General features: G+C 44.8%; 2 protein-coding genes and 1 long non-coding RNA gene across 8 annotated transcripts in view; all 3 read left to right on the forward strand.

Moving 5' to 3' along the window:
• Window positions 1–1,801: 1,801 nt before the first annotated feature.
• Window positions 1,802–10,180, forward strand: LOC117406385 (arsenite methyltransferase). The gene is made up of 10 exons (XM_059030607.1): window positions 1,802–2,056; window positions 2,684–2,814; window positions 3,591–3,741; window positions 4,319–4,455; window positions 4,769–4,838; window positions 6,878–6,959; window positions 7,727–7,858; window positions 8,304–8,446; window positions 8,655–8,777; window positions 9,466–10,180. The coding sequence occupies exons 1-10, from the start codon at window positions 1,988–1,990 to the stop codon at window positions 9,571–9,573; spliced, it is 1,146 nt and encodes a 381-aa protein (XP_058886590.1). The 5' UTR covers window positions 1,802–1,987; the 3' UTR covers window positions 9,574–10,180.
• Window positions 10,181–10,292: 112 nt separating this feature from the next.
• LOC117972962 (ubiquitin carboxyl-terminal hydrolase 25-like) lies at window positions 10,293–37,908 on the forward strand. Of its 6 annotated transcripts, none has more exons than XM_059030601.1 (26): window positions 10,293–10,579; window positions 13,382–13,459; window positions 14,439–14,583; window positions 15,616–15,739; window positions 16,339–16,501; window positions 18,927–19,013; window positions 19,191–19,328; window positions 20,313–20,389; window positions 21,698–21,771; window positions 22,530–22,678; window positions 22,778–22,905; window positions 23,231–23,326; window positions 24,188–24,349; window positions 24,838–25,052; window positions 25,159–25,229; window positions 25,614–25,842; window positions 26,134–26,370; window positions 27,181–27,320; window positions 28,493–28,600; window positions 29,477–29,572; window positions 31,379–31,557; window positions 32,926–33,004; window positions 33,084–33,163; window positions 34,514–34,637; window positions 35,144–35,339; window positions 36,767–37,908. In XM_059030601.1, the coding sequence occupies exons 1-26, from the start codon at window positions 10,538–10,540 to the stop codon at window positions 36,937–36,939; spliced, it is 3,390 nt and encodes a 1,129-aa protein (XP_058886584.1). In that variant the 5' UTR covers window positions 10,293–10,537; the 3' UTR covers window positions 36,940–37,908. The 6 variants fall into 6 exon arrangements, with proteins under 6 accessions (XP_058886584.1, XP_058886586.1, XP_058886585.1 ...); XM_059030603.1 differs by having other exon boundaries at window positions 28,493–28,552; XM_059030602.1 differs by having other exon boundaries at window positions 20,316–20,389.
• Window positions 37,909–62,082: 24,174 nt separating this feature from the next.
• Window positions 62,083–71,565, forward strand: part of LOC131738014 (uncharacterized) — an 11,739-nt gene continuing 2,256 nt past the window's right edge. Inside the window, exons 1-2 of the long non-coding RNA XR_009329569.1 lie at window positions 62,083–64,830; window positions 71,286–71,354. This is a non-coding gene — a long non-coding RNA (uncharacterized LOC131738014). The remainder of the gene's footprint in view (window positions 64,831–71,285; window positions 71,355–71,565) is intronic.

Here is a 71,565-nt window from a genome sequence, read left to right on the forward strand (position 1 = left end):
CTTTGCCCGTGTTTCACCTTGGCCCAGGTTTTGGCTCGTGTCCTGGAGCAGTGGATTAGTGGATCCCAAACGGAGGGCCATGGCGCCCCACTGGGTGTGTCCTGACAGACTCACTGCCTCAGCAAAAATGATCAAAAAGACAAGGAGTGATAATGAATCATGTGTCAGTAACACCTGAAGAGAACCTGGTGGTGATACAGACCACACTGGAGCACAGACCACACTGGAGCACAGACCACACTGGAGCACAGACCACACTGGAGCACAGACACACTCACCACAACACGAGAGCACAGACACACTCACCACAACACGAGAGCACAGACACACTCACTACAACACAGGGGCGGGGCGGGTTTGAATGCATCCCCAATGTCACCTGCTGGGTCTGCCTGAGAGATGGACGGCTTACCTTCATTTGTTTTAAAGGATTATTGTAAGCATGTCTGCAGTGGATCAGATGTCTGTAGATATTTGCAGTGCAAGGAATCTTGAAAAAGTCCTTTCTTGACAACGGCGCCCTCTGCTGGCAAGTAGTAGTTCTGTTTTAATAAAGAATAACATGAAAACACTACAATAGATATCTGATATGATTTTAGTGATAATAGCAGGGTATAGGTGTATGGGCTATGAAGAAAGAGGAGATTGTACGATGTTTTTTTTTTTCAAACTCGGCTGTGAGATTTTCAATACAATCTCTATTCCCGACATGCTGTTACACGGTGCGTCTGACAACAGCTGACGTGCCTCCATTCTCAGCAGAGTGCCAACAGCAGGTCTCTTTAAGAGCTCTCTTTCCATTGTGTGGGTCAGCACAGGCCTCCCAGAAGTCTAGATTAGTCAACATGCATGTTGCACAAGAGTAAATATATTAATAACCCTTCTGAGACACAGTGTTCACCCATACCAGCCTGCTCTGAGACACAGTGTTCATACCAGCCTGCTCTGAGACACAGTGTTCATACCAGCCTGCTCTGAGACACAGTGTTCATACCAGCCTGCTCTGAGACACAGTGTTCATACCAGCCTGCTCTGAGACACAGTGTTCATACCAGCCTGCTCTGAGACACAGTGTTCATACCAGCCTGCTCTGAGACACAGTGTTCATACCAGCCCGCTCTGAGACACAGTGTTCATACCAGCCCGCTCTGAGACACAGTGTTCATACCAGCCCGCTCTGAGACACAGTGTTCATACCAGCCTGCTCTGAGACACAGTGTTCATACCAGCCTGCTCTGAGACACAGTGTTCATACCAGCCTGCTCTGAGACACAGTGTTCATACCAGCCCGCTCTGAGACACAGTGTTCATACCAGCCTGCTCTGAGACACAGTGTTCATACCAGCCTGCTCTGAGACACAGTGTTCATACCAGCCCGCTCTGAGACACAGTGTTCATACCAGCCTGCTCTGAGACACAGTGTTCATACCAGCCTGCTCTGAGACACAGTGTTCATACCAGCCCGCTCTGAGACACAGTGTTCATACCAGCCTGCTCTGAGACACAGTGTTCATACCAGCCTGCTCTGAGACACAGTGTTCATACCAGCCTGCTATGTGAATATGCGAATTATATAAAGACAAAAACGAGTGTGCCAAGTATGTAACTGGTGGACACGTCTCGGCTCCCCGAGACCAGAGAGACAGGCTACTGTCATTGTAAAGTTTAGCAGGTTTGCATATACTGATAGCACGCAATCGCTGTATTTTACTGCTGTGCTTTTACCATGTGACCGCAAAACACCTTTATACCGGGTATAAAGTTCTGTGTGGCAAGTTATAAAAAACTCGTCTTTTTTCAGTTTCTACTAGTTGAGACTGGAGACATCTACCACCACTGTCTTTGCAAGTTATAAAAACCTGGTCTTTTTTTCAGTTTCTACTAGTTGAGACTGGAGACATCTACCACCATGTTCTTTGCAAGTTATAAAAACCTGGTCTTTTTTTTCTGTTTCTACTAGTTGAGATCTAAGACCTCTACCTATTTCATGTACAGTTTGGAATCGAGCGCAGAAACACACAGGAGCATGGACAGTGCGGTGCACGACAATGTTAAGGTATAGTACGCGTGTATTAAAATTGCGAATAGCAATATCCCTTAGAGGCACTGTAAAGGGCTTTCATTGAAATGGCTTTTATAGTACCAATACGCTTTTGTATTCGTTTCTTTGAATGTATTTGAATACACGGTATTTCGTTTTTGCTTTAAAAATCACAGTTTTGTTTTGTTCTTTACTGTCGTTGTTGCAGTCGGCTTTGATTGGGTTATATAAACATGCATTAGTAATAATAAAACGAAAATATATGAAGTGAGGGCGGTGCATGTCATTTTGTATGAAAATAAAAAGTGGTATTCTGCAGCATGGTGCAGTAGCACAGTTTCATTAGAAGTGACAATGAGCAAAGCAAACCCGTCATTATTCAAAGCAAACCGGTCATTATTCCAAAGGGCAATAGGAGACGTGCTCCCCTCATAAGAGTGAGCCGCTTCATTTTGTAATTCTCATTGTCGCACTGTTCTTTCCCCAAGGCTTTCTCTCAGTATGCGTCCCCTTACCTGTATGGGAGTTACACTGCGTTTGCTGTGCTTCGTTACACTATGCTAGGCTTTTGCATGGGAAATGTGATAACCTGTTGTGATGTGTACGTATAAACCAAGTTAAAAACCCTTTATTTTCTTACAGAAATACTACGGAAAACGTTTGCAAAAGTCTGAAGACCTGCAAAGCAATGCTTCATGTAGCAGAGGCTGCCGGCCCATGCCTGACAGTGCCAGAGAGGCTCTGAACCTGGTCCATCCCGATGTCTGTGCACGGTACTGTGTGATGGTCCACACAGCGTGGGGCATGTAGTAATACAAGTTGGAGGACAGGAGGCACTGTACAATCCCAATGTTCAAATAGAAAATGTGTATCATTGAGACCATAGACATCGGAACGGGTATCACAGCTGGGCTCTGCTCTCTCTTCTCTGCTTGAGATCACCCATAATCAGGGGTTCACATCACTTGTATCATTAGGGTCTCAAGTGAGCCCCAGCAGGAATGGTTTGGTACTCACCACAATGAGGGGTCATCGTCCAGTCGCTGTCTATCCCCCCCCCAACAGTTCACACAGCTGGGGGGTCAGAAACCACAACAGTAGTTTCTGAATGTTTAAGTAGGAGTCCGGATTGCTGGTTATTACAATGTGTAACAAATCATCAATCATTCTCAATTTATTTCAATATCCTACCACCACATTGCCGCCCTGGGGATTCAGAAGCAAAACCCCAAACACTTTGTCCCTTTATTAGTGTGGTTGAACACGTTAGCCTGACGGCACAACAGTATTTATAGAAGGATGTAACTCAGGGCAAAAAATATATTATTTGAAGTAAAATGGTTAAGTGCATTTATTTTTCATTTAAATTCACATTTAAATGTAACAGCTTTCAAACATCGACACCTCCTCTCACCCCGCTCAGTTTGGTATTTCGGCTGTGGGCTGGTGACCCCGGAGAGTCTGGAGGGCTGTAAGAATGCATCATGTTTAAAGCATGCAGAGTCTCCTCCAGTGAAGGCTCTCTCTGAACTGGCCTGTCCTGTCGCAGGTATTTCGGCTGTGGGCTGGTGGTCCCGGAGAGTCTGGAGGGCTGTAAGGTCCTGGATTTGGGCAGCGGCTCTGGACGAGACTGCTACATCCTCAGCAAACTGGTGGGGCAGACTGGCCATGTGACCGGAGTGGACATGACCTCTGAAATGGTGAACACCGTGTTACAGTACAGACCCAGAGCATTTACCACATTGAGGGCTCAATCCTCAAGGCTGTTTCCTCCAAAAACATCATTAGCAGGATGTGTTCACAAACTAATAACATGCCCAATAGCAAGCCAGAAATAAAACAACTCAGACTGGCAAGCAATCTTGAGTGGTTTCTTATCTGTTTTAAGATGAGGGAACAAGAAGACCCTTTTTCAGGAACAGTGGTTTGAAACCTGCTTCCAGGAAACCGGGAGACCTAGTTTGAGATCACTTTGCTGTATCAAACCCCAAGTCTGCTCTGGTGTGCCGTGCAGTGGCCTGAAGCCTAGTCTCCTGAAAGCAAGTTCCATGCCACAAAGTAGCTTCGTGTTCCCTCAGAGTTGAAAATTGTGTTTTTTTTCCCATCTGGTAAAAATAATGCTAATGACAATTTGGAGTAAATAGCTTTGGAGAATACGGTCCTAAGAATTTTAGGGTCCTTTGCTCCAGGACATAGAGACGTACTTGTATTAACTGATAGAAGTGTGTTCATCTTCTCAACAGATTGTCTGTGTTTGTTTTCATCATTATCCTTTAGATCTTGACTTCACGCAAATATCTCCAGTACCACCAGGAAAAATTTGGATATGAGAAAGCGAATACTGACTTTGTTCAAGGCTATCTGGAGAGTCTGGGAGAGGCTGGCATCCAGAGTGACTGCTGTGATGTCCTGATGTAAGTGTAACAGGGAGGAGGCTGAGCGCAGAGTCTCGACCGCTGTACAAAACACAGCCAGGCTTCTGCCAAAAAGCTGTCTCCGAAATGGGCAGGCGCAGTCGGATCAGTTTTGTGCAGTGTTAAAAAGTGGTGGTCAGTATGGTCAGACGATCGCTGTTTACCACCCCTCTGGAAAATAAGATTGAATTGGCCCAGCTGGACTGGGTTAATAATGCTTACAGTTTATTTACATAGCTGTGTTATTTAAATTGTGAACTCTGTCGATTTGGAATGAAAGCTTGTAACGGGAGCCTCTGTCTTTCTATTTCAGCTCAAACTGTGTAATATGTCTGTGTCCTGACAAGAGGGCAGTCCTTCAGGAAGCACATCGGATTCTCAAGGTCATTTTATTCCTCCTTCCTGCTGGCTGTGTCACCGCTGCCTGTCTGTCTTGGGGCTGCCCTATAGGATAGCGTTCAGAAGGGTGGAGTTCAGAAGGGTGGCGTTCAGCCATTGCGGGTCAGCTGAATGAACATGGAAACACAGGATCAGGGCAGCTCAGATTGACAGCTGAATGAACATGGAAACACAGGATCAGGGCAGCTCAGATTGACAGCTGAATGAACATGGAAACACAGGATCAGGGCAGCTCAGATTGACAGCTGAATGAACATGGAAACACAGGATCAGGGCAGCTCAGATTGACAGCTGAATGAACGTGGAAACACAGGATCAGGGCAGCTCAGATTGACAGCTGAATGAACATGGAAACACAGGATCAGGGCAGCTCAGATTGACAGCTGAATGAACATGGAAACACAGGATCAGGGCAGCTCAGATTGACAGCTGAATGAACATGGAAACACAGGATCAGGGCAGCTCAGATTGACAGCTGAATGAACATGGAAACACAGGATCAGGGCAGCTCAGATTGACAGCTGAATGAACATGGAAACACAGGATCAGGGCAGCTCAGATTGACAGCTGAATGAACATGGAAACACAGGATCAGGGCAGCTCAGATTGACAGCTGAATGAACATGGAAACACAGGATCAGGGCAGCTCAGATTGACAGCTGAATGAACATGGAAACACAGGATCAGGGCAGCTCAGATTGACAGCTGAATGAACATGGAAACACAGGATCAGGGCAGCTCAGATTGACAGCTGAATGAACATGGAAACACAGGATCAGGGCAGCTCAGATTGACAGCTGAATGAACATGGAAACACAGGATCAGGGCAGCTCAGATTGACAGCTGAATGAACATGGAAACACAGGATCAGGGCAGCTCAGATTGACAGCTGAATGAACATGGAAACACAGGATCAGGGCAGCTCAGATTGACAGCTGAATGAACATGGAAACACAGGATCAGGGCAGCTCAGATTGACAGCTGAATGAACATGGAAACACAGGATCAGGGCAGCTCAGATTGACAGCTGAATGAACATGGAAACACAGGATCAGGGCAGCTCAGATTGACAGCTGAATGAACATGGAAACACAGGATCAGGGCAGCTCAGATTGACAGCTGAATGAACATGGAAACACAGGATCAGGGCAGCTCAGATTGACAGCTGAATGAACATGGAAACACAGGATCAGGGCAGCTCAGATTGACAGCTGAATGAACATGGAAACACAGGATCAGGGCAGCTCAGATTGACAGCTGAATGAACATGGAAACACAGGATCAGGGCAGCTCAGATTGACAGCTGAATGAACATGGAAACACAGGATCAGGGCAGCTCAGATTGACAGCTGAATGAACATGGAAACACAGGATCAGGGCAGCTCAGATTGACAGCTGAATGAACATGGAAACACAGGATCAGGGCAGCTCAGATTGACAGCTGAATGGACATGGAAACACAGGATCAGGGCAGCTCAGATTGACAGCTGAATGGACATGGAAACACAGGATCAGGGCAGCTCAGATTGACAGCTGAATGAACATGGAAACACAGGATCAGGGACTGCAGGGTTTCTCAACCTAGGTTGAGGAGATAAAAAGATAAAAATAGAAAAACAAGTGTGATAGTGTTTCTAAAGAATACAGCAGCAGGAGCAGCAGCGAGATCACTAGGAAAGTGAAGGAGTCTCTCCAGTGCTCTGAGTCATGTCTACAGAGAAGGTCACAACGCTCTGGGCTGCACTGAGAGCACATGTCTGACACCTTCAGCACAGAGGTCAGAAGCACACGCTTACCAGCATGAATTTCACACTGACTTTCACAGTGCGCTCTCAATGCAAGAGATCAAAATGTTATATTAGTAACAGTAAAAAAGAGAAGGTTGTTTCATGAAACATTTTACGATTTAATAATAATAATAATAATAATAATAATAATAATAATAATAATAATAATAATACTAATCTGTTACTGTAAATAAAAACCTTAATGTCTAAAGTGTTTTTTTTTTTTCTTTTTTCAGGATGGTGGAGAATTTTATTTCAGCGACATGTATGCCAGCAAGGCTGTACCTGAAAGTTTAAAACAGGATCCAGTTGTGTGGGGTAATCATCCTCATCATCATCATTATTAGTAGTAGTCGTAGTATTTGCATTACTGTTGTCATTTGCTTAAAGAGGTCATATAAACAAGGAGTTAAACATTTCTAGACCTCTCACAGCTCATAGTTAGTAAGCCCCTTATGTTGCCATAGCTCGTTTAATTGCCAAAACTTTATGCTCACTTGCACACCACACTGTAGATTCACTTCCTGTGCGTCGGGTATTAGATCCCCCAGCACGATCTTCCTGTGCTGCTCATCAAGAGCCTCTCATTCCCTTCCTGCGCTTCACACAGGTCTCCGGGTGAGGTCCTGGTAGACTTGGTGTGTATGATCTTCCTGTGCTTCACACAGGTCTCAGGGTGAGGTCCTGGTAGACTTGCTGTGTATGATCTTCCTGTGCTTCACACAGGTCTCCGGGTGAGGTCCTGGTAGACTTGGTGTGTATGATCTTCCTGTGCTTCACACAGGTCTCCGGGTGAGGTCCTGGTAGACTTGGTGTGTATGATCTTCCTGTGCTTCACACAGGTCTCCGGGTGAGGTCCTGGTAGACTTGGTGTGTATGATCTTCCTGTGCTTCACACAGGTCTCCGGGTGAGGTCCTGGTAGACTTGGTGTGTATGATCTTCCTGTGCTTCACACAGGTCTCCGGGTGAGGTCCTGGTAGACTTGGTGTGTATGATCTTCCTGTGCTTCACACAAGTCTCCGGGTGAGGTCCTGGTAGACTTGGTTTGCATGCTTAGTGATTTGCTTGTGTTTTCTTGTTACAGGAGAGGGGATGGGAGGGGCTCTCTACTGGAAGGATTTGATTTCTGTGGTGAAGGAGCTGGGGTTCAGCACACCATACCTGGTTACTGCAAGCAAGATCTTGGTCCACAACTCTGAAATTCTGAAAAAAACAGGCATGTTCATGTCAGACTCCACAGCATGTTTTAATATGAGCTGCTCTTCAAGCCTGGGTGTGATCCAGGCTGCAAAACCCCAAATACCCTGCCGCTTCATTCTCAGTGATCACCCAGATAGGGAGCTCTCCGACTTTATTGGTCCTCAAATGATTCCAAACTTCTGGATGTTTGTTCTTTTGTTCATTGTGTTCATAGTGATGGTTATAGACTCCATAGCAATGATTGTAGCTACACTGTCAACCTTCTCAAAGGCTGTCTGTCTGTCTGTAAGTACACTAGAAAACAATGCAGGGTTAAAACTAACATTTATTTCCTTGGTAAAACAAAAACCTGGACTGTTTGGGGTTGAGGACCAGTGCAGGATTCAATACGAATAGGAATTACTTCACCCTAAAAACCCTACAGTCAGATTCTTTTATTATATTTGGTTGCTTTTTTTCAGGGGATATCGCTTACGCTTCTGGGACGTACCGTTTCTTCAAATTGCCCAAAAGCAGAACTAACAAGAAAGCAGTGGTGACTTACAGAGGAACGATCCCTGACTATGCAGAACAGCTGGACTTCGACGCCCTTCACGTGTTTAAAGTAACGTAGCGCTCCTAGGAGCAGATCAGGCCCTTTCTCTGTGCAGCTTAGTTTCAGTTTGCTAGCTGTAGAACGGGTTTTAACTTGGGTCATGATGTTGAAACGCACACCGTACCTCACCTGTACAGTATATTGCACAAGGAAGGTGCATTGTGATTACCGGGGGGGATTTCATTCTGGATTTCTATCTTTTTTTTCTTTCTTGCAGAAAGGTGAAGCTGTGTCAGTCGATGCGGAGATGGCTGCTGTTCTGCAATGCTCTCGGTTTGCTCCTCATTTCACTGTTCAGAGCTCTGATAACACAAGTGCTAGTGAGGGGGAGACTCAGCAGGTAAGGGTGTATTTTATGGCTCTTTATCATATCACAGATCCCATTGCTTCAGATAATCCAATCAAGATAAAACTATAGGTAACGCAAGTTAAGGAGGCAAATGTTTTGGCCAGATGCCTTCAGCTCGTGTTCTGACAGACACCGGGATGCCTTCAGCTCGTGTTCTGACAGACACCCGGATGCCTTCAGCTCGTGTTCTAACAGACTCTTCCCACACAAAAACCACCCGTGTCTTTTGATTCTTTGCTCAGAGTCTGATGTTGTTTTTCTCACAGAATGTTGAAGCTGGTCTCATGCTGTAGTTTTCAAGCTCAATGATACAGAAGAGAGATAGACAAGCATCACATGGTTTTATGATGGGCGTATTGTCAAATATCATGTTGAGTTATCAAGATGTCAAATATCATGTTGAGTTATCAAGATGTCAGATATCATGTTGAGTTATCAAGATGTCAAATATCATGTTGAGTTATCAAGACCTATGTTTCTTTTTTAAGCCAACTGCTGGCCAAAACAGGCCTTATATGACATCCTTTATGAGGAGTGACTAACATTTACCAGGTTGAGTTTAAGGGTATTTTACTGAACTCTGGGTCTCATTTTTATTATTTAACCTTTGAACCTCTTTTTGTTTTAGCTATAGATGTATAGATATATAAAACACATCTTTTCTTGTTCGTTTCTGCAGTATTGCCACCTCAACCCCTTCCTCCTTGCTGATAGGCTGGGCACATCAGTACAGAAGAGTTCCAAACCCGGGCCGTGTGACAAGAAGGAAGGGGCGGGCGCTCCCTGAGAAGCACCGAACACAGAGAGGCCCCTGACGTCACTTCACACTACATGTCCTGCGCCTGTTTTAAAGCCCACGGTTCACATGCATTGTACTGTAAATTGCATTCCTGATTTGGCTCATTGATTTGTACCACTGCTGTGTTACTGAAGAGGTGTTCTTACACAACCCTAACTGAAAACACAATGGGGAGCAAGTTTAATATCTACAAACACGACACCGTGGTCTGTATCCACGCAGCACTGGCGTGTCTCAGGGGCTGATGTGATTCACCTGCACTCTGCTCCTTCTCTAAACTCAAGTAAAAAAACAGCAGCCAGCAGAGTTCTACAAAAGTGAAGCACTTTCCCACGTGACACGCTAGACTGCTTGCACACGTGTGTTTCTAGAATAGTAATACTGCTAATAATATATCCAGCATGCTGTGGCTCCTATAGAAGGTAATGAATTAGTGCAGCAGGAAGGATCATTTAGGAACTATATAACAGTAGATAACCGTGTATAGAACACCGACCCCAGACACAGTCTGAGCACCTCGGTGGGTAGTCTGGTGACACACTGTGGGTGTAATGTGTAAAATATTGAGATGTACAATATACACCCTTTGCTTTAACGAGTTTGTTTATTTATTTTTCAATTTACAAACGCCCGACCTTCACTGATTCATCCCCATACAGTATGTGCACATCAGTTGTGCAGTGAATGATTTATAAGTCTTAGTGACGCGTGCCCAGGCAGCGCCTGTATCCTGATTCCTGAACGTAGCCTGCACAGACCTAACCAGTGGATCACAGAAAGGCTATTGTAATGATGGAATACATGTAGTTTTTTTTTTTTTTTTTTTTTTTTCCTCCTGGATGGCCCATGGCTCCCGATGATGCGCGCATAAACAGGGAGGCATCTTAACTATTGCAATTCTTTTCGTTTCATTGACCTCGCTTTTTATTTTGTTCCTCTTTTTAAACCGGCCATGACTGTGGAGCAGAATGTCCTTCAGCAGCACTCGCAAAAGGTATTTTCATTTGTTTGCTTGGTATGTTTGTGTTTCGAAGCTGGTATTGGAGGGAGAGGTTGTGGGACTCTGACCGAGAGGGGAAACTGATCTCCGGCGCTGTTTCTAATCGAGTCCCGGGCTATGCAGGTCTTTCTGCCTTATTCTCTACAACCCGCGGGTCCTTTAATAACAGATAACGTCTGTTAACGTTTCGTATTTTAACTCTGCTTGTATTTAATTCTCGTATTCCCGTTGCGCAGATTACATTGTTTTTATTACAGCGTCTTTTTAAACAAAACAGAGCGGTGTAAAATTAAAAACACGAAGACATGTTAAATCGAGGCAGCACCAGAGTAAACAGAGAGCAGTGATAGCATACAGGTGTTGGTGCATTGTCAGTACCATTACCCGTTACTCGAGATAAGAGATACCAGTGTGCTCGTTTAATCCGGCAGCGCTGTGATCATTTAGTCCAGGGGGGTGGGGTTACGCATGCATGCGGCAGGCAGTCGAGCACTGGACAGTTCTGTAAGAATCACAACTGGTCTTGGTGCGTCTCTATTAGTGTAAAGTACACAAGTCTTATGGCGTGGGGAGGGGGTCCAATACTGACAATTACGTAAACCACTAGAGAGGCGAGTGGATTTAACAGTCGCAGTGAATGGGCTCTGACCTGTGCGATACAAACACAACGGCTTCCATACAACGACTGGCATTCCAAACCGCAGTGCCCCCAGGACTGCAGTCCCAGGTAGCGTGCACTTGATTTTTAGAACTGGAGTACAGCCAGAAGCGCACACTCTCTGTCCGAGATGACAGACTGCTTTCATGGCATGGGTGAGATGTTTTTACATTTTTGAAGCCATCATCACAGTCTCTACTTAGTCTGCTGCGCATATGGACTTGACGTGTTGGTTTGTCAGGTGCAGCAGGCAGGCAGGGGCGTGGCCTGGAGAGACACGTCATTAGGCATCATGGGTCTCAAAGTTTCTGTCAAGAAAGAAAAAAAATGTAAATGAGGCTTTTCCTGTAGACTATCTGCAATGATGCCATAAAGTTATCTATAATAATGTTGCAAGATTTATACTGAATGCAGATTACAAGCAGCACCACTGCACTCTCTGAAACTTTAGGGTGGTTCAGTCTGGAGAATAGAAGGCTCTCTCATTTCTTGTGTTTCGTTTATGCGTTACCGTAGCTCTCTGTTAGAGACATGTAACTCTGTCTGTGCACTAAGATCAAATGATGTTCCTGCTTTTAAAACCCTACATTGAGATCTAATATGGGCCAGCATGCCTTTGTATATCAAGCTTCCCCTCTCTGGAGCTCCTTGGCTTGGAACAGAAAAACAGCCTCTTCTTCACAATACCTTTCAAGCCACTCATATATTTGATTTGAAATCTGAGCAGGGTTGCACATCTTGTGAATCCGGACCATGACCAGCGTCGTGTGAATTGGATTTGTTCTGTTTGTTCTGTTTTTATTTTGTATTACTGGTTTTTTTATGATTGTTTTGTGTGTTTTAGTCCAGTTTGAATGATTTGGATACTTTTGCCATTGATTTTACAATGTTATTATTATTATTATTATTATTTATTTCTATGCCAGGACCCCTTTGTAATGAGATGTATAGCTCAAGGGTTCTATCCTGGTTAAATGGATCCATTTGAATTTGATCTCATCCCTGTGATAAAGACGAGATGACTGGTGATGCCTTAGTTTGAACCAGTACGTTGGGAGATCGGCTGTGAAGATTATTTGCTGTAACAATCGTCTAAATCAGGCTGTTATTTTAATTGAATAACTCAGACAAAGAGTGAAGGAGAGAGAAGAAACTGCGCAAGGTTTGCTGTTTGTTTTTCCTTGGATCCGAACTGTTATGCCGGCTGCCCCAGGTTTAAAGTCCACAGTTCGCTTGTTTCATTGAGTCTGGTGGAAGGAGTGGATAGTTCAAGTGCATTTCAAAGGGGTTTCACTGGCAAGCCTCTGCTTGTTCATCACCAGCACATCTGTACACTACCAAGCCTGTGCAAACCATTCAAGGGACTAGAATAGTGTAGTTCCTGTATTTTTCTGAGAATCTTCAGCTTCCTGTGTTTAATTATGTCTGGTATCTATGAGCCAGCACAGTAAACAAGTGCAGTCATCAGATAAGTTCTGTGTGTTTCTTCAATCAAAGTGGTGAAGCGCTACAAACCAGAAAAAAAACCGGGTTATATTCAGGCAGGTTTGTTTTTATTTTATTTTTTAAAATTTTTTTTGAGTGTTGAGAAATAATTCAGGAATGAAGTTTAGGAAAGATATGGATGGTAGCCTGATGGTTGATGAGTGTTGGTCACATACAGAGTCAGCTTTTAAATGGCCAAAACAAATGCATTCCTCTGCCAAACTCTATGAAGTGAAGTGTTGGAAAAGCACATGTTGGTGTGTGGTGAACTGGAGCGTATGCAGAGCTGCTGGGACTCTGTGACACAATGTGTAACATTCTGCAGCAGCCCTTCTAAAAGTGTACCACAGTGTGTTTGCAGCTGTACCGTCCCTTCCCTGTGATTATGCTACATTATGCATGCAGTTTACCATGGTTTTTAATATGCTCTACCCCACCTCTGTGCTTTACATGCTTTCACTGTGCTTTATTACACTTTACTGTGCTTTTACTGTGGGAACCCTTTATAAAGGAGGGTAGCACAATTCTTTGGCCTTCACTTCTGCAGAGCTGGTCTATGGACTTCATGGTCCAGGCACAATGTGCAAGCACATACACTTTAAGAACATTGAGAGTATTGTATTTAAATCAATGGACCTTCTTTCTCTTCGCAGCATCAACAGACACTACTGAACCAGTTAAGAGAAGTCACTGGAACCACAGATACCCAGCTGTTACAGCAGGCCTTGCAGGTACAGTGCTCTGTGAAAATATAGCTCACATGTATGTGGAAAGGCTATCGCTGCATTCTACAGTGTCTATACAGGGATGGAAATAAGACTCCTATTGCAGAGCAGTTTCACCCGTTCCAGGTTTTACTACGAGCTTGATCAGCCCCAGTGTACAGGTAACAAGCTCAGAAGTGTCTTATTAAACTCCTAGTGAATCCAGGAATGGGTCACACTGCTGTGCAGTGGGGGTCTTCTTTCTATCCTTGGTCTGTACACTTTCTGCACTGGCCTTTATTTCCCCCGCAGGGATGTGCATGACAGCCTGCAGGGTTGGCTACAGTATTTCACACCTGCAACAGTCCACATCTCGAGAACCAGTCGTCCAATTGTGATGAAACTCGACCAGGATGTTCATTAGAATCAAGTTCTTGGGAGCATCCGAATGAGGCACAAGGTTACCTGTCGATGAAGGATTTCTGTCTCTTATCTCTGTTTGCACACATTTGGTCACAGTTTGCATAGGTTATTACACATCCATATGGTTCATGCTACTGCAGCTCCGCCCCGAATACTTAAACAATGAATCATGGGGTGAGTTACTGGCTTGAATAGCACATGGAGATGTAAGACGCAGGAGCGTACCCGGTAGACTCGGCCACGGTTCAGCACCAGGGTCCTGCAGTCACCCTGTGGCTGAATACATCCCGGGAGGTCTGTGAGCTCAGTCCTTGCAGCTGGTTGAATTCAGCAGGAGGAACTGTCAGGGTTTCCTGTTGCAGTGCACCTCATGGAAGTGCTTCCCAGAGACATTGGCACGTCTTTACAGAGCTTTAAAGAGCTTGTCCTGAGCTCCCTGTATTGTTTCTTGCTAGTTTCTAGTAATATGTTCATTAGATCATGAGACGTCCTGGTCACTGATGATTAATTATTAACACACTGTTAGACTAACAGATAACGGAGGTGGAGGTGTTTTACATTCTCTGTGTTTTTTCTTTTGAAGGTCAGCAATGGGGACCTTGCAGAGGCAGTGGCCTTTCTGACAGAGAAGAACACCAAGGTCTCCCAGCAGGAAGAGGCGACTTACTATCAGACAGCACAGCCTGGAAATGATAGATACATCAGCGTGGGCAGCCAGGCTGACACAAGTAGGTTCTGAAATCCTCTCCTTGCTTTGCTTTGACACTCGCTGCATCTCTCCAGTGTGAGTCTGTGTGCTTAAGCTGTAACCTGTGTCTCATGCAGTCAGCGAGGCAGTGAAAGCTGAAGAAATCGATTGTTGGGATTGAGCTGCCCCACAGCAGCAGGTGATGATGACCCCCAGTTGAAGGGCAGTGGTGTTGATTGGACTGATTCAGCGTTCCAGTTGAAATAATACAACACATAATAAAACAGCTGCTGGGGTTTGCTGATTGCTCAACTCCGTAGAAGATAAGCTGCCAGCTTTGTGGAGAGCAGCTGTTTCTTCCATTGTTTCAGTTTGAATGACCAGTTCACTAAATCAACAGCATTGACCCTCGCCTAATAGAAGCTGAATAACCGGGCTGTGCAGCTCTAATCAGAAGTATATCTTTGCATGCTGTCCTTTCACTGTGATAGGAGAAGTTGCGGGGGTGAATAACCTGTTTTAACTCCTTTTCTTCACATTTATAGTTTTAAAGCATGCAGTTCTGGTCGCAGTGTAAACTCTATCACGAGGGAGAGGAGTAAACCATAGAACTGCCCTCATCTGATAAACAGTTTTAAAGCAACAACTGTTGCATAATAACATATTTCATGTTCACAGTCTTAAAATAGCAGACATACAGCTCTTGATATTGCTAACAAGTTTGGAAGTGCTTCTGGCTCGCATGCAGTACACTTGTGTAATTGACTCAGTGAGGGGTGAGTAGCTGCTGTTATTTTTACTGGAGGAAATCACAGGCAGGCTTGTGTTGCAACATCTCCCCTTTCTTCACATTCCTTTGACAGTATTTTTTCCAATGCAGTCTTTGTTTACAAGCAGTCACATGGCTGTGCCCTAGGATACAATGTAATGGTGATTTGTTGAAACAGTGTTTTTTCAGAGGTGTTCAGAAGGGTGTTTTGTGATAAAGCCTCTTCCTTGCTGTTCCTGGTTTTCAGTGCTATTTCTTTATTTCGTGTGCCTCTCTGTTAATGATGAGTCTGTGACATTTCAGATGTCATTGATCTGACTGGAGACGACAAGGATGACCTTCAGAGAGCCATCGCCCTCAGTCTGGAGGAGTCGAGCAGAGCCTTTAGGGAGACCGGAATAACTGACGAGGAGCAAGCCATCAGCAGGTGGGGCGTGTTCCTGACAAAACTCCCCGAGAGTATCCCACGCAGCACAGTTTCTGCTTGTCTGTACACATTTTAGACTGTATTGCAAAGGGACCACCCTTACTAATCAAGACTTACCTTCCCAGTTAATTAAATGTATCTATTTTGGCACCACTGCACTTGTGAAAGGGCCTAATCATTACAATATTTGCATATATTTAAAGAGGAGCCAATTAGCTATTCAGGGATACTAAGATGTTTAGTAAGAGAAGGGTCTGAGTGGGATTGAGGGGCAATACATGTCCCACCCCCAGCCGTTCTGTTTCAAGGCTGGTGACACCTCATTTTCACTGCCAGTGTATATTTATTGCAGGGATAGAAATAAGACTCCTATCGCATTGCAGTTTCACCCATTCCAGGTTTTACTACGAGCTCGATTCTGTGCGATGGGAGTCTTCTTTCCATCCCTACAATAGATGGACTCTGGCACCTTTGCTGTCGGTCACAGGGTCTGGGTGCAGCTACACGGTTGGGAGTGAGTTTGGACTGTGGCACGTGAAGTCATTTGATTGAAAAGATTTTTGAGAGATGAATCATTTTAATTTAATTTCCTTTTGCAGAGTTTTAGAGGCAAGCATAGCGGAAAACAAAGCGTGCTTGAAAAGGACGCATGTGGAAGTGTGGAGCGACTCTCCGAATCCCCATGACAGGAAGAGGGTGGATAAGTGTCCGGTGGGGTTAAAGAACGTGGGAAACACCTGCTGGTTCAGCGCCGTCATTCAGGTGAGAACGCCTGGAGCGAGCATCACCCCTGTACCAGCACGTGAGAAACACCTGCTGGTTCAGCGCCGTCATTCAGGTGAGAGCGCCTGGAGCGAGCCTCACCCCTGTACCAGCACATGAGAAACACCTGCTGGTTCAGCGCCGTCATTCAGGTGAGAGCGCCTGGAGCGAGCCTCACCCCTGTACCAGCACGTGAGAAACACCTGCTGGTTCAGCGCCGTCATTCAGGTGAGAACGCCTGGAGCGAGCATCACCCCTGTACCGGCACGTGAGAAACACCTGCTGGTTCAGCGCCGTCATTCAGGTGAGAACACCTGGAGCGAGCCTCACCCCTGTACCAGCACGTAGCTCCACAATAGTCCACGAAAATAAACAGTAAAAAACAAACATACCTGTACATTATTAAATTGTCAGTAATGTTTCCTGGTTTTTTTGTTGATCCGGTGGGTTTTGACTCTCTTCATTAAATATAATGCCCTTTTCTCCAGAAGAGCAGAGAAATGTTGACCTACAAGTTCAGGTGTTATATATGGTAGATTTCTGTACATTCTAGAATTCTGTACCCTTGATTCCACGCCGACACGGCTGCATTTTTATCAAAGATTGCTGGACGTGAACGCTTGATGTTTCTGAACAGTATTTACATGTAAAAAAAAAAAAAGTGTTTTAAAAGAATAATGTTGTTTTATAAGATTACTTTAATCAAGGGTATCTAGACAATCAGTGGGTTTATGTGCTGTTTTATTTTGCCACAGAATTAGTTTTGTCTTGTTTGCAATATTCGTTGCAGTCTGCAGCAGAACTAAATGGTAGTGCTTGAGAACACAGCGAGGCTCAGAAGTATTGCGCTTCCAGCGAGCTTTGAAAAGCTGTATCTGCAAAGGCAGGGAACCGTATAGGCATACAGAATTCTATGGAGTACAGAACTCTGCGTAACACCGGTCAGAACAATTTGATTTTGAGATGCATGCCGCGGTTTGAATGTCAGTCAGTGAAGGGTTTTCCAGTTTAGGTGCAAATCTGTATATGCAAAAAAAAACAAAAAACAACCCATTACCGTTTTGGGCCCCCCCTTGAGTTTGGGCCCTGGGCACATGTCTAGTTTGCCCATGCGTTAATCCGGAGATGGAAATAAGACTCTGTTGCATAGCAGTTCCGTCCATTCCAGGTTTTACTACGAGCTTGATTAGCCACAGTGCAGAGGTAAACCACGAATGGATCAAACTGCTATGCAGCGGGTCTTAATTTCCATCCCTGCAAGTCCCAGTCATTCAGTCCCAAAGTAATCGTAGATATTGACATCATCGTGCTGGAATGAGGGTGAGCGTTCGAGGTATGAAGGCCACACTGCAGTAAATCACTGGAGCTCATGTCTTGACTCCAGTCTTTACCACAAAGCACAGTTGCTTCCTAATGCCTGGCCCCAGTGAAAGGTTACTGGGTTTGTTTTTGCATTCCTGCACTGTGTCGCTGCCCGTTTGGCACCACATGAACACTCGGGCACTTTCCACAGTTTAGTAATAAGACTAACACATAAAACTACGACAGTGTGACTTCAGGGGTCTGCAATACTGCAAACAGATATTCTAATACATTACCCAAACATGTCCCCTTTTTGTTCATTGCATCAGCAGATTTCTGTTTTTCATTTTCTTCAGATACTGACCTGAAAGCATTTTCTGGTCAGACAGCAATCATTTTTGATACATGTCCAAGTAATACAGAAACACAAGATTCAGCATCACATGTGCTGATTGCAAACCGCATGACATTCAGTTCATAGAGCCCACAGCCCACAGCTAGGATTTATTCTTGAAAGTAGTACTGGGGATGTGTTGACACTGTCTAAAATTACAAACATATATGCATTTTTCATCTGAATAAATTCACCCCTGAGCTTGTTACCTATACACTGTCCCTAATCAAGCTGGTATTAAAACATGGAGTGGGTGAAACAGCTACGCAAAAGGAGTCTTATTTCCATCCCTGTTATCTTAAAATGAATAGCAAATAACGGAAAGCCTGTGATTGTTACATTTCTCTGCAGTTAGCGTTTAATGGCACCTGAATAAGTAGCAGCATAAGAAGTTTCCTCAGATGTAATAAGCCACGTCGAATACCCTCTTGCTGAAGCAATGGCAGAGCTTGTTTCTGGAGTGCAGGGAAATGCAGTCTCCTCCGAGACGAGGCCTCGCTCTACAGCACACTACGTATATATTCTGTTTTGAAGTTAACTGTTTGGCACAGATGACCTTTCTAAAAGGGTCCCATGGTATTGTTGCAGTTTCTCCCGTGCTTTACCATGTTTATACTGTACATTTACCACAGTTTACCCTGGTTAGAGAGTTTGATCATTTTTCATTTTTGTAGCTTTCTGTTGTCTTGTATTGACTGATCTGTGTGTCTGTTGTGTTTTTCCTTGCAGTCCCTTTTTAACCTCCTGGAGTTTCAGAGGCTTGTTCTGCATTACTCGCCTCCGGTCTGTGCCCAGGATTTAGCTTGCAATCAGAAGGTAAGCAGCTGCTGTGTGTGCAGTGATGTCATCTTGACAGGGATTGCGAAACAAAGGAACGCTTTCACAAACCGGTTCAGTTTTGCAGCCACCCTTTGGTTTAGGTTCAGTTTTTTTGTAGAGTTTCGGTTTCAGTGGGTGGATTGCCAGTAATCTTCTTTTTTCTTCTGTGTTTAGGAACATAGGAATCTACCATTCATGCAGGAGTTGAGGCATGTGTTCTCACTCCTGGTAGGATCCAAAAGGAAATACGTTGACCCCTCCAGAGCTGTAGAGATCCTCAAAGATGCTTTCAAGGCCACCGACTCTCAGCAGGTAAATCCTGGCAGCGGTTTTATCCGAACATACGCCGACAATGGCTCGCAATCTGGATACAGCACTCCCCCTTCATAGCGCTGCAGTGTGGATACAGCACTCCCCCTTCATAGCGCTGCAGTGTGGATGCAGCACTCCCCCTTCATAGCGTTGCAGTGTGGATACAGCACTCCCCCTTCATAGCACTGCAGTGTGGATACAGCACTCCCCCTTCATAGCGCTGCAGTGTGGATACAGCACTCCCCCTTCATAACGCTGCAGTGTGGATGCAGCACTCCCCCTTCATAGCGTTGCAGTGTGGATACAGCACTCCCCCTTCATAGCGCTGCAGTGTGGATACAGCACTCCCCCTTCATAGCGCTGCAGTGTGGATACAGCACTCCCCCTTCATAGCGCTGCAGTGTGGATGCAGCACTCCCCCTTCATAGCGTTGCAGTGTGGATACAGCACTCCCCCTTCATAGCGCTGCAGTGTGGATGCAGCACTCCCCCTTCATAGCGCTGCAGTCTGGATGCAGCACTCCCCCTTCATAGCGCTGCAGTCTGGATACAGCACTCCCCCTTCATAGTGCTGCAGTGTGGATACAGCACTCCCCCTTCATAGCGCTGCAGTGTGGATACAGCACTCCCCCTTCATAACGCTGCAGTCTGGATACAGCACTCCCCCTTCATAGCGCTGCAGTGTGGATACAGCACTCCCCTTCATAGCGCTGCAGTGTGGATACAGCACTCCCCCTTCATAACGCTGCAGTGTGGATACAGCACTCCCCCTTCATAGCGCTGCAGTGTGGATACAGCACTCCCCCTTCATAGTGCTGCAGTCGGGAGCCATAGTGCCAGTGCAATACATTATGGGGTAAATGGGAGCCCCGACCATAGCCTTGTAAGCAGCCCTGCGGTATAAAGGCCCTTCTTACAAAGGGGAGCACATATTGAATGTGCAGCTCATCAAGTTTCACTCCTGCATGTTTTGTTTCTTCCGCAGCAGGATGTCAGCGAGTTCACTCACAAGCTGCTGGACTGGTTAGAGGATGCCTTCCAGATGAAAGCAGAAGAGGAGAGGTGAGATGGGCAGAGGAATGGAATATACACACTGCTGTCTGGCAGCTTTTCACAAGGCGTATTAGTACAAACTGTTAGTTAATCATTTCTTTAGTTTTTATACCACAAGCACTGCAGTCAGACTAACTGGAAAAAGCCCAGGTTTATACATGGACAGGCAGTCAAGTTCTTTCTGTACTGAACAGACCAGATGGAGAATCCCTGAGAGCCCAGGCTGCATTCACCTGGTCATGCTGGGTAGTAGAGAGGTGAAGGCTTCATTCAAATCACAAGTGGGTCATCGTGGAAAGTGGACATGGCCAAATAAATCATGTTTTCTGTCCAGCCCACTTCTGAAGTGACCTTGCACACTTCTGGTTGACCCCCCACCCACACCGATCCCAAGTCCTGCACACACCTCTCCTGGGTTGTGACCCCCCCTCCCCCACACCAATCCCGAGTCCTGCACACCTGTCCTGGTTTGTGACCCCACCCCCTCCTCCCCCACACCGATCCCGAGTCCTGCACACCTGTCCTGGGTTGTGACCCCACCCCCTCCTCCCCCACACCGATCCCGAGTCCTGCACACCTGTCCTGGGTTGTGACCCCCCACCCCCTCCTCCCCCACACCGATCCCGAGTCCTGCACACCTGTCCTGGGTTGTGACCCCCCACCCCCTCCTCCCCCACACCGATCCCGAGTCCTGCACACCTGTCCTGGGTTGTAAAAGAGAGATCAGACCCCACCCACTCTGTCCAGCAGCACTGCTGAAGCTGATTTTAAGGATGGTGCTTCAATCAAATCGCTATAAAACAGACACATACTAGGCTGTGTTCTTTGCAGTGCAATTGTTCTGTAATTAAAACTGTACAAATAAATGCTATCCATACAACCCAATGCACTCTTATTATTTTTGATGCAAATGATCTGATGGTAGAATGAGAATTTAGCTGCGGTGTTGTTTTTAAATCCCTTTGCATGCGTATGTGGAATGCAGAGTAAGGTAAGATTAAATGACTGTATTCTGCTCGTTTCTGTATTTTATTCATGTGTGCATGTAGTGTTCTGTTATCCTAATTCATGGGCAGCTTTTGAAGTCAGAGTATTGCAAAGCTCATGTAAAATCTGAGTTGTAATGTGAGCTGAAAGCTTGTTCTAGAGCTAGAGATTTAAAACAACAAGATCAACAACATCTCCTCTGTAAAGCTTCAGATTGGTTCACAGTTTGATCGCAGTGTTTTTGTTTTGCTGTAGGAGTTTGCTTTGTGTTTTGGTTGGGATTAATCATTTCACACACGCTGGTTTTGTTGTTTCTTGTGTAATTTGCAGAGAAGGGGAGAAGCCGAAGAACCCAATGCTGGAGCTTTTCTATGGGAGGTTCCTGGCCGTGGGTGTTCACGAAGGTATGACGAGTATTTGTATTTATTTATATGATGTGTTATTGATGTTTGGAACACAGTGAGTACTGACTCAACCTCCTCAGAACACTGTGCTGCACTCCCTCCACATTCTCACACAGCGCACTCTCCTCACAACACTGTGCTGCACTCCCTTCACATTCTCACACAGCGCACTCTCCTCACAACACTGTGCTGCACTCCCTTCACATTCTCACACAGCGCACTCTCCTCACAACACTGTGCTGCACTCCCTTCACATTCTCACACAGCGCACTCTCCTCACAACACTGTGCTGCACTCCCTCCACATTCTCACACAGCGCACTCTCCTCACAACACTGTGCTGCACTCCCTTCACATTCTCACACAGCGCACTCTCCTCACAACACTGTGCTGCACTCCCTTCACATTCTCACACAGCACACTCTCCTCACAACACTGTGCTGCACTCCCTTCACATTCTCACACAGCGCACTCTCCTCACAACACTGTGCTGCACTCCCTTCACATTCTCACACAGCGCACTCTCCTCACAACGCTGTGCTGCACTCCCTCCACATTCTCACACAGCACTCTGTCTGTCCTCTGGCCTCTTTGTGTTCAGTCTGCCGAATGATGTTTCAATGAGTGTCTTGATGGAATTCTCTTCTGTTGTGTTGCTCCTTTTGACCTGCAGATAACGAGATTGTGTGTGTGTGTGCTTTCTCATGTTAATATCGTCTCCCCCTGGTTCAAGATCTGTGTTTTATTTTGTGCTCCCAGGTAAGAGGTTTGAGAACACAGAGATGTTTGGCCAGTACCCTTTGCAGGTAAACGGGTTCAAAGATCTGCACGAGTGCCTTGAGGCTGCCATGATAGAAGGGGAGATTGAGTCTTTACACTCGGAAAACTCTGCAAAGTCCGGACAGGAGGTCAGTTTACAGAACGCACCACCATCTTGTCGTTTATTTATTTTTTTATAGATAACGGACGTTATCTAATTGCATTTTTTCTCTCTTTTTTTTTCTCAGCACTGGTTTACTGAGCTTCCCCCCGTGCTCACATTTGAACTGTCCCGATTTGAGTTTAATCAAGCTCTAGGAAGGCCTGAGAAGATACACCACAAACTGGAGTTCCCCTCAGTGTTGTACATGGACAGGTAGGTTGAGTAAGCTTGTATTTTTACTCATTGAAAAAGCCTGGCTCCTACAGTACATGCTCATTTCCTAAACATCTCCACACACAGCGTGTGGAACAGTTTTTAGCAGAAAGCCTTACTTGCATGCAGAGTCACCTAAGAAACCTACTGTATACAAAGTGGCACCCTTAAACAGACATGAACCGAGCATCAAAATATTGTCCTGTTGTACCTCCAGGAGCTCAAACAGGGGAGTATGGGGGTGCAGTCCAAAGTGAAAAAGAAAAGGCTCTGCTTGAACGAGAGTGCGGCATGGTGTGACTAAAGTGTTTCCCTTTTTCACCAGGTATATGGACAAGAACAGAGAAATAACACGCATCAAACGTGAAGAGATCCGGAGGCTCAAAGAGCACCTTACATTATTACAGCAACGGCTGGAGAGGTATCCAAGTGCACTGAGAGCAATTGAAATGGAAGGGGCACAGAACACCCGGCCGCGGAGACCGCAAACGCACGACTGTACTTCCACTGCTGTCGGGAATGGATTTCAGATTTTAATCTATCTAGATAATGAAACCAAACACAAACTCGCAGGAGAGAGAGGGCAAATTGAAATGATTGGCTGATGTGGGAGCTGGAGGGAGCATGATCTAGATATACTATTTTGCTCTTTAGAGAGCTCTTCTTTCTCCTGGGGAACAACCACATTGACGGGAGAGGGATGTGTTGGGCTCTATTCCCCAGTATGTGTGAATGAAGCACTCGCTATTCTAGTCTGTACTTATTGATGTATAGTGCGCTAATAAGAACAAGGCAAGTGGCAGCCAAGTGAAAGTCATGGCTTTCTTGTTAACAGAATCCATGTCCCCTTTCTGATGACATTGAATGCAACCCTATGTCCTGCTGTATGAAAGCACTTGTCTGCAATCTATCACTTATTAAGGTAGAAAGGTAAAGTAACAAGAAGGAGGACTAACTACTGTTCTGTTCAGTGTCATTTTACATAACGCCAAACGCACGCTAGAACACAAACGGGACAGTTTTTTGTTTTTTTTTAAGTTGCCGTGTTAGTGTGAAGTTGGCCATTCTGTTGTAAAACATTTCAGTATTTTTAAATTGGAAACGTCTTTTTTTTTATAATTCCTAGACGGTAATAGAAAGCAAAGCTGCGTGCTGCAGAGGGAAACACTGTCGTCCCTCGGATTGCAGCACGTTTAGATGCGTGAAGCCTGTTTCATTGTAAACACAGCGTTGCTTTTAAGGCTGTTTTTTTATTGGCTGATTTGATTTTGCCCCTCTGCAGGTACCTGAGCTATGGATCTGGCCCCAAACGCTTTCCTTTAGCGGATGTCCTTCAGTATGCATTGGAGTTCGCTTCCAGTAAGCCAGTGTGTACCTCGCCAGTGGAAGACATTGACTTAGCAGCGCCACCTGGTGGTACAACAGCTTCACAGGCAGCACCAAGGCACGGAGTGTGACTGGAAATCCTTTCATTGAATCTATATATGGCTGCTGCTTCACTGCAACTTTAGCATGATAAACACATTAAGAGCAGGGAACTGTTCTTCTGTGAGCCCTATTTCACTATTCAAGATAACTACAGTACCTGGCTCCATGTATATAGAGGAACCATATGGGACAGTTCAGGCTTTTCAACTCACATACTGTAGCAATGCATTCTGGTATGTTTTACCTGTCTCCGGTACCTTTCACAGGACTACACTTACCAGAATGCATTGGGGTGAGAGTTGAAAAGCCTGAACTGTCCTCATGTACATGAAGTTATATGGTAACCCTACATATATAAGATGATCGATCTGAAGCATGTTTCATCAGTACCGGCTGGTTTGACACGGAATGACTGTGTTATGGCAAGGAAAAATACAAAAGCCTTAAAATGTGTATGAATCTAAGAATCTTTTTTTTTTTTTTTTGGTATTCTTAACCGTGCAGCACAGCAGAACACACTCCATGTTCATCACCGGAGGCCCCTCCTCCTCCTCCCCCCTCTCAGCAGAGGTCCGTCATTCACAAGCCGTTCACGCAGTCCCGCATCCCCCCGGACCTGCCGATGCACCCGGCCCCTCGGCACATCACAGACGAGGAGCTCGGGGTGCTGGAGGGGTGTCTGCAGCGCTGGAGGAGCGAGGTGGAGCAGGATACTCGAGGTAGCGCCTCAGTACTCACTGCCACACACTGCTTTAATACATCGTCACATTGCTGGGGTTTGCAAGCTCCACTTTCAATGCATCTGTTTATTTCTTTTAATGTTAGATCTGCAGGGAAGCATTTCAAGAATACATCGAACGATTGAACTGATGTACTCTGACAAGTCTATGATGCAAGTAAGTAAAAAATATTGCACGTGTTTCTAATGAGGCTGCCCAGGATTACTTAACCATGATCCAAAAGGCTGGTTTCATCCCTAGTAACAAGTAGGGGTGCATTGATTCACTGTGCATCCATTCACTGTGCATGGATTCACTGTGCATGGATTCACTGTGCGTGGATTCACTGTGCGTGGATTCACTGTGCGTGGATTCACTGTGCGTGGATTCACTGTGTATCTATTTCAGTGTGCATCGATTCACTGTGCATATCGTATGGGACGTGGGTGTATTCCAGTTTATATTGAGTGAATGTCCCATGGAGTGTATCGTGATGCATATCATATGGGACGTGGGTGTGTTCCAGTTTATATTGAGTGAATGTCCTTGTCTAACCCCCAGGTTCCTTATCGGCTGCATGCTGTTCTGGTGCATGAAGGCCAGGCCAGCGCAGGGCACTACTGGGCGTACATCCACAGCCAGCCCCAGGGGAGGTGGATGAAGTACAATGACATCTCTGTTACAAAGTCTTCCTGGGAGGAGCTCGTGCGGGACTCCTTCGGGGGTTACAGGAATGCCAGCGCTTACTGCCTAATGTACATCGACGAGAAGAAGCCCTTTCTGATCGGAGGTAGTGTATCAACAGAGCCACTCTCTTGTTTAATTAGTACACTGCAGCCTTGCAGCCTTGGAAACTTTGTGTGTGGGGGTTTTCGGGGGTGTACTGGGGTCTGTTTTTTAACATCATATTTTTAACAAATACTTGTATTTGTTTGCTAATGTGTGTTTTTATACATGCTGAAACGTCTAGCTTCACCTCTCTATTGGGATTGATCTCCCTGTTACTGCCTCTCAAACTCCAAGGGGGATTGGAATATTCAAAGTCATTGAATATTTATTTTTTTCCTGGGCTGCTTTGCAGAGGAATTTGACAAGGAGACAGGTCAGATGCTGACGGGGTTTGACAAGTTACCCCCAGATTTGAAAGAGTACGTGAAGGAGGACAACCAGAGGTTTGGGAAAGAAATCGAGGAATGGGACGCCCTGCAAGTGAAGAAAGCACAACAGGAGAGACTGGCAGCAGCAGAAGCTTTAGCAGCAGCAGAGGCCACAGCATCACAGGCAGCAGCCAAGGAACCTGCCCCCACAGTCACCGCAGGTCTGTGTACTGAATCATGTGCAAACACTGTAGAGGAACCTGCCCCCACAGTCACTGCAGGTCTGTGTACTGAATCATGTGCAAACACTGTAGAGGAGCCTGCTCCCACAGTCACCGCAGGTCTGTGTACTGAATCATGTGCAAACACTGTAGAGGAGCCTGCTCCCACAGTCACTGCAGGTCTGTGTACTGAATCATGTGCAAACACTGTAGAGGAGCCTGCTCCCACAGTCACCGCAGGTCTGTGTACTGAATCATGTGCAAACACTGTAGAGGAGCCTGCTCCCACAGTCACCGCAGGTCTGTGTACTGAATCATGTGCAAACACTGTAGAGGAGCCTGCTCCCACAGTCACCGCAGGTCTGTGTACTGAATCATGTGCAAACACTGTAGAGGAGCCTGCTCCCACAGTCACCGCAGGTCTGTGTACTGAATCATGTGCAAACACTGTAGAGGATCCTGCTCCCAGAGGGTATGGAATGGGTTACCTAGCCATGTTGATTCTGCATCATTGGGATCCTTTTAGACCCAGCTTAAGTTGTGAGATGAATCAGCTGCTAGGAACTGACTGGCCTCCTCTCCTCCTGTCCTTCAGGAATGGAATTATTCTCATGTTCTAGCACAGCACATTATTCATGATAACTTTCAAATCAGGATGCATAAAGGGCAACCTGATGATGAATTTAAAAAGGTTTTAGAAAACACAAGTTATCCAGTTCTTCCTCTGTTTGAGCGTCCACTGAATTGTGGTGACGTTGTTGAAACAGAAAGTGGTTTTAATGAAGGCATTGTTTCCCCTCCTGATTGCAGCCCCACCTCGGGATCCAGAGTACATGGAACAGCCTTCACCCGCGGACGACTCCAAGCACCTGAAGGAGGACACGGAAAGAGCCATCGCCAAAGCAGCTGCAGAGCATGAAGACAGAGGTCCAGAGGAGCTCCTGCAGGCAGTAAGAATGTACACCTGCACTGGAACGTGTTGCACACAAAACACATAACATTTTAGTGCTGCAGGGTCGTTGGGTTGTTTTGCACAGGTAGAACAGTAGTCTCTGCAGGTGTGAAAGTGTAAGAGTGTCCTGCCTCTGGTTAATGCAGACGCATCACTTACCTGATTGGTCAGACAAATATCAGAGCAGCCAATGGAATGTAGCCAGGGCACCAGCTTTAACAGCCTTGTTCTTTATACAGAGATTCTCAATTGGGTTCTTTGTAATGTCCTCAGTGTAGGCAATACAAGAACATCAGAGGCTGAGCACGCTCTTCACATTAGGTTTTCTTGACTGCTGTGTTTAAGATGCAGTGAAGGAGCTTTTGTGGTGATAGGGGCTGGCGTGACTGCACTCCAGGATGCATTGTCACGGATTGCCCATGTCTTGTGACTGCACTCCAGGATGCACTGTCACGGATTGCCCATGTCTTGTGACTGCACTCCAGGATGCACTGTCACGGGTCACCCATGTCTTGTGACTGCACTCCAGGATGCACTGTCACGGATCGCCCATGTCTTGTGACTGCACTCCAGGATGCACTGTCACGGATCGCCCATGTCTTGTGACTGCACTCCAGGATGCACTGTCACAGATTGCCCATGTCTTGTGACTGCACTCCAGGATGCACTGTCACAGATTGCCCATGTCTTGGCTCTTCACCTTTACCTGCCAGACCACGAGGGTCCCGTGCATGAACACACAGCACACAATCTGCATAGTAGAGCAGTTCAAGCTCCCACTCACAATACTGGCTCCAGCCACACCCAGTCACAGGTTGCATTGGGTCCAGACAGACCGTGTCTGGATTCTTCTGCAGTGGCAGTCTCTGTTGCCTCATCTTAATATAATAGAACACCTCTGAAAGTAACTCTGTAGGTGTGCATTGAAGCCCCTCTGTCAAAGGAAACTTTACGCAGTCTTCAGCCAGGGCTGGCTCTGTACGGCTCTGCTGAACTTTCTGTTTCTACATTTCTATTCTAAGCAAGCGGTTTTAGATAGATATTGAGCAGTGTGTGTTTATTTTATACTTTGAGCGGTTTTGTTCCTTCCTTTCTTGCACAGCTGCCTCCCCCATTTCCGTTGTGCTCTTCTTCATTCATTGTTGTTCTCCCTGCCGTCTCTCTCTGCAGAGTGAAGCCCCAGCCAAGCCCCCTGCCTCCCAGCGAGTGGTAGAGGTGGCCATCCCTCACGTAGGCACCTTTGTAATAGAGTCAGAGGAGGGGGGTTATGATGATGAGGTACCTACAGCGCTATGTGTGTGAGCTGCTCTGTTTCTTAACTGGCGCATGACACCAGCAGACACCAAATATTCCACGCGTTTCCTTCCACGAGAATGCACTGCACAGCTGGGTCACCAAGATAGCAGGACACACACACACACACACACACACACACAGACAGAGACAGAGACAGAGACACACTCACACACAGACAGAGACACACAGACTCACACTCACACACACACACACAGACAGACACAGAGACACCACCACACACACACAGACACAGAGACACCACCACACACACACACAGACACACACTCACTCACACATGCTCACTCACACTCAAGCACACACACACACTCGCGTACACAGACACGCACACACACAATTAAACCATTACTTTTTTTCTGATACAGAATTTGATAAAAACAGAAATGTAAAAAAGAGATACAAAATGTGGTTTTAGTTAACTAAAACCAAAGAAATAGTTTGTAGAACTAGAACAATTTTAAAATAAAATGCAATTGGAATTCAATTTTTTTTTTTTTTTAAAGAGAACAAAAAGAAAATCTACCGTCCATTTTAATGAATTCTTTCACACACACAGTAGGAGTTCTCTATAATGCCAGTAGGTGTCACTGTGGATTGTCATACAATAGAGAAATATTTTCTTTGTATCTAAATCTGTACTGATCAGGGAAAGGTAAAGAAAAAGCCTTGTCTTTATGGGGCACGGAGTCACTTAGAGATGTGCATGCATTGTAGTAATGTCATTCAAATGAACACGGACCAGAGAACTGCATGTTCAAGACGTTTGAAACGTTTGTGTGTGAAGAACATGAAGTGCAGCCCCGTTTTCTATTTTTAACATCGTTCACCCTCCTTGGGCAGGTCATGCTGACCCCAGCCATGCAGGGTATTCTCATGGCCATAGACAGAACCAGGAGTGTGTGTGACAGGTGTGGGCCCGAAGCAGCTTTCTTTAAGGTACACCTCGCATTCTTCTCCTTTCCTTTTCCATTTCTCAAAGCTCTTCTTCTTCTTTCTTTTTTTGTGCATGCTTGTTTCTTTTTTTCTTTCTTTGATTTCTTTCTTGCCTGTGTGTTTGGTATTGTCCCTGCCTTGCGATCGTTGTGAATGGAGATGCATGTCTGTATGCCTCTGGAGCTCATGTGACAAGGCTGCACTGAATTCAAGAGTTTGACTGAGATTCCCCTCTGGCCCTGGAAGTGTGTGTGAGATTTAGCCTGCCTTCTCTCTCTGCAGTGTTGAGTCGAAGAGGAGTCTGTCCTGGTATTAAAAGAAGCGTAGGTACAATACAGTAGCACATGCAATTGACATAGAGATCCAGATCGATTTTACTACTGTAATGCTGCGAATGTACCGGTGTTACTGCTCTTCATTTTGGTTCCATCATTTTGATGCATTGTCTATTTTGAAAGTGAATGCATTCAATCAAAAACACTTAATGTAATCTGCAATCAGAAACCATTTCAGACCTTGTGTAAGCTGCAGCAGTTAGATTGCACGGTTATTAAATAATACTGGCGATTATGCAGTAACTGTGCGCCTTCTTGTTTAACGATGGAACGTGTGGTTCCAATCCCGTTGCAAAGCAATTCATTTCTTAGCACAATGGTTCTTGGAGAGGAACGCTTCCCTGTGATCTCAAACTCGGTCAGCATGTGGTGCTTCATCTGTGACTCCTCGTCTTCTTCTCTGAGCTGTTCTCGAGACTGCTTGCCTTTGCCTTTTTCTTTTTCTTTTTCCAGTGGGGTACAGGAAAGTGAGCTGGAAGGTAAGGTCCCTCTTGTATAGGGATTGGTCTGGCTGTAGGGCTGTGTGTGATGACATGCAGCCCTTTCGCTCAGATTCCTCTCCTTCATCGGCAGCAGAGCAAGACGTCCTTTCTTATTGCCTCGGCCAGTGAGGGAAATGACCTGACCATGCAAAACAAGACCAGCAATGGGACGGCAATCTTTTTCTGCACCTTACACCTTTGATGGGTTATTTTAATCTTCACTTAAAATATGCAGGCACAGTTATGGAAAATAAAGAATAGAAATCATTTTTTTTTTTTTTATATAAAGGGGGGGGGGGGGGGTTAAACAATAGACCCTGCTGATCCCACTCTTGTTCCCAGTATAGTTCTTACTGGTGCGCATCTTCAGTTTGTACACCTGTTTGTACAGAGAAGCTGCTGCTTGTCTCCTGTTCAAGCAGGCTTCTGTTTGGGTTTATTTTTGGAGACTGGGTTGAAGTTTTCAAGTACGTGTTGAGAAGACCCTTCCTGAGGGGCTCAGGGACTGGTTTGCACCGCGTGGACTTGACAGATTGGGTGACCTGTCTAGTTGAGCTGATGCGACCCCCAGCCTTCTGAAGTGCACACTGTCTTAGGCTTTGAATCGTCAATGAAGGAGCTCTAAGGAGACCCAATCTTATGACCAGGATGTTGTGGCCGCAGGACACTACCCCAACTCGGCCACTAGTGATGGCAACCTTTTGGGCAGGACAGTGAAATTCGTTCCTCATACAGCAGGATTTATTATAATTTTACAGTAGATAATGAGGCACAATTCTGTATGTTTTATTCCTTTAAAATATGGTGGTTTAAATTCTTAAGACTTTCACTTTCATTATTCCTTTTTAAAAGTCTACCGCGTGGCTTATTGGTAAGTTTAGTAATGTCAAGTGAGAACTGAAAGGCCTCTGTTCCTGTATGCAGTGTGGTTCCTCCAGCTGGCACACTGCCCGAGAAGCTGTGTGTTTAAAGCATGTGTTTGTTTCGCTCAGGCTTTCACAATGGAATATGCCCGTCTGCTCCGATTCGCTCAGGAGGACACGCCCCCTGAGACTGACCACCGGCTGCAGCATGTCATCGTGTATCTCATTCAGAATCACGCCCCCAAGAGCATCCTGGAGAGAACCTTACTGGAGCAGTTTGCACACCGCAGCCTGGGCTTTGACCAACGGTAATGCGGCTTTAAAAGCACTTTATTTTAGAGTTGTTTAATTTGAGGGTTCATTCTGGGAGGTCCTTTTATTTATGTTTTTATTTAAAGCTCTTAACAGCAGCTGTTGTTTTACAGTCCAAGGATTTCTGAGCACATCTCCAGTGCATGCAGGGAGCACGCTCTTCCTCCACAGCATCTCAGAACAGACTTTCTGAATCAACTGCTTTGAAATCGTGAAACCTGTACCCAGAGTGACCCCCCCTCCTCCTGCCCCCCTCCCCCCCCCCCCAAAAAAGAAAGAAAAAAATGCGCCGCACAGCTCCAACACAACTTAAAGAAAACCTTTTGAAAAAAATACATCAGCAGCAAAATCTGAATCGGTCAGAAACTTTTTTTATTTATTTTTTTTCTAACAAAAATTATTCTAACGTAATTTTAAGATGACTTTAAACAAGACAGTGATCAATCAAACATTTTAATAAATCAATTATGTAGCAAGATTAATCAGTGATTAATAACTCGATTTAGTTAATATTGAAACATATTAATAGCTTCAAATTAGTCACAAAAATGTATTAATCACAGACATCAATTGGATTTCTAAATTAATGTTATCAAGTACAAAAGTTAGTATGAAAACATTTCTATAAAAAAAACACATCTGCATCAAAACTATGAACACACTTAACAAATTAATATCCCAAAAGCATGTACTTTTTTAAATCCTGCATTTTTACCATCCATTGGTTACATCTGCCAGCAGAGCAATCACATGTCCTGAACACTGACCTATTGCCAGAGCGCTCGCTCTGCGTCCCGCCTCCAGAGAGACAATCTGTCAGCTCTGATTTGCAGATTTGTGTTTTGATTGACAGTCCACCAATACTACTGTGCTATGGTATATTTTTCTAATCCCAGTAGATTAGATGACACCTCTGTATATTTTTACGTTTACTCATTAAAGTGGGGCTGGCCCCCCCCAAAGGTAGTTGCGTCACTTGCACCCCCTTGACGCCGGCCCTGTCTGTCTCCTCAGTGACCTTGACCTGACGATATTAACTCATCGTGTTGCAGACGGGATCGCTGTCCCCTCAGTGACCTTCACCTGACAATATTAACTCATCGTGTTGCAGACGGGATCGCTGTCCCCTCAGTGACCTTCACCTGACGATATTAACTCATCGTGTTGCAGACAGGATCGCTGTCCCCTCAGTAACCTTCACCTGACGATATTAACTCATCGTGTTGCAGACAGGATCGCTGTCCCCTCAGTAACCTTCACCTGACGATATTAACTCATCGTGTTGCAGACGGGATCGCATGCTTCATGACACTCAAGTACTTTGTGAACCCGTTTTAATGTCGCCGTCTTTTTTTCTTTTGCAGATGTAAGAGCATTATGGAAGTTGCACGTGCTAAACTGGAACTCATAAAGCCAGAAGAAGTGAATATGGAAGAGTATGAGGTGCGGATTGTGTTTGAAACGCAGGCACATCGATATTTGAAGTCCTCTGTTATTAATTCTGTCATGCATTGGGTTACAGATTTGGCACCAGGATTACCGCAACTTCCAGGAAACAACCTTTTATCTTCTGACGGGTTTGGAACTGTTCCAGAAGAGGAGGTACGGCAGCGTTTCAGTGTTCCGTATCGGATTAGCCATTCAGAGATCAGCTGCCCGACCTTTCAACTTCGAGTCACAGCGATGACCTAGGAGCTCCAGATAAAATAAACACAAACAGGAAAGGGGCTGTGCAACCAGATCAGTATTTAGCTCTGCGTCCATTTGTATTACATGTATAACTCCTGTACAGTACAGAACCATGAGACCTCTGCATAATGTGCCAGACTGATTTCATTACAGCAGCCGGAGATGGTAGGACTTCTGTTATTTGTTCTTACTATTTAAAAGCTCTAAAGCTGGTACGATCTTGTTCTCCAGGGGAATAATACTTTTTATGACCCCGTTTTTATGAGAAGCTTTGAAAGCTGATTTAAATGAAACATTCCTGTGCTAAAGGGTTCCTGCTGAAATAATAATAACCTGCTGCCTTGGGATTTGTCATTTTAATGACTAATTAAAGGGCTCTGGAGAGCACTGTTTAGACAACACAAACCCCCCATGCATTCCAGTTTGAAGTGTAAAATGATGAAGGCTGGAGTTTATTCTGCTGTTCAGTCGAGTGTCAAGTTGAAAAGTGTCAGTCCCTTCCTTCTCTTGTGCTTCATTGGCGTTCCCTGATGCTGTAATCTAGCCAGCTTGGGGTTTCCTTTTGTAATGAGAAAGTTTACGTTGCCCTTAATAAACCCCTGGGCCAAACAGGGTTCTGTTGTGTTTAGATGCTAATGTATTCTGATGACATCCTGCATCAATTCACAATGCAATTCTCACACATTTGTGAAATATTGAAAACAGCTGAAAACAACACGTAGCTTTGGAAGCATAATAAATACATCAAACGAGGGAGTTCAGGGATGGAAAGAAGACTCCTGTTGCATAGCAGTCCATTCCTGGTTTTACTGTGAGTTTAAGAAGACACACCTGAGCTTGCTGCCTATACACTGTGGCTAATGAAGCATGCAGTAAAACGTGGAGTGGTTGAATGCGCTGTGCAGTAGGATTCTGGAGTGTGCTTCATTTAATTCAGAATGTGTGGTCCAGTGGTTAAAGAAAAGGGCTTGTAACCAGGAGATCCCCGGTTCAAATCCCACCTCAGCCACTGACTCATTGTGTGACCCTGAGCAACTCACTTAACCTCCTTGTGCTCCGTCTTTCGGGTGAGACGTAGTTGTAAGTGACTCTGCAGCTGATGCATAGTTCACACACCCTGGTCTCTGTAAGTCGCCTTGGATAAAGGTGTCTGCTAAATAAACAAATAATAATAAGTATGACAGGTTCCGGATGAGTCTGGGGTAATGCTGGATGATGCAGCCGATGCTGCTGGAGTTTTACTTTGGTTTTGTTTTGGTTCAGTTACGCAGAGACCCTGATGTACCTGATCTACGCCCATCAGTACAATAAGGAGCTGCTCTTGAAAGGGTCCTACCGGGGGCACAGCGAGGAGCTGATAGCACATTACAGGAGACAGTGCCTGCTGGTAAGAGACTCACATTACAGGAGACAGTGCCTGCTGGTAAGAGACTCACTTACAGGAGACAGTGCTTGCTGGTAAGAGAGACTCACTTACAGGAGACAGTGCTTGCTGGTAAGAGAGACTCACATTACAGGAGACAGTGCCTGCTGGTAAGAGAGACTCACATTACAGGAGACAGTGCCTGCTGGTAAGAGACTCACATTACAGGAGACAGTGCTTGCTGGTAAGAGAGACTCACATTACACTGTCATTCATCATTGCACTGGGGAAACTGTTGAAATCCTTAAAACCCTGAATGAACAGATGAGCCTATGCAGTAAAATGAGCTAGTCCTCTGCAGTGTCAGAAGTGTATGTACAGCAGGGTGTGGGACAATAGTTTCATAGCAGGACAAATAACTTCTTGTTTAAGGGTTGTACTTCGTTTGAACTGCAGCAGCTGGAGGAATGCAGTAAAGAAACAGGTTCTCCAGTAAACCCCGTTCATGCTGTTTGGTTTGTTTGTTTTAGAAACTGAACGAACATGCTGCCAGTCTCTTCGAGTCCGGAGAGGAGCAGGACGTGGTGAATGGCTTGAACATCATGAACGAGCTGGTGGTTCCTTGTCTGCCGCTGTTACTGGTCGATGAAATGGAGGAGAAGGACATCGTCGCAGTGGAGGACATGAGGAACCGCTGGTGCTCATACCTTGGTCAGGAAATGGAAGGTAAGTGACCGGACCCACATTAGATTCTCTCTTGTTTTGTGACCCGCAGATGTTAGCTGGAGTTGAGGTCTGCAGTGGAAAACGTGTTGCCCCCTTGAGGATTCAGAAGTAACAAACGCAGCTGGAAGTTGCTTCTTTAACCCAAGGGGAGCAGTTTTCCACTGCAGTCAGTATCTTGCTGTATTAAACCTGTATTGTCAGAGCGCAGTAGTGTTTTGATTATTGACTGCTGAGTGATGTCAGAGGTAAATAGTTCCTTGACTATTGACTGCTGGAGTGACGATGTAGGCAACAGCACAGCACACACTATTTCAGGCCACTCTAATAGTCAATGGGGTTGCAAGATTTCTTCCAAGGGTTTAATAAACACTTCCATGCAAAGTGAAGAATACACCTGCCGATGGTGTCTGAATGTATTGAATAAGTAATGGAATTGAATCTCTGTGCTTGCTCTTATAGAATATCTTCCCTGTGTCCTTGCATCTCTATGCTTGCTCTTATAGAATATCTTCCCTGTGTCCGTGCATCTCTATGCTTGCTCTTATAGAATATCTTCCCTGTGTCCTTGCATCTCTATGCTTGCTCTTACAGAATATCTTCCCTGTTGCCTTGCATCTCTATGCTTGCTCTTATAGAATATCTTCCCTGTGTCCTTGCATCTCTATGCTTGCTCTTACAGAATATCTTCCCTGTGTCCTTGCATCTCTATGCTTGCTCTTATAGAATATCTTCCCTGTGTCCTTGCATCTCTATGCTTGCTCTTATAGAATATCTTCCCTGTGTCCTTGCATCTCTATGCTTGCTCTTATAGAATATCTTTCCTGGGTCCTTGCATCTCTATGCTTGCTCTTATAGAATATCTTCCCTGTGTCCTTGCATCTCTATGCTTGCTCTTATAGAATATCTTTCCTGTGTGATTGAATCTCTATGCTTGCTCTTACAGAATATCTTTCCTGTGTGATTGAATCTCTATGCTTGCTCTTACAGAATATCTTTCCTGGGTCCTTGCATCTCTATGCTTGCTCTTATAGAATATCTTTCCTGTGTCCTTGCATCTCTATGCTTGCTCTTACAGAATATCTTCCCTGTTGCCTTGCATCTCTATGCTTGCTCTTACAGAATATCTTTCCTGTGTGATTGAATCTCTATGCTTGCTCTTACAGAATATCTTTCCTGTGTGATTGAATCTCTATGCTTGCTCTTATAGAATATCTTCCCTGTTGCCTTGCATCTCTATGCTTGCTCCTACAGAATATCTTTCCTGGGTCCTTGCATCTCTATGCTTGCTCTTATAGAATATCTTTCCTGTGTCCTTGCATCTCTATGCTTGCTCTTACAGAATATCTTTCCTGTGTGATTGAATCTCTATGCTTGCTCTTATAGAATATCTTTCCTGTGTGATTGAATCTCTATGCTTGCTCTTACAGCGAGGCTGCAGGAGAAGCTGACGGACTTCCTTCCCAAGCTGCTTGACTGCTCCACCGAGATCAGGAGCTTCCGGGACCCCCCAAAGCTACCTTCCTACTGCACCCTGGAACTGTGTGAGCGCTTCAGCCGAGTCGTGTGCTCTCTCAGCCGCAGTCCCGCGGACGGGAGATGAGCAGCACTGTCCTCCCCGCCCCGCCCCCCGTCTCTCAGCCGCAGTCCCGCGGACGGGAGATGAGCAGCACTGTCCTCCCCGCCCCGCCCCGTCTCTCAGCCGCAGTCCCGCGGACGGGAGATGAGCAGCACTGTCCTCTCCTCCCCGCCCCGCCCCATCTCTCAGCTGCAGTCCCGCGGACGGGAGATGAGCAGCACTGTCCTCCCCGCCCCACCCTGTCTCTCAGCCGCAGTCCCGCGGACGGGAGATGAGCAGCACTGTCCTCTCCTCCCCGCCCCGTCTCTCAGCCGCAGTCCCGCGGACGGGAGATGAGCAGCACTGTCCTCCCCGCCCCACCCCGTCTCTCAGCCGCAGTCCCGCGGACGGGAGATGAGCAGCCCTGTCCTCCCCGCCCCGCCCCGTCTCTCAGCTGCAGTCCCGCGGACGGGAGATGAGCAGTACTGTCCTCCCCGCCCCGCCCTGCCCCGTCCCCAGCACACACACTTCTGTTGTAACACACACCTTCCTGCCGTGTGGTTTGCTTTTTTTTTGCTGCTATGGGTTTTAATAGTATGATGATGGTGGTGGTGATGATGATTGATTCTTATTGTTTTTAAGCAACTGCAACAGAGATAAAGGACTACAGTGTAAAGCAAGGCTGCAGTGATTGGAGCTCAGTGCATGGTGTGCAGGCTTTGTTTAAACTGAGGAAGGTACAGCTTCCAGGGTGGGTTTTTTTTTGGGGGGTGGGGGGGTTGTGTACAGTTGTAAGGAAAGAGTACGTTGTTTTGCCAACTCATCAGTTACAGTATTATCATGCTTTTATTTAAACACCTGGATTTCTCAATAGCTTTCTATCTCGACTGGGTCTTTTTAGTGACTGCAAGTGAATGAAAAGTTAGGTGCTGTGATGAGACGTGGCACCCGCTAGCCTGTGAATGAATCGAAAGAATAAAGTTTTATTTATGGCTCTTTTTCGCCTACTGATAATTTGTTGCTGTATTCCTTTTTTCAGCCAACCGTCCTCCTGTACCATTAAATGATTGTATTCCTGAATACTGGGTGGATTTTTAGATATTTTTTTAGATGAGACACTCCTTTTGTGTGTGTGTGTGTGTGTGTGTGTGCATGTGTGCACACATGCGTGTGTGCGTGTGTGTGCTATATTGTATTTATTCAGCATGAATTTTCAATTAAAGAAACCCAGGAATGGGACAAGACTCCTCAAGCTGCAGTACTTCTGAAAGCCTGGTAGATGGCGCTGTGACATTATTAAAAAGGAACGATCCAGGAAGGTGTTCAGTGGAAAAGCGACACAAACAGGGTGCAGATGGATCTAGATTTGTTCCTGTTTCACTCACACCAGCGATAGTTTCGTTATTAGGTGGTCATTAAAAAATGACTTGTATAAAATGCAGGTGTCTTCTGCTTCTTCATCATATCAGTGACTGTACGTCCTTTAAAAAAGCTGTATCGTATTCCAGGGAACAATATTGTCCTTTCTTTAAGAAAAGACATCTCTCTTAGCTGCTTTGTATCCATCCTAAAATAGACAACACTAGCACAATTAAGGGAGCTGTTTCTAACAATATGTCCGGACCTAGTATTTGAAACAGTACTGTGATAAGCAGTGAGGTAGTTTAGAATGAATGTTATAAACTTGCCTTTATTTCATTTGGGTATCATTATGTGTAAACTGAAAGAAAACGTAAACTACTAGTTGAAAGATTACATAATAAATGTCTGCTTAATATGAAAAGAAATATCTATTTCATATAATGATAAAAAAAAATTAAACAAAGCCAAAATAAGTCGGAAAATATTAAACATAAAATGATGTCATAACATAGGCTGGCTTCGCTCCGGATTAGGTAATTTCCTAATTACATTTAAACCAAAACAGGGTGACGTAACCCTTTCACTGAAACCTAACTTCAATTAAATTGCCTTTGTTACTCCTTGTGAATGGAAATGCGATACAGGCCTCAAACAATGCACAAGTCCATCCTGTAATGGATTAAGTGCTAAAAGTAGAGCTAACCTGGGTTTCCCAGCCCCTTTCTCCCCTCTGATTAGCAGTTGCGATGCTGTCACCGCTCCCACACTTCCTGCGGTTCTTCACTTGTCCCAGGTTTCCCAGCCCCTTTCTCCCCTCTGATTAGCAGTCATGGCGCTTGTGTTTCATTCTTCTCTTTGGAATCTGCAGATTATCTCAAAAGCAACGCTGCAGAAGTGACTTCCTGGATATGAGCTGCCACTGTTCCTTCCCACAGTAGAGCGTGGCTGGATTACATCTTCCGATTCCCAAATATAGGGATAAATAAATATATATGCTCAGTTTAATTATATGGCACTGGTTGGACTGCTGGCACCTGATCCTTTCGGTAGTGCTTCTGCATCATTGAGATCTGTTTTCTGTGGGATTTTAGGGAACTCGTTCAAAGGGCCCTTATACTCTGATTGTGGCTCTCTGTCTGTCGCAGTGTCTGCATGCAGCAGGTGAACACAATAACTGTCTTAACGGCTCTGCACTCTGGACGCGAATGAAGCGAGCGAGCGAATCAAAAATAATTCAAACGATTGATTTAAATGGAGCAATGCACACCACAGCCATAGCGAGCGGCATGGACGAAGCGAGCCAATTTAGAAATACATGTGATGGACCAATCAGAAAAAGGGTCAAAGGTCACTGTTTATCAGCCTGTCACTGTTTCATCAGGCAGAGATTACCACAGAAATAAAAAAAGAAAAAATGGACATCAATGAGAATTTAATTATTAAAGTCAAAAAACATAATGTTGTTTATGATGCTAGTGTAGACAATAAAAAGGATGCCATATGAAAATTGATGGTATGTCTATCTCTCTTTATTTCACCTTCATTTTAGTCAAAGTGAGTGCCACACACTGGTTTCGTATTTCTGTAAAATTACGCTTCTTTATTTTCATAATATTGGCCAATAATAATAATCACATTCAACAATAACTGAGAAGATTTTATTAATTGAAAATCAATACAAGTATATTATATTAAACTAATTTCCTCAGTATTTCAAAATAAATGTGTAGATGTATTCTTTATGAATAATTCACTAAACCAGATCACATGTAAACAGTCCCTGTTAAATTTCCTTTTTTTAGTGTGTGGTGTACCCATACTCTTTCTTTGTTTTATTTATTTTATTTCGTCTCCACAAAAGGAGGCGGTATTTTCTTTTCATGACTAGCTACAGTCGTCTTTTTTTATGTGCTCGTGCTGTGTTTGTGTAGTTTGCTTCGCTCCCGGGGTGCATACTCGATTTCTCCTCGAATTCACTCACGTCGTTCGCTCCCGGTGTGCGTACTCGATTCTCCTCGAATTCGCTCGCGTCGTTCGCGTCCGGTGTGCGTACTCGATTCTCCTCGAATTCGCTCGCGTCGTTCGCGTCCGGTGTGCATACTCGATTCTCCTCGAATTCGCTCGCGTCGTTCGCGTCCGGTGTGCGTACTCGATTCTCCTCGAATTCGCTTGTGTCGTTCGCGTCCGGTGTGCATACTCGATTCTCCTCGAATTCGCTCGCGTCGTTCGCGTCCGGTGTGCGTACTCGATTCTCCTCGAATTCGCTCGCGTCGTTCGCGTCCGGTGTGCATACTCGATTCTCCTCGAATTCGCTCGCGTCGTTCGCGTCCGGTGTGCATACTCGATTCTCCTCGAATTCGCTCGCGTCGTTCGCGTCCGGTGTGCATACTCGATTCTCCTCGAATTCGCTCGCGTCGTTCGCGTCCGGTGTGCGTACTCGATTCTCCTCGAATTCGCTCGCGTCGTTCGCGTCCGGTGTGCGTACTCGATTCTCCTCGAATTCGCTCGCGTCGTTCGTGTCCGGTTTGCATACTCGATTCTCCTCGAATTCGCTCGCGTCGTTCGTGTCCGGTTTGCATACTCGATTCTCCTCGAATTCGCTCGCGTCGTTCGCGTCCGGTGTGCGTACTCGATTCTCCTCGAATTCGCTTGCGTCGTTCGCGTCCGGTGTGCGTACTCGATTCTCCTCGAATTCGCTCGTGTCGTTCGCGTCCGGTGTGCGTACTCGATTCTCCTCGAATTCGCTTGCGTCGTTCGTGTCCGGTGTGCGTACTCGATTCTCCTCGAATTCGCTCGTGTCGTTCGCTCCCGGTGTGCATACTCGATTCTCCTCGAATTCGCTCGCGCTGTTCGCGTCCGGTGTGCATACTCTATTCCCCTCGAATTCGCTCGTGTCGTTCGCTCCCGGTGTGCATACTCGATTCTCCTCGAATTCGCTCGCGCTGTTCGCGTCCGGGGTGCATACTCGATTCTCCTCGAATTCGCTCGCGTCGTTCGTGTCCGGTGTGCATACTCGATTCTCCTCGAATTCGCTCGTGTCGTTCGTGTCCGGTGTGCATACTCTATTCCCCTCGAATTCGCTCGCGTCGTTCGCGTCCGGTGTGCATACTCGATTCTCCTCGAATTCGCTCGCGTCGTTCGCTCCCGGTGTGCATACTCGATTCTCCTCGAATTCGCTCGCGTCGTTCGTGTCCGGGGTGCATACTCGATTCTCCTCGAATTCGCTTGCGTCGTTCGCGTCCGGTGTGCATACTCGATTCTCCTCGAATTCGCTCGTGTCGTTCGCTCCCGGTGTGCATACTCGATTCTCCTCGAATTCGCTCACGTCGTTCGTGTCCGGTGTGCGTACTCGATTCTCCTCGAATTCGCTCGCGTCGTTCGCGTCCGGTGTGCGTACTCGATTCTCCTCGAATTCGCTCGTGTCGTTCGCTCCCGGTGTGCATACTCGATTCTCCTCGAATTCGCTCGTGTCGTTCGCGTCCGGTGTGCATACTCTATTCTCCTCGAATTCGCTCGCGTCGTTCGCGTCCGGTGTGCGTACTCGATTCTCCTCGAATTCGCTTGCGTCGTTCGTGTCCGGTGTGCGTACTCGATTCTCCTCGAATTCGCTCGTGTCGTTCGCTCCCGGTGTGCATACTCGATTCTCCTCGAATTCGCTCGCGCTGTTCGCGTCCGGTGTGCATACTCTATTCCCCTCGAATTCGCTCGTGTCGTTCGCTCCCGGTGTGCATACTCGATTCTCCTCGAATTCGCTCGCGCTGTTCGCGTCCGGGGTGCATACTCGATTCTCCTCGAATTCGCTCGCGTCGTTCGTGTCCGGTGTGCATACTCTATTCCCCTCGAATTCGCTCGTGTCGTTCGTGTCCGGTGTGCATACTCTATTCCCCTCGAATTCGCTCGCGTCGTTCGCGTCCGGTGTGCATACTCGATTCTCCTCGAATTCGCTCGCGTCGTTCGCTCCCGGTGTGCATACTCGATTCTCCTCGAATTCGCTCGCGTCGTTCGTGTCCGGGGTGCATACTCGATTCTCCTCGAATTCACTCACGTCGTTCGCTCCCGGTGTGCGTACTCGATTCTCCTCGAATTCGCTCGCGTCGTTCGCGTCCGGTGTGCGTACTCGATTCTCCTCGAATTCGCTCGCGTCGTTCGTGTCCGGTGTGCGTACTCGATTTCTCCTCGAATTCGCTCGCGTCGTTCGCTCCCGGTGTGCGTACTCGATTCTCCTCGAATTCGCTCGCGTCGTTCGCTCCCGGTGTGCATACTCGATTCTCCTCGAATTCGCTCGCGTTGTTCGCGTCCGGTGTGCGTACTCGATTCTCCTCGAATTCGCTCGCGTCGTTCGCTCCCGGTGTGCATACTCTATTCCCCTCGAATTCGCTCGCGTCGTTCGTGTCCGGTGTGCGTACTCTATTCCCCTCGAATTCGCTCGCGTCGTTCGCGTCCGGTGTGCATACTCTATTCCCCTCGAATTCGCTTGCGTCGTTCGCGTCCGGTGTGCGTACTCTATTCCCCTCGAATTCGCTCGCGTCGTTCGCGTCCGGTGTGCATACTCTATTCTCCTCGAATTCGCTCGCGTCGTTCGTGTCCGGTGTGCATACTCGATTCTCCTCGAATTCGCTCGTGTCGTTCGCGTCCGGTGTGCATACTCGATTCTCCTCGAATTCGCTCGCGTCGTTCGCGTCCGGTGTGCATACTCGATTCTCCTCGAATTCGCTCGTGTCGTTCGCGTCCGGTGTGCGTACTCGATTCTCCTCGAATTCGCTCGTGTCGTTCGTGTCCGGTGTGCATACTCGATTCTCCTCGAATTCGCTCGCGTCGTTCGTGTCCGGTGTGCATACTCTATTCTCCTCGAATTCGCTTGCGTCGTTCGTGTCCGGTGTGCGTACTCGATTCTCCTCGAATTCGCTCGCGTCGTTCGTGTCCGGTGTGCATACTCGATTCTCCTCGAATTCGCTCGTGTCGTTCGCGTCCGGTGTGCGTACTCGATTCTCCTCGAATTCGCTCGCGTCGTTCGTGTCCGGTGTGCATACTCTATTCTCCTCGAATTCGCTCGCGTCGTTCGTGTCCGGTGTGCATACTCGATTCTCCTCGAATTCGCTCGTGTCGTTCGCGTCCGGTGTGCGTACTCGATTCTCCTCGAATTCGCTCGCGTCGTTCGCGTCCGGTGTGCGTACTCGATTCTCCTCGAATTCGCTCGTGTCGTTCGCGTCCGGTGTGCGTACTCGATTCTCCTCGAATTCGCTCGCGTCGTTCGCGTCCGGTGTGCATACTCTATTCTCCTCGAATTCGCTCGCGTCGTTCGTGTCCGGTGTGCATACTCTATTCTCCTCGAATTCGCTCGTGTCGTTCGTGTCCGGTGTGCATACTCTATTCCCCTCGAATTCGCTCGCGCTGTTCGCGTCCGGTGTGCATACTCGATTCTCCTCGAATTCGCTCGCGTTGTTCGCGTCCGGTGTGCATAGTCCTTTAATGTTGCTTCTTCACTTAATGCGTTTATAGATTTTCTACTAATACTGTGGTATTATTATGTGATTATGAGAACCCTCTGTGTGTGTTTGCATGTTATTGTTTCTGTGGTGTAATATGCATTCTTTCAAGTGCATGTGGGCAGTGTCTTGTTCTTCAGATCCTCGAGAGGTCTCTGATCTCTGTATTGATTGCAGGTTCCCAGCTGGTGTGAGCTGCATTGATAATGACAATGGCCATGTTGATTGTGTTAGTATTCAGATCTGTTCCCAGCTGATGTGAGCCGCATTGGTAATGGCAGTGGTGTTCATGATCATTGCAGCGCATCACAAGTGCTATCACATGTTTATGGGATTTAATTTCCTTTTAGGTGTGTTGTATATTGTTACATTATGATTGACAGCCAAGAAAGAAAAGAAAAAAAGCTTTGAACTGTCAATGTGTTACATGTACTGTTGGAATACAATACCCTGTCTGAACACTTTTGTGTTTTAATATCCATTTTCTTAACTCATATTTTTTCGATTGAATATCTTTTGGTTACTCTCTTATGCAAACACATCAAGATTAACCCTTTCACTCATGGCGACCTCATATGGGGATTAATAAAACAAAAGCTCGGCATTGTGAATGCAGCGTGCCCTTGTCTGGACGGTGCTCTGCATTGTGAATGCAGCGTGCCCTTGTCTGGACGGTGCTTGGCATTGTGAATGCAGCGTGCCCTTGTCTGGACGGTGCTCTGCATTGTGAATGCAGCGTGCCCTTGTCTGGATGGTGCTTGGCATTGTGAATGCAGCGTGCCCTTGTCTGGACGGTGCTCGGCATTGTGAATGCAGCGTGCCCTTGTCTGGACGGCGCTCGGCATTGTGAATGCAGCGTGCCCTTGTCTGGACGGAGCTCGGCATTGTGAATGCAGCGTGCCCTTGTCTGGACGGTGCTTGGTATTGTGAATGCAGCGTGCCCTGAGCTGGGGGCAGGGACCCGAGGGAGGCTCTGTAGGGATGTTTAAGGGAAGGGTGCAGTGAAGTGGTGGATGCTGGGACATTTTCTTTTTGTCACATTCATATAGTGAGTATCAAAATATGACAGCTTGTCAGGGCGGAATCCCACAGCATACAAACCCTGTATCTCAAAGTGTTTCTATCACACAGCAGTGTTGTACTGCCACTTGTCATACACATAACACTGGCAGGTGCCAATACCGTTTGAGTTGTAAACTGTTGTATTTTCTAGGAGTGGTGTGTGTTGAATTGTGCTCTTCCTAGGTCTCTTATTATTAAAGCTGAGCACAAAATTATCAATGGCACAAAAGAACTTGGACCAAATGGTTACAAATACCATAAAAAGTAAGAGTAATGTAAAACAATCTCTCTGTCTCTGTCTCTCTTTCTCTCTCTCTCTCAATTTCAATTTCAATTTCAATTGCTTTATTGGCATGACTGATTTTTTACAAGTATTGCCAAAGCAATGATGGGTAAATTCCATCTTTACAATGAACATTTAAAACATATGTAAATAAAACAAAAACAGCACAGTACTTCAAACACAACAACAATAATAATGAGAATATATATATATATATATATATATACACACACACACACACACACACACACACACACACACACACACAGTGTGATTAGAAAGTAAGTTTCCCACATCAATGATCATCCTGTATGTGTGTGTGTGTGTGTGTGTGTGTATATAGATATAGATAGATAATTTGAAATGTGAAACCCGAATGCCTCTCTTGTTGGAGTATTTGTTTTGGTGTTGGTTTTTAACTGTGCTTTGCGGTTGCACTGTGGAATGGTTTCATTTCCTCTCTTTTGTCTCACGACATGACACTGCGTCCTGCCCTGCTCAGCTGCTCCTGGTTTGACATGTGGTCTGCATGTGGTCTGTGCGGCCATCTCATTGCAGAGGCGTGTGATCACTGCTCGTCCTCGCGCTCCAGGGAACGAGGGTCGCTCACAAGAACACTCTCGTCTTCCTGCTCGTTCATGTGTCAGCTCTGAGTGGAGAAAGCCCACAGAGGGTGTTCCCCAATCGTCTCTGATCAGAAAGAAAGCGGAACCAGCCGAGTATCCTCGAGTTAAAAACGATTTGAACAGAGAAGCGCAGAGACAGACTTGGAGAGAGCATCGTGGCAGAGAGCAGACGGCAGAGAAAGACACGGCAGCCTGAAGAACTTGCAGAGATGATGGAGGAAGAAGTCAGTGGCTATGAAAGCAGTTTAGATGAAGATTTCAAAGAATCCAATGATGAAGAAATTCATTTTTCTCAAAGTGACGAGTCAGTGGAGGAAAATGAAGAAAGCGATCACGACAAGCGAAGGGGGAGGGGGGGGGGGTGGAGACGCGCACCTGTACACGCAGATAGTTTTGTGATAGATAGGTGTCTGATAGACGTGGAGGGGGTGGGGGGTGGGTGGAGATGTGCACCTGTACACACAGATAGCTTTGTGATAGATAAGTGTCTGATAGACGTGGAGGGGGTGGGGGGTGGGTGGAGATGTGCACCTGTACACACAGATAGCTTTGTGATAGATAGGTGTCTGATAGACGTGGGGGGGGGGGTGGAGATGTGCACCTGTACACACAGATAGCTTTGTGATAGATAGGTGTCTGCTTTGAAAAGTATCACATACTGGATACTTACAGATAAATCTGTGAATAGCATGTATGTAGTTATATTTGTTCTATAATTATTGTTGCTTCAAAAGTGTGCACTTTCTTTTGTATTTTGCAGTTCTCATATAAATACTATAAAATACATACAAAATGTTTTTGGTTATTTCGTTCACTTGTTTTCTTTGTTAGGGATGTCATTGATTTACAGGAAGTTTGAACCTGAGTGATTGCTCTAAAGTCACACTAACTCAATCATTTTGTGATTTTTTTTTTTTTTGCAATGTTCCCCTCATATAAGTAGTAAAAAAAATGAATAAAAACTTGTTTTTGGTTGAAAATATTGGTATACCTTTCTTTCCTCAGAGTATCACTTTGATTATATAGTGAATTGAAACATGTTTTATGTAAATAATAGTCACTTTAATTCTATTTGAACATCACAGGGTCTAAAGTGACTGTACCCTCGCCACTCGAACACTGTGGCATGTGTGAGCGATGAGCAATGTGATTGTCATTACCTGTGATTTCTCAGACACACTGCCCATCTCCAATCCCAGTGACCCCGAGACTATTCCTTTTCTACGTGTTTTAAGTCTGCAGTAAAGGCCTGGTATTCTCACTTTCTCATAGCATTGATTGGTCCACAGGTTCTCAAAGGTGGCTCTCTTGTTTGTGTGCTTATTCAGCCTCTCTGTGTTTGCGGTCCTGTGTTCTGAAGTCATGTTCTGTACTTGTGGAGTTTCTCTTGCAGGTTTGTGACCCAGCCTGACCACCTCCACATCAATGTGTCATCTGAGCTCTTCTGATGAGTAGCGGCAGCTGTTTAGCTGTGGGTTTTCAAAGCCATGAATCCCATCACACAGTGGAATTATATAATCTGAATAATAATCCTTTATTGAAAACCACTTCTTGTTCCAAGCTGTCTATCCATGAAGCTTGCTCGGTTCCACAGTCCTGTGCCATGCTTAACTATGCTCTCCCGTGGTTTCTCTATGCTTTTATTAGGGTTTACTGCACTATGATTTTGCCATGGTATTCCACTGTAATCGTCTACCAAAAAGTATTTGGTGGCAAAGCCTACAATATTAGATATATTCTGAAATGGGTCTTCTAAACTGCAATGTTTTTTTAAATCCTCTAAATGCCATTACTGATCTAAATCCCTTCATCTGGACTTTTCCAGTGTCATTTGTACAGTGTGAGTTTTTCAAGTAATCGTTTCAGAACTAGGCGCCTGTTGCCAGTCTGCTGTTAATTCGCAGTGCTATTAACTGATGAATTATAGATTTAACCCATTGTATTGTCTTTAACGTGACGAGGAAAAGCCCTCTTTAGAGGAAACCTCCGAGGTTCCTAGGCCTAGCTGAGAGTTGGTGTTCACTCTGAATTGTGGTATGCTAAGGTATCGTTGGTCCATCAGTTGCCATTGATGCTTGTCTGTGGGTTGCTGACACACATTCATTCAGGAATATCATGAACTATTTCAGTTGGTGTTCACAGACAATGGTCAGATTATAGATTTCGTTGTTTTATTCTTCGAAAAAGAAGTATGGGGACAGTGTAATGTAAGTAAAGTATCCATTGTTTGTTTGCCAATCCTCCTTTCACCTGCTTGACAGTTCTGTGTTCTCTACAGGTAACACAGAGGATATCAACCCTCCTTTCACCTGCTTGACAGTTCTGTGTTCTCTACAGGTAACACAGAGGATATCAACCCTCCTTTCACCTGCTTGACAGTTCTGTGTTCTCTACAGGTACTGCTGTACTGCAATCAGTTCTGTACAGTTAATGCAGAGGATCTCAATCAGTTCTGTACAGGTAATGCAGAGGATCTCAATCAGTTCTGTACAGGTAATGCAGAGGATCTCAATCAGTTCTGTACAGGTAATGCAGAGGATCTCAATCAGTTCTGTACAGGTAATGCAGAGGATATCGGTCAGTTCTGTACAGGTAATGCAGAGGATATCAATGCTATACAATGTTTTTGTGTTTACAATGTGTTTTTAGTCTGGTTGAAATGCACGCTGCTTTTTAAAGTTGGGTTTACGATTTTAAAATCAGGACGTGTGTCTGCGGGAGACTGACGTCTCTGCCTGATTGGCTGCTAATGATTCCATGAACAACTTAATGTGTGAAGAAAAATATATGGACTAAGCACAGCACGCACTGTACAGCAATGAAGTGCAACCTCATGAGCTCATAAACTATGCAGGCTTTGCCTTTGACCTGATTACCGATCTCGTCCCACCTGCACCCTGCCACTTCAGTGGTCCAGCTAGTTTTTCTTCCTCTCTTCTTTACTGTAATTGATGCTCTGAACTCGGTCAGTCCGCTTATGGAAGGACTTCAGATCAGTCAGAAAATAAAACGAAACGTTTGCATCTCAAAAGCAGCACAATCCAGGAACACTGTGATGAGGAGGATATAGAAATGCACATTTGTTTTGAGATGAAAATCCATTATTGAAAAGTCTTTTTTTTTTTTTTGCACCATCGTTATTTGCCTCTGATTTAACCTGGACAGGTACGTACCTGCAGGGTTCAGCCCAGCGTTTGCGTTGCCTGTTCAAGCGTGTCCGGATTCTTTAGTTAGGAACACAGTTCTCAGGTTCCTCCTAATTCACCCAGCAGAGAAAGCACAAGTTACCAACGGGATCCTGACGGGGCAGGCCCGCTCTAGAACGGGGTCTCTCTGCCACCTCTCCATTAACACTCCGAGAGCCCCTCTGCAAAGGGCCTGCCATGCTGTGAAGAGTGGAGCATCTGGTCTCAATAGGACCCCGATACATTGACACGGATGCTGAACACTGGAAGCTTTTGTATATTGTGATTAATACCCTGCTTATTATTCATCAGCCACATCCCTGGGAGCCAGACTGCATGCATTACAAGGAGATGCATGTCTCATTGTAGCTGAGTGGAGTCTAATGTACTCAGGATTATTATGTCTTCAATAGTGGTATTGCAGAACAGCTAATAACGAGGGCAGAGTGTATGCAGCGAGCCTATTGGACTTGCTGTCTGAGTCTCCTGTTCATTTTAACTCATCATTACAGAAACACAGATACACATTCTAGTTTCAAGAAGGCATACAGCAGGCATTTCTATTAACAGACTCATTGTGAAGCGATTTCAGACGAAACGTCTGTGCCTCTTTAAAAACAGGCATCCATTATTTAAAACCTGAAAACTGTTTCTTTTCACATGAAAAGAAGCACAGATAATTCCACACATCCTTTTAAGTCGTGTTTTCACCAAAGCGCATTCAGTTCTGCAATGTCTCTTTATGTTCCCATGCTGGCTCAGGGGGCAGTGATGGGTTTCTGCTCATGAGTATGTAAATCCTGCATGCATAAAATCACACAGATTAGCATGGAGGTGTTCCGATGCAGACAATGCTCCCAGTGTTTGTCAAAGGCATGACGATGGATAATGAAAAGTGTTTAGCGTATAGATTTAGTTAAAGCAGCAGTGACGATGCCATTGTACCACGTTGATGCGCGACTGCAATTACATCATTTTGATTTGCAGGGTTACATGCTTTTAATGAGTTAGTCTGGAGCGGATCTCTAGAGGGGCTGCATGCAAATTCATTTCCACGCTCTCATTAATTATGGGATACTTCCTGACAGGAAAGAAAAAAACTACGCCCCCGGGCTTATATTTTCCTTTCTGTTTGAAAGTACCAAAGAGGTCGTAAAAATAAAAAATAAAAAAGCCATCAATCAATTTGTTTCAAATTTTAAAAAAGGGCGTTTTTTTATACTCTGCAGGTTTTCCGATGCGAGAGGCATGTTAATATTTCAATAAGCAGGCATGCTCATGCATATGTATGCGCTGTGTTTGGGAGGACGCGCCACTTCCTGGTACAGTGGGTTTCAGGAGCGCTTACAGTAATCAAGCTGATGTAATTATAATAAACGGGACCTCAGCGATTAGTGAACACACATGCATATTCCAACGAGCAGGGAATGAGCTTGAAGCTGTCGAGGGCGAGAAGGGCAGTGTGGACAGTGAACCTATTGTGTCAGTGCTGTAGAAAGCAGCTTAGCGATTGGCCGCTGTCTGTAGCACAGAATGCTGTCTGGTTATAAAGGAGTTGGCTGGGGAAGCCTGTAGGTACTTCATTGTCTGGTAAAGTTGATATGACTGCTTTTCTTTCTAGCAGGGGGTCAGGCTGATGAACTGGAAATGATATCCAGATCTTTTTGTTCTTTCTTTCTCACGTATCACGCCCTGTCTCATTCCGCAAAGTTAACGAGAATGCTAATTAAGATCCCAGCTCTTTTAAAATAATACTAATGACTGGGACGTAATTAAGACATCGACGATTAGTTTTGATTCCGTGGTGCATACCCATTAGCGGTCCTCCGAGAGAGACAATGAAGATTTTTCTCAGCCAAATGTACACAAAGAAGAGCGTTTTGATAATGGCGTCTTTTTCTCTCTTTTTTTTTGCAATTAATAGGTGGGTGTTTCAAAAAAAAAAAGAAAAAAGAATGAAAACACAAATCGATGGCAGGTCACTCGGTGGTTAATTATGCTTCTTAACGACAATGAAAAGACGTTGCCATTTAGAATTGTTGTTCTGTTTTATATACGGATCAAAGTTGTGCAGAAAAAGAAGGCATTCTGGGCTCCGTGCCAAGGGCTGGCGCTTCACAGCAGCTGCTCCTTGCAAGCGAGAGCTGTGGGAAGCTGGAAGGAGCCTCGCTCAGGGTGCCAGTGCTATGGGGACACAGCTGGGCTCAACAAGATTCACTTGAAACGACAACAAGAGACAAGCTGGTGTCTGGCTTGACCGCTGCCCAAGCAGGCAGTTACCAGAAGAGCTGGGAGCCAATCCAGCCCTGATGCACTGCTCCAAACAGCCGCTGCTCACCCCAGCCAATCAGTGACATCACGGGTGAGAAACTCATTTACATCATGCACTAATGAACTTTCTGTAGCGTAGCATTTTCCATAGATTAGTGCGCCTCCATTCATTATTCTGCCAGCATAATCAGAATTGCTATGCAAACTGTAGTGTTAGCTCAGGTTTTCTTTCTTTCTTTCTTTCTTTCTTTGATAGTGACCTGCTTTCGATTTACCAATGCAAAAAAACAATATATATATAACTGGCTTTTGCTGGTAATCACATGAATGCGTTATTTCCAATGCCTTCTGCATTTGCTCTCTCTCTCTCTCTCTCTCTCTCTCTCTCTCTCTCTCTCTCTCTCTCTCTCTCTCTCTCTCTCTCTCTCTCTCTCTCTCTCTCTCTCTCTCTCTCTCTCTCTCTCTCTCTCTCTCTCTCTCTCTCTCTTTGTGATTCAGCCCCTGCTGTTGTATTTATGTAAAGGTGGCTTCATCATTGCGCAGACATGTACAGCCGCATCCTTTGCATCCACTCAGCAATTCACAGCAGCGCCGCCCTTTTCTTTGAAAGATATATTTGGTTTAATACCGATGCTTTTCCCGAGGCTGCTTTATACTTGCCAGTCACATCCCGTCGAAGCAAAGCTACTTGATATTTCATTCTCATTGCATTTCAGCTGGGCTGTCATTATATCAATGGAAAGCACTGGGGTCATTTCTAGCCTTGGCTCTGCCCCCCCCACCAGCACTGAACACAATACATCTGATTTGCATCCAGTTACAGGAATGGCAGAGTTGGAGAACTTGTCTGGAAAGAGCAGAGACTGACACAGCAGCCTGCATATTGCTGCTCTCCGCATAAATAGGAAGTGGAAATGCAGACAGCATGTTTAGCGATTACTGCTGTAAATATATGAATGATGTCATACACAACATGTAGTGACTAGAAACTATACAAGAAGGGATGCAGCCCACCAGCATTATGTGAATCAAGAAGCAATGCTAAGCAATGCGTTAGGATGCTGTTTGCTTTGCCTTGAAATCCCCTTTTACACATTTGGAGTTGACATTGCTTACCTAAAGCAGTGGCTAGAAACTGATACAGCGCAATGAAAATGTGAAAAACATCATTCCTCAAAAACGGTGTCGGATTTCAATGTTATTTAACAGCAGATGGGGGCTAGGTTTCAAAAGGTAATAGAAAGAAACAGGGCATCCCATTCCATCAGCTCCTGATCAGTATTCTGTGAGTGCTGATTTAGTGATCAGTATTCTGTGAGGCTGTGCTGATTTAGTGATCAGTATTCTGTGAGTGCTGATTTAGTGATCAGTATTCTGTGAGTGCTGATTTAGTGATCAGTATTCTGTGATGCTGTGCTGATTTAGTGATCAGTATTCTGTGAGGCTGTGTTGATTTAGTGATCAGTATTCTGTGAGGCTGTGCTGATTTAGTGATCAGTTTTCTGTGTGGCTGTGCTGATTTAGTGATCAGTATTCTGTGAGTGCTGATTTAGTGATCAGTATTGTGTGAAGGGAAGGGTTGAAGAGCATAGACAGCTGCGCTCTACCAGGTAAACTAAAACTCTGGTGCTTTCAGTTTGGTCTACTGCCGAGGTTGCTGTGGCCACTGACTGTGTACGAGGTTTCTTTGACAACAGTAGAGAAGCTGGAAGCTTTAATCAGTTCATACATCAGGAAATGGTTGGGAGTTCCACGCTGCCTCAGCAGAGTGGGACTTTATGGTAAAGGAATACTGCAGCTACCAGTCTCTGCTCTAACCGAGGAGTTTAAGTGCGCCAAGGTCAGACTGGAAATGACATTAGTAGAGTCACGCGATAAATGCGTAAGGGAGGCAGCACCTGTGTTGAAAACTGGAAGAAAGTGGGCGGCAAAGAAAGCTGTGGAAGATGCAAAGGCTGCCCTTCGAATTGGTGATATCATGGGGCAAGTTCAGCATGGAAGAGGGGGTCTTGGTTTCAGTTCAACTCCTCCTACATGGCACAAGGCGGCCCCAGCTCAAAGGAGGAAGCTGGTAGTCAACGAGGTGCAAAAGCAGGAGGAGAGGATGAGGTGTATAAAGGCCATTTCCAAGGCCAAACAGGGAGAATGGATGAGATGGGAGAGTGTGGAACAATGCAAGATTGGCTGGCAAGACCTATGGTCAATGGAACAGAGCAGGATCAGTTTCCTCATCAGCTCAACATATGATGTTCTCCCATCACCACAGAACCTAAACCTCTGGGTAGGAGAGGATCCCTCATGTCCTTTGTGTTCATCACCTGCAACATTAAGGCACATTTTGACAGGATGTAAGGTGGCTCTTAGCCAAGGACGGTTTACTTGGCGCCATGACCAGGTGCTGCGATGTTTGGCCTTAGCATTGGAAGACAAGCGCAACATGACCAATAAGTTGCCACCTGTTCCATCAAAACATTACACACAAAAGACAACATTCCTCCGCCCAGGAGAGCAACCACCAAGAAAAGGTGTTAAAACCAATCCTCGCCCAGGACAACTGGAAGCTGCTAGAGACTGGAATATGCTGGCAGATGTTGGTCAACGGCTTATTTTTCCACCTGAGATTGCCACCACTAACCTTCGACCAGATATTGTCTTGTGGTCTGGATCAGCACGCCTTGTTCACCTGGTAGAGTTAACAGTGCCATGGGAGGATGCTGTAGATGAGGCATATGAGAGGAAGAAACTGCGGTATGCTCAACTAGCCACTGAAGCGGAACAGCAAGGATGGAGAGTTCGGGTTTACCCAGTGGAAGTGGGTTGTCGAGGATTTGTGGCACACTCTACAACCCGGTTTCTCAGAGACGTCGGATTCAGTGGCCAAGAGTTGCGTCGCACAGTGAAGAACTTATCTGAAGCAGCAGAGAGGAGCAGCAACTGGCTGTGGTTGAGACGGAAAGATTCTGGCTGGGGACAGGTAAGTAAGCTGGGCTGAGTTGAGTGGGGGACGGAGGGGGGTTATGCTGGGATGCCAGAATCGCCGTCGAGCCCTCTTGAGGTGTCGTGGGCTAGTCGACGAAACACTGAGGATGGAAGGTGCCCACTTGAAAACCCCAGAGATGTACCCTACTTAGCTCAATCCAGACAGTCAAAATAAGCTGATCCCTGGAGCCAGCATTACACTTCAGCCATTAACACCAGACAGAAGGATATCTACATCATCATATGGAAGGAAACGTAAATGGATGGAGACACATATGGATCACATTAGTTTACTGTAAAGCTATGTCTTAGTTGGTGCTTATCTTGGCGAGAGCTGAGTTCAAATCAGCATGAAGTTTTAACATCTACTCTCGTGTAATGGAAATCATGAGGCTGTGCTGATTTAGTGATCAGTATTCTGTGAGTGCTGATTTAGTGATCAGTATTGTGTGAGGCTGTGCTGATTTAGTGATCAGTATTCTGTGAGTGCTGATTTAGTGATCAGTATTGTGTGAGGCTGTGCTGATTTAGTGATCAGTATTCTGTGAGTGCTGATTTAGTGATCAGTATTGTGTGAGGCTGTGCTGATTTAGTGATCAGTATTGTGTGAGGCTGTGTTGATTTAGTGATCAGTATTGTGTGAGGCTGTGTTGATTTAGTGATCAGTATTGTGTGAGGCTGTGTTGATTTAGTGATCAGTATTGTGTGAGGCTGTGTTGATTTAGTGATCAGTATTGTGTGAGGCTGTGCTGATTTAGTGATCAGTATTGTGTGAGGCTGTGCTGATTTAGTGATTTATGAAGTCTATCACAGACCCCATGTTCTATTGAGTGATGTATAGTTTGGATGAAGTCTATCACAGACCCCATGTTCTATTGAGTAATGTATAGTTTGGATGAAGTCTATCACAGACCCCATGTTCTATTGAGTGATGTATATTTTGGATGAAGTCTGTCACAGACCCCATGTTCTATTGAGTGATGTATAGTTTGGATGAAGTCTATTGCTGCATGAATTGAGATCTGAGGCACAGATATGGTATACTGTGCAAAGTGGAATATCTGGCACACCTTTTCTTGTAATATTTGAATGACGGCGCGCCCCGGCTCTGGATACTGAAGTGAACTGCAGCTCCGTTTCAGCATGAATGTGACGGCGCCCCCCTGCTCTGGATACTGAAGTGAACTGCAGCTCCGTTTCAGCATGAATGTGACGGCGCCCCCCTGCTCTGGATACTGAAGTGAACTGCAGCTCCGTTTCAGCATGAATGTGACGGCGCCCCCCTGCTCTGGATACTGAAGTGAACTGCAGCTCAGTTTCAGCATGAATGTGACGGCGCGTCCCGGCTCTGGATACTGAAGTGAACTGCAGCTCAGTTTCAGCATGATTGTGACGGCGTGCCCCGGCTCTGGATACTGAAGTGAACTGCAGCTCAGTTTCAGCATGAATGTGACGGCGCCCCCCTGCTCTGGATACTGAAGTGAACTGCAGCTCAGTTTCAGCATGAATGTGACGGCGCCCCCCTGCTCTGGATACTGAAGTGAACTGCAGCTCCGTTTCAGCATGAATGTGACGGCGCCCCCCTGCTCTGGATACTGAAGTGAACTGCAGCTCCGTTTCAGCATGAATGTGACGGCGCCCCCCTGCTCTGGATACTGAAGTGAACTGCAGCTCCGTTTCAGCATGAATGTGACGGCGCCCCCCTGCTCTGGATACTGAAGTGAACTGCAGCTCCGTTTCAGCATGAATGTGACGGCGCCCCCCTGCTCTGGATACTGAAGTGAACTGCAGCTCCGTTTCAGCATGAATGTGACGGCGCCCCCCGGCTCTGGATACTGAAGTGAACTGCAGCTCCGTTTCAGCATGATTGTGACGGCGCGCCCCGGCTCTGGATACTGAAGTGAACTGCAGCTCAGTTTCAGCATGATTGTGACGGCGTGCCCCTGCTCTGGATACTGAAGTGAACTGCAGCTCAGTTTCAGCATGAATGTGACGGCGCGCCCCGGCTCTGGATACTGAAGTGAACTGCAGCTCAGTTTCAGCATGAATGTGACGGCGCGTCCCGGCTCTGGATACTGAAGTGAACTGCAGCTCCGTTTCAGCATGATTGTGACGGCGTGCCCCTGCTCTGGATACTGAAGTGAACTGCAGCTCCGTTTCAGCATGATTGTGACGGCGCGCCCCGGCTCTGGATACTGAAGTGAACTGCAGCTCCGTTCCAGCATGATTGTGACGGCGCGCCTCGTTCAACATTCACCTCTGTACATCAGAAGAAGTTTTATTGAACAAGTATGTTTACGTAAATTTAAGCAAACTCGCCTGTGTTGGTGATTATATATGAGAGGTGTATTGATTTGCTTTTCAAACAAACAAAAAAAAAACCTTTTGCCCCGCCCCAAGTGTAAAACGAAGCATTCTCCTCCAGCATTGCAGATCTGTGTTTACCCGCGTTATTCCGCACTAGGATCTCTGGTTTTATTTGTGTATTTATCTGCGCTTGTGCATTTTAAGTGCTCAGTTTGAAGTAAAAGAAAATTACTTTCAGAGTTTATTTTCACCCCTCCCCTCCCCACTCAGATCTTTGTGGAAATTATTAAACGGCATTCTTCTTCCTGCCAACTCATTTCTTGGCTCATTTCTCGGTATAACCTGCATTGGGCAATGTGTCAGTACTGGGGAATGGCTTGTGAACATACGAAATTTATGAGCTTGTCCTCAGGAAACCTCAAGGAAAATCAACTCTAGCACAGTGTGGACAGCATTAAGAGTTGTTTTAGAGAGCCTTTTAAACAAAGGAGACAGTCTTAATGATAGCAATAGTTTTAATGTCAAACTGCTGATCAGGAATCAATGCACAACCTGCTTGTTTAATAGAAATTGCTTTAGAAAAAAAAAGACGATAGATCCTTCTATAATACTGCAGAAACCCAGCCCTCCAAAGAGAAGCCGATGGATCCTTCTATAATACTGCAGAAACCCAGCCCTCCAAAGAGAAGCCGATGGATCCTTATATAATACTGCAGAAACCCAGCCCTCCAAAGAGAAGCCGATAGATCCTTCTATAATACTGCAGAAACACAGCCCTCCAAAGAGGAGCCGATGGATCCTTCTATAATACTGCAGAAACCCAGCCCTCCAAAGAGAAGCCGATGGATCCTTCTATAATACTGCAGAAACACAGCCCTCCAAAGAGAAGCCGATGGATCCTTATATAATACTGCAGAAACCCAGCCCTCCAAAGAGGAGCCGATGGATCCTTCTATAATACTGTAGAAACACAGCCCTCCAAAGAGGAGCCGATGGATCCTTCTATAATACTGCAGAAACCCAGCCCTCCAAAGAGAAGCCGATGGATCCTTATATAATACTGCAGAAACCCAGCCCTCCAAAGAGGAGCCGATGGATCCTTCTATAATACTGCAGAAACCCAGCCCTCCAAAGAGAAGCCGATGGATCCTTCTATAATACTGCAGAAACACAGCCCTCCAAAGAGGAGCCAATGGATCCTTATATAATACTGCAGAAACCCAGCCCTCCAAAGAGGAGCCGATGGATCCTTCTATAATACTGTAGAAACACAGCCCTCCAAAGAGGAGCCGATGGATCCTTCTATAATACTGCAGAAACACAGCCCTCCAAAGAGGAGCCGATGGATCCTTCTATAATACTGCAGAAACACAGCCCTCCAAAGAGGAGCCGATGGATCCTTCTATAATACTGCAGAAACACAGCCCTCCAAAGAGGAGCCGATAGATCCTTCTATAATACTGCAGAAACACAGCCCTCCAAAGAGGAGCCGATGGATCCTTCTATAATACTGCAGAAACACAGCCCTCCAAAGAGGAGCCGATGGATCCTTCTATAATACTGCAGAAACACAGCCCTCCAAAGAGGAGCCGATGGATCCTTCTATAATACTGCAGAAACACAGCCCTCCAAAGAGGAGCCGATGGATCCTTCTATAATACTGCAGAAACACAGCCCTCCAAAGAGGAGCCGATGGATCCTTCTATAATACTGCAGAAACACAGCCCTCCAAAGAGGAGCCGATGGATCCTTCTATAATACTGCAGAAACCCAGCCCTCCAAAGAGGAGCCGATGGATCCTTCTATAATACTGCAGAAACACAGCCCTCCAAAGAGGAGCCGATGGATCCTTCTATAATACTGCAGAAACACAGCCCTCCGAAGAGGAGCCGATGGATCCTTCTATAATACTGCAGAAACCCAGCCCTCCGAAGAGGAGCCGATGGATCCTTCTATAATACTGCAGAAACCCAGCCCTCCGAAGAGGAGCCGATGGATCCTTCTATAATACTGCAGAAACCCAGCCCTCCGAAGAGGAGCCGATGGATCCTTCTATAATACTGCAGAAACACAGCCCTCCAAAGAGGAGCCGATGGATCCTTCTATAATACTGCAGAAACACAGCCCTCCAAAGAGGAGCCGATGGATCCTTCTATAATACTGCAGTTTATTTAGACACCTTTGAGCTATTTTTCTGTTTCATTTTTATGTCATTATTTTGTGTAAAACGTCCATGAATTCTCCATATTAATAAAGCATGGCCTGGAAGCCAGCCAAACAAAAGGAGAGTAAAATATTTTAATAAAATACAATATTGAGTTTGGAAACTGCTGGCACTCAGATAATCCAGTAATTTAATCAGCCAGTTCAGCCGGTCTGATCAGCATGACAGGACTGTCTTTATCGCACAATTTCTATTCTAAATGTTGAACGGTTCTCGATTCTTTCTGTTGTTCTTAATTCACAAGTTTGTTTGTCGTCTATGAAGTGTGAAAGATTTGTTTAGGCAGTTGATGAATTTTCAAATTGAATTACATGTTTCTTCAATAATAAATGATTATATTTCGCTAGGGAATGAATCTGCAGGCAGTTCACAAGGTACTTATTCTCCCCATGCCGTTATCGAGGCTGCTATAAATTAAAAAATGAAAATGGTCCTAACATTGCACACACTCACTCACACACAGACACGCACTCACGCACTCACAAGCACACACACACACTCACTCACACACTCACTCACACACACGCACTCACATGCACACACACACACACTCACACACTCACTCACACACTCACTCACACACACACACGCACTCACTCACTCACACACTCACTCACACACACACACGCACTCACACACACACACGCACTCACTCACTCACTCACACACTCACACGCACTCACGCACTCACAAGCACACACACACACTCACACACTCACTCACACACACACACGCACTCACACACACACACACACGCACTCACATGCACACACACGCACTCACTCACACACTCACACACTCACTCACAGACACACACACGCACTCACTCACACACTCACTCACACACTCACTCACGCACGCACACGCACGGGTTATCGGTTTTTATTGTGATTTGTCCACTACATTTTGGGGAGTTATTTTGGCCTGTTGTGATTAAGAAATCCGATATGCTAGTTATTATTATTATTATTATTATTATTATTATTATTATTATTATTATTATTATTATTATTATTAATTGTATTACTTGTATTGTAACGCTTGAAATGTTTTTGCTTACGATTGTAAGTCGCCATGGATAAGGGCGTCTGCTAAGAAATAAATAATAATAATAATAATAATTATTATTATTATTTTAAAAACTAAATTAGATAATGCATTTGTAATTTATAATGTTTCGAAGAAGCACAATTTTCATTCTGCAACATTTTACAGCTGAATTAAAATAGGTTAATTTCCTCCTTTATTCAAAGTGGGATTATTATTATTATTATTATTATTATTATTATTATTATTATTATTATTATTATTATGCACTTTCAAAGGTTAGCAAAACGAAAGTAGGCAGCTTCGTTTTTCTTTCCAAAACATTCCAGTAGCTGGAACACACAGCATAATTACTTCTTAAGGAAGACAATATAAATAGCACGGGGAAGTTGCTGTGTAAGTGTCCGTTTATCCCTACATACAGCATTTTGCACAGCAGACCGCACGCGATGCTTAGCGCCTGTATTTCAATGAAAACTACAACTCCCAGGAGACAGTGCTGTTTTGGGAAAAGTTAAAGCGCAGTCAGGCAGCACAGAGGTAAACCTCCAAGGACGTCATACAGGTTAGTTTAATTAAAGTCTATAGCTAACCTCACGTTAAAAAAGTATCCTAGCAACGCGTAGCTTCCTGTACAACTCGAACCAGTATGAGTTAAGGTGAAATATTTCGTACTTTAAACATTAATTTAACAAGTAAATAACGAATTGGACTTGTTGCGCTAGATGTTTATTTACATTTCTGTTCATTTATATTTTTCATTCTCAATGTATTGTTGTTAACAAACTCTGTAGCGTATAATTAAGGCGCATTACATTGAGTAAATAATAATGATACTGTTTTCAAATGTTCACACACCTTAATTTACAACTAGTTATGTTTTTATTATACTGCGTTGTGCTTGTGTTGAGTGTTTTGAAAATACATTTTATACAAAAACAAAACCAAAAAATAACCATCACGTTACAATAATGTTACTATTATTATTATTATTATTATTATTATTATTATTGTTTAAACTCAGTCTTATTATAAACTCAGTCTTATTAATAATAAGACTGAGTTTGAATAATAATAATAATAATAATAATAATAATAATAATAATAATAATAATAATAGCCAAATAATAATAATAATAATAATTATAATAATAATACTATTATTGTTATTGTTGTTGTTGTTATTATTATTATTATTATTATTATTATTATTATTAATAATAATAATAATAATAATAATAATAATAATAATAATAATAAAAATGTTTGTTGGGAGTTCTTAATAAAAGTAGGGTCAACATAATTAAAACCTTGTCTTTCACAGAAGCACACAAATGATCTGCTAGGAACCATAGCAGCCCCAGGTGATGACAACAAAGGTTTGTTCTGCGTGGTGTGGAAGCTTTAAGAGACTATCGAGGCGTCCCCAATAACAATCATCATTATATATATATAATCATTATATAGATATAGATATAGATATATTGCAGTTATGTATGCCAGTAGCTAAAGACAACTACAGTAATCAGCTTGTAATTATTTTTTTTTTTTTGTTAAATGTTTTAGTGCTATTTCTTGTGGTTGTGAGTCATGTAAATGACGTTATGTTACACACCTTTATATTACTTCAGTATGTAAACTAGAAAAACGTGGAGTTACTGTGTTTGTTGCCAAATCCGATTTCTTTCTAAACAATCTAATTTTGCACTGAGGGGTGCGGGTGTAAATCTAAATGTTGTGTCTGCAATCCCATGGCCCTTCAAGGTTTTCAAGTCTCAAGAGAGATTTTAGAAACACCTGAACTTTTCCACACCTGTCCATTAGCAGGAACTAACTCCCGGTAGAGGACATCAGAAGATTCAAGTAGAATTTCTTGGTTATCTTAGTTTAGATTAACGTATCATTCTCTGTGTAAAATGGCTGCCATAGCTCTGTCAGAATCATGCCTTTTATGTACAAGTACATCTGGTACACCAGAGAAAACATGTTGACCTGTTCCAATACAATACACTGCCCCTAGTGGACGACTGTGGTATTTTTTTGGGGGGGGGGGCAGGTTAATGCTTACACCCAGGTGTGCCTGATGTACTAAGAGATTAGCCAACACGAATGATACATTCACATAACTATAATGATCCACACCCATTCCAGGTGTATCTGAAATGCTCAGCGTGATATGTGGGTGGCTAGTCAAAGCTCTGAACAGCAGCATTGATACACTGTGAATTTTAAACAGACTACAGGTAAATAGCACTTGCAAAGCTTTCCAATTAGTTCACACTTTGACATGTATTTTGTGTATGCAGTTATGTTTCCAGCATTTAATAGCCTATATGCTGTGTATATTAAGTTAAAATATAGGTTAACCCTTTCAGTCCTGAATTCTTTTTTTGTCGAGCTGAAGAATGCCAAATTAAGTTATATAATTTAAAAAAGGCACTCTTATATTGAGTATACAGTACAGGACAAAAAATGTTACATATATCTAAACCCCACATATCAGAAAGTAACTTGTGTAATTACAGTGGAGGAATTTTTGGCCTGAAATGTCAAAGCATGTTTGCACTCGCTTGTATAACAATACAGCTGATCTCATGTTTTTCTTATTTGCTTTTTAGTCGCTTCTCAACGATTCTTTCCTTCACACAGGCGCTAAGATAAGACAGGACTCTGAGGTCCCGCCAGGACTGGAAGGGTTAAAGAGAAACCAGACTTGTTATGGATTTTAAAATGTTGATGATAATGTATTTGCACTTACTCAGGAGAGACAAAGACGAACACATGCGTCCTCCGAAACGTGTGCCGTCAGCTGTCCGCTTCTTTTCACACTGCAGCCCCGTCATGCAGCTACCTCAGAGCTGCAATGTCGGAGGACCACGCAGCTCTGGGCTGCTTGTAGGGAGGCCTGCAGGTACCTGGACAGTCTACAGGGGTTGCTGTTGCGCGGTGAGCTGAGGACACCCTGGCCGACTTAAGCCCTCCCTACCTGAGCGGCACTCGGCCAATTGTATGCCGACCCCTGGGAACTCCCATCCACGGCCGGCAGTGGAATATCCTGGACTTGAACCGGTGACCTCCAGGCTATAGGGCGTATCCTGCACGCCATGTGGAGTGCCTTTACCGGATGCGCCATTCGGGAGCCCTGTTTTGGTTTGTTTGATTGAACATTTTCTTAACTGGATTGAGATGAGCTGTGGATTCCTGGTTCCTGTGTGGCTCTGCTTGTACCAGGGTTTTTCAGAGGGGTCCTGGTTCCTGGTTCCTGTGTGGCTCTGCTTGTACCAGGGTTTTTCAGAGGGGTCCTGGTTCCTGGTTCCTGTGTGGCTCTGCTTGTACCAGGGTTTTTCAGAGGGGTCCTGGTTCCTGTGTGGCTCTGCTTGTACCAGGGTTTTTCAGAGGGGTCCTGGTTCCTGGTTCCTGTGTGGCTCTGCTTGTACCAGGGTTTTTCAGAGAGGTCCTGGTTCCTGGTTCCTGTGTGGCTCTGCTTGTACCAGGGTTTTTCAGAGGGGTCCTGGTTCCTGTGTGGCTCTGCTTGTACCAGGGTTTTTCAGAGGGGTCGGAACTGCCTAACATCACAGCACAGGGCAGTCAGTAAAGTGCTTTAAATATGGCTTTGTATGAGTTATATATTGTTTAAAAATTCAGTTTCTGTCAAAAAACATGAATGGATGTTTTTTTTATATATATTTTTTTATTTTTATAAGTAAATGGCTCCCCTTATAAAAGTTTCCCATAGTAAAGTGTAATAAAGCATTGTAACAGAGAGGCATGCTAAAGCATTTGTTTTTTTAATTTATTATTATTTATTTCTTAGCAGACGCCCTTATCCAGGGCGACTTAAAATTGTTACAAGATATCACATTATTATTTTTTACACATTATTTTTACATACAGTTACCCATTTATACAGTTGGGTTTTTACTGGAGCAATCTGGGTAAAGTACCTTGCTCAAGGGCACAGCAGCAGTGTCCCCATCTGGGATTGAACCCACGACCCTCCGGTCAAGAGTCCAGAGACCTAACCACTAAATGGTAAACTTGGGTAAGCTACGGTAAATGCATAATATAACCATGGGAAACGCACAGTAAATGCGCAAAAATACCATGGTGAACTTTTGTAAGGGTCATTAAGCTCCACAATATGGACATTCAAGAGTTTTTGGCAAAAACAAGTCATTAGTGCAAAAACAAATGTTGTGTTGTAACCTGTTTATTGAACACAGAAACAATGAAGCTCCACAGTCCAGCTCAACATGTGCCCCTTGGTTGTTTGTCTTGCGTGGGTCTTTAGGAAGTCCGTGGTCACCGATATGACGCCTCCTGCCAGACAGGTTTTCCAGCTCTGGGTAATGTGATAACCACAACTACATTATGTCGTGTTCTGTTTGGCTTCGAGGGACTGTGTGTGGGATTGCTGTTGCATGACACTAGCTTGTTTTTTTTTTTCTCTCTTTTTCTTTTTTTTGACAGAATAGTGAATTGTAAACACATTAGTTCTTCCCTGCCCTGATTTCAAGAGAGAAGACTCTTTTTTTATTTTTAAATAGCAGTACCTGACCTGGGGTCACAGTTAATTGATTCAGAGAGCCTTGTCTAGCTTGGGCCTCTTAAAGTCCGGTCTTCGCATTCCATCCAGTGTTCCGTGTGGCAGCTCAGCTTATTAGGAGCGAGAGAGGGGAGGAAGTTTCAGCTCTGATTATGCAGAGTTTCCTTTCTTTCCCCCCTCCCACTTTCATCCCGTCGTTTCCATGAACTGGAAGACTTTAAATGTACGCTTGGCCTCCAGGTAGAGTAGGCATGCTTCTTTGACATGAGGATCTTTCTGAAAGCCCGGTGTTTTCAGGATAACTCTTGCGGTTGTTTATGCACGGAGCTAAAGGGAGATTAGTGACCCTGATCTGAGTTCAGCACACTGGAAGTGCACAGCTGCACAGTGCAGGGGCCGGGGCTGAGACTGACAGGCATTGAGGCAGCTCTCTCTGGAGGGGCCTCAGCCAGGCAGTCCTCAGTCTCTTGGTGCTTTGGACAGACAGCTGTGACCAAAAACTTAAAAATGGAACAGATCACAAAAAAAGGAACCTTGCAATTCTTTAAGGCACTTACGGTGAGTGTTTTTTTTTTTTTGGTCATTTTTTAAATTTTTTGACAGCCTACTGTTCCTGCAATGTATTTATTTTTTTCTTTAAAGTATGTTTAAATACGTTGTTCTTTCAGTGAGTGTTTGACTGTGCTCTGCTGAAGTCTAGTGTTAAAGGTCTTTCATGTAAGAAGCTGCAAACTGCACTTTTCTTTGTGTTGCTTTCGTTCTGCTCCCCCTGATTTGAAGCTGCTTGCCTCCCTGCCTCCTTATCTTTGGGAGTGTACTGCAGGGTCAGTGTGAACAGAGAGCTTTGTGTGTGAATTCCTGGCAAGCTGAAGGGTCATGGCCTGATGCAGTGGCTAAGGGTGCTTGCACAGTTTCAGCACAGAAACACTTTAATTTTTGCTCAGAGAAAAAAACAACCCAGAGCTGTGCAAACTTTTTTTTTTTTTTTGACTTGAGTAAGGGCTCGTCTCATTTCTCTGTGACCCGCGGTTTGCATTCTGCTGTGTTTTTGCAAGTAGCACGTGTAACACAGGCATGGGAAATGCCCTTGTCTGCATGTTTTAAAATGCCTCATTTCAAACACCTGCAAACAGATAGATAGAGAGCTTGGCATCAGTGCAAACAAAAGCAAAACTCTCATGTGTCAGCCGAAGAAATCTACATGACTCGAGATACTGGAAATCCTTTTCATTGATAAAATTGTTTTTTCAACCTCCAATTTGTAACTTTTTGAAAAGGACATTTGAAAAAGTAATATGTAGTATATTTAAAGAAAGAAACTGCCAGTCCTCTAGTAGCCTCTTGCATTCATGTATGCAGTATATTTAAAGAAACTGCCAGTCCTCTAGTAGCCTCTCTTGCATTCATGCATTAAAAGAGTGTTCATTGCTGGGTTTAAAGACAAAGCTTAAAGATAACATGTAGCCTGGTGTTGTCCTTTTCTGTGGTCAGTGCCACAGTATATAGTTTTGTACCCGTTTATTGGATTACAACCTTTTCTCTTGTCGTTAAATACGTCTGGATCCCTGTTGCTGTATAGGTTATTAAGATGTTTATTTATATAATTGGTAGCTTATGGATGTAATTGAAATTAAGCTAAAAAAAAAAAAAAGAAGGATTTTTACTGACGTGCTGATGTGTCTGATTCAAGGTGTATTGAAATAGTAACTGTATATTGCTGTACTGAAACAAATGCAGAAATGTTTGCTGTAAAAGCAAGCACACGTAGAACTATATCCTGCTGTCAGTACTTCCTATGGTGTTCACAGCTGTGACAAGGTTTGTATTTCCATGCTTCAGAAGCTCTGCAGGTAGCCGTAGCAACAGAGGCGCGCTTGGGAGCAACATGGCGGGACTATATAGGTTGAAGTTTTGTTTCGCTCTGTTGGGGTACAGCCTACATGCAATGCAGCCTCTGGGTTTAAAAAGAGTACAACACATGTGTTTGTGTATTCATACAACACAAAGGCAAGGTGATGGATGTGTAGTGGCTGAGGTGAAGTGCATCCATCAGCCCTTGATTGAGAACCCATCCGCTGGAAAAGGGCACAAGAAGAAATGAAATCATGACGCTGATCCTCTGTATTACTCAAAATACTTTACCAAGAAAACCCGCAATGCTAACAACTTACCAGCCTCTTCATTACGTTTCTAAATTGTTTATCGCTGGTTTGACAGCTCTCGTGGTTTGAAATATGTGCGCTAATGACAATTAAGAGTGAATGGTTATTAGAATCTGGACTGAAAAAAATATGAATTTGATAAAGTAATTGTACTAGCAAGATTTCCAATAGTGCAGACATGGACACATAAAAAAATGGATGAAAAATGGAAAACTAAATATTTAGTACGTTTGAATTACCGGCTGTGAGTGCTTCTTAAAAATTCAGCGACTGCGTTCAATCTCACAATTTTAGATTTTGTAACTGGCGTATAATAATTATAATCAGTGGTGTTTCCGGACCTTGTTTGTTTCACAGTTCTGTTGCTGTCGACGGCAGCGTCACTGTTCTAGCCATCGTTTTACAATACGATTACCGCACTGGGCACTCTACAGCAAGAGCTCCTGAGAAGGGCTAGATCTTCTTTCACAGAGCGCTTGCTTAGCTTTGATCTGAAAGTGTTAGTCTATGTCGGTGAAGCTGATGAAGAGCCCCTTTGTGAAGGACTGTTTTCCATGCTGGCCCCGGGGTCATGGTTTGGCTCTAATACTGTGCCAGTCCGAGCAGTCCTATGTGTTTTAGTGCAATGGTTTATTTTATTAGTAAGGCTGGTGTATTTATCGACACACAATAAGCAGGTTTAAAAGCCTTTATTGGGAGATTGGCACATATATGAGGAGGTGTACAGATCAAAAGGGGACAGTGCAGCCATACAGTCTTGCTTACAAGTCTTCCTCACGCATCCCTCTCATCCTCACTCCCTGTGTCCCCTACATAAAGGTCAAACCCCAGTCACTATAGCATGTATTAATTCATACCTGCAATTCAGTACAGGTCCTTGTTTGCCTCTCACCGAACACATTGTTCAGCTGTTACACTGGCAGCTTTGATCTTAGACTTCATTTCTTTTAAAAGTAAGTTTCCGGGCTCCTGTTCCTTGGCTCCCAGGTACTTGATATCTTGGCTATGCGTCCTGTCTTTTTCTGGGAATTCGAAGTCTTCATGCAGTGGGATGCATTTACAGCCCTTCCATTGTGTACACATTGCCGTCCTCATATTGCTATGGCTGTCCAATGGAGATACCAGCATAGGCACAAATACAGGATGGCAGGGGGGTTAAGTGTAGGTGGCAGTGACAGGGTGATCCTTCACAGCTCTGACTCAAACACAATCTTCACTACAGTAATCAATTACCCTCCCTCCCAAATCCCACACACAAAGCCGTCAGCGGCATTTTGGATTATTTTTCATGCCGTTTCCAATTATCTGCAAACTGGAGATAGTGTTTTATGGGTCTGGAGGATGCGGTGAAATTGGTGTTATGCACAGTCATTGATTCTGTAATAATAATGATGTATCTGATTGCACCAGCACACCATCCCACAGCTCCCCTGTTTAACAGAAAGTGTGCTGAGTGCAGTGGTAGCTCTTCAGCTCTGTGTTTTCATGCCCAGAGGACCGTACTTCTGTACAGATTTGTCCGGAATGTATTCACCCATATTTTGCCAACCCAACTATCACTGTCGTGGTCTTTTTTTAAATTAAAACAGACGTCTGATGTTTTAATTGAGCAGGCTTTCCGCTTATTGTTTTTGTTTGTTTTTCCCTCTACTATAAATAAAAAAAAAACCTTATAAGCACTAAGGGGCTGGTTTCATCCACCTATACCCTGTACGTGGAGATACAGTACACATCATCCTTGGTAATCATCCTTGGGGGGGGGGGTTGATGCAATCCACGTGGATTCCCGGGGACAGTAAAATACTCTGAAGATCTATCCCCATGGGGTACAGGCTGATCAAACCAACCCCTCAGTCAAGCAGACACTCTCTTTCCAAGCTGCCATAAGGTTTGCGTAGCTGTGCGCATCACAACTCATCCACTGCCTTGTTCTGTAACAGTGAACCCCTCATGCTACCACCCTTTACGTGAAGCACCTCTGTCACACGTCACAGTTTTAGAATCCCTCATGCTCCCACCCTTTACATGAAGCACCTCTGTCACACGTCACAGTTTTAGAATCCCTCATGCTCTCACCCTTTACATGAAGCACCTTTGTCACACGTCACAGTTTTAGAATCCCTCATGCTCCCACCCTTTACATGAAGCACCTCTGTCACACGTCACAGTTTTAGAATCCCTCATGCTCCCACCCTTTACATGAAGCACCTCTGTCACACGTCACAGTTTTAGAATCCCTCATGCTCCCACCCTTTACATGAAGCACCTCTGTCACACGTCACAGTTTTAGAATCCCTCATGCTCCCACCCTTTACATGAAGCACCTCTGTCACATGTCACAGTTTTAGAATCCCTCATGCTCTCACCCTTTACATGAAGCACCTTTGTCACACGTCACAGTTTTAGAATCCCTCATGCTCCCACCCTTTACATGAAGCACCTCTGTCACACGTCACAGTTTTAGAATCCCTCATGCTCCCACCCTTTACATGAAGCACCTCTGTCACACGTCACAGTTTTAGAATCCCTCATGCTCCCACCCTTTACATGAAGCACCTCTGTCACACGTCACAGTTTTAGAATCCCTCATGCTCCCACCCTTTACATGAAGCACCTCTGTCACACGTCACAGTTTTAGAGAACCACTTATCCATTTTGTGTTCTAGTGAAATAGCTCCATGTTGCATTTCCAGCGGAGCTGTAGGTCAGGGTTAGGATGTAGGTTACTTCATGCTTCTCCTTTCACAATAAACATCTCCCTCATCTCCTCTCCCTCGTTCGTTCAGCTGCATTTTTGCTTAAAAAAAAAAGTGTGTCCCAATTAAGCAGCAGAGTGTGGGGCCGCTGGACTGTCCACACTCTTGTGAATTGTAAATTATGTGTCTGGTCAAGACTGCAGGCCAGGGAAGGAAAACCACAATTAGTTATGGTCTTTTAGTTGGTCATGAGGGGTTTGTGAACTGCAGTTAGAGTGCTGTTAGTAATGAAATATAATTTTAATATATTGCATTGAATTACATTTGGGAAGCACGTGTTTAATCTTGACTTGCTATCCTGGAAATGGAAGGTATTAGAGTGTATGCTTTTTCCAGCTCTGATTAATGGAACCAATCCCATTAGCCAGCTCTAAACTCATGCAAACTGGAATAGGGCCAGCTGTTCAGAGCTGATGGTGTAAACTTTGTGTTTGAAGGATTCTGTGGTTAATCTGACAAGTTTGATAACAGTGGATTTGATAAACCCCATGTTGCGTGTGCTGTCAGGTTTCCAAGGAAAACAGGTGGGCATTGACTTTGTGCTCTATGAACCTGTGAAAGCAGGTGGACATTGACTTTGATCTCTATGAACCTGTGAAAGCAGGTGGACATTGACTTTGATCTCTATGAACCTGTGAAAGCAGGTGGACATTGACTTTGATCTCTATGAACCTGTGAAAGCAGGTGGACATTGATTTTGTGCTCTATGAACCTGTGAAACGTCTTTAACAGCAGTATTACACGAAAGACGAATCTTGAATTCTGAGTAAAAAACGAATTTGCAGTTTGGGTGAGAGAACTGGGAAGAGGACTTGTACACGCAACCTGTTACCTTTTTCTACATGACAAGAACAGAAACCCTACTCAGGATCTGTGTGTTGCTTTTCAGTAAGAGTGATTGGCTAAATGCAACACGGGTTCTACTTAAAGACTGAAGGAACCATGTGATCCACGTGAGAACATGTGAGAACACTCAGGAGTGTACGGAACGTACTCACACTGCCTCCCAGTCATGTGATCCAATACAGAACACTGAGGTGTGTACGGAACGTACCCACACTGCCTCCCAGTCATGTGATCCAATACAGAACACTCAGGAGTGTACGGAACGTACTCACACTGCCTCCCAGTCATGTGATCCAATACAGAACACTGAGGTGTGTACGGAACGTACCCACACTGCCTCCCAGTCATGTGATCCAATACAGAACACTCAGGAGTGTACGGAACGTACTCACACTGCCTCCCAGTCATGTGATCCAATACAGAACACTGAGGAGTGTACGGAACGTACCCACACTGCCTCCCAGTCATGTGATCCAATACAGAACACTGAGGAGTGTACGGAACGTACCCACACTGCCTCCCAGTCATGTGATCCAATACAGAACACTGAGGAGTGTACGGAACGTACCCACACTGCCTCCCAGTCATGTGATCCAATACAGAACACTCAGGTGTGTACGGAACGTACCCACACTGCCTCCCAGTCATGTGATCCAATACAGAACACTGAGGAGTGTACGGAACGTACCCACACTGCCTCCCAGTCATGTGATCCAATACAGAACGCTCAGGAGTGTACGGAACGTACCCACACTGCCTCCCAGTCATGTGATCCAATACAGAACGCTCAGGAGTGTGATGTTTTACATGATGTTTTATTTAACATCATGTAATCAAAGAAACTACAAAATGACATCGCAAAAGTCTCCCGGAAGCCATAATAGTAGTACAGTATTTTATGTTAGATTTCGAAATGTCACATTTACATTTTTTTGTCCTTTTTATATTCTTATATTCTTCTTCGTGATTTAAAAATGCAGATCAAAATATTTGCACTTATGGAAAACTGTAGCTGCAAAACTACAATTAGAACAGTGATTCGTGGGCTGAATTATTTAGTTGCAATTTAGATTTCAAGGATCTGGATAATGATAGTCTTCAGAAGAGATTAAGCTAATTTATACTGCGTGTATTACAATTTGTTTAATTCTAATATATACATATAGTCATTGAAGTTTACTGTTTTAAATATTATTTTTATTATTTATTTATTTATTTATTTATATAAAACGTGTGTTATCATTTGTAGGTACATCACTTGGATTTTCACATGCGATCAGAAAGCTTGCCCAACATGATGAATAATTGCTACTACATGGTAAGTGATATGCTTATGAATTTTACATGCATGTTCTGGAGTGTTTATTTCTATAGGACATATTGCAATCAAATTTGAGCTGTTTTTATGGTTCAATTATTATTTATTCTTTATTAAAAATCCAAAATGTGTTTATGCAATTAAAAGTTAGGATATTCTTTGATGGGAAGATTCTGAGGTCGAAGGCACATTTATTGCACTGCGTTTCTCC

Source organism: Acipenser ruthenus, chromosome 9, assembly GCF_902713425.1.
Source record: "Acipenser ruthenus chromosome 9, fAciRut3.2 maternal haplotype, whole genome shotgun sequence".
NCBI lineage: Eukaryota > Metazoa > Chordata > Actinopteri > Acipenseriformes > Acipenseridae > Acipenser > Acipenser ruthenus.

Bases quoted from the DNA above. Each gene is read 5' to 3' on its own strand.
- LOC117406385 (XM_059030607.1), top strand. From the start codon at position 1,988: ATGTACAGTTTGGAATCGAGCGCAGAAACACACAGGAGCATGGACAGT. The intron at 4,456-4,768 runs GTAAGTGTAACA...TTTCTATTTCAG, and splicing joins GACTGCTGTGATGTCCTGAT to CTCAAACTGTGTAATATGTC. The intron at 6,960-7,726 runs GTAATCATCCTC...TTCTTGTTACAG, and splicing joins ACAGGATCCAGTTGTGTGGG to GAGAGGGGATGGGAGGGGCT.
- LOC117972962 (XM_059030601.1), top strand. From the start codon at position 10,538: ATGACTGTGGAGCAGAATGTCCTTCAGCAGCACTCGCAAAAG. The intron at 22,906-23,230 runs GTAGGTTGAGTA...CTTTTTCACCAG, and splicing joins TCAGTGTTGTACATGGACAG to GTATATGGACAAGAACAGAG. The intron at 26,371-27,180 runs GTCTGTGTACTG...TCCTGATTGCAG, and splicing joins TGCCCCCACAGTCACCGCAG to CCCCACCTCGGGATCCAGAG.